The sequence below is a fragment of the Armigeres subalbatus genome, chromosome 3, assembly GCF_024139115.2.
Source record: "Armigeres subalbatus isolate Guangzhou_Male chromosome 3, GZ_Asu_2, whole genome shotgun sequence".
NCBI lineage: Eukaryota > Metazoa > Arthropoda > Insecta > Diptera > Culicidae > Armigeres > Armigeres subalbatus.
This window is the reverse complement of record NC_085141.1, coordinates 116,525,401-116,597,489: the sequence shown is the minus strand read 5'-3', so window position 1 is coordinate 116,597,489 and position 72,089 is coordinate 116,525,401. Positions and strand designations below refer to the sequence as shown.

Sequence of the window (72,089 nt, the reverse complement as noted above, 5' to 3'; positions counted from 1 at the left end):
CGGCCGAGTATATATCAACGGGGAAGGATCGTTTGGCCGATTACATTTGAAAAGTGAGAAATGAGGTGTGAAAAGTAAAACGTCTCACTTCTCACTATTTATTTCCCACTTCTCACTGTGAAAAGTGAGTAGGGCGAAGTAAGACGTCTCACTACTCACTTCGCACTGTAAAAAGTGAGAAGTGCGAAGGGAGTAGTGAGACATCTTACTACTCACTTTGTACAGCGAGAAGTGAGAAATGAGGAGTTAGAAGTTAGACGTCTCACTTCTCACTGTGAAAAGTGAGTAACGCGAAGTGGGAAGTGAATAGTGAGACGTCTCATTTCTCATATTAGACCAAATGTCCTATTCAGGCGAAGTGAGACGTCTCATTACTCACTTCTCACTTCGCACTGTAAAAATAGAGAAGCGCGAAGTGAGTAGAGAAACGTCTCACTACCCACTTCACACTACTCACTTTGTATAGCGAGAAGTGAGAAATGAGGAGTGAGAAGTGAGACGTTTCACTTCTCACTGAGAAAAGTGAGCAGCGTTCTCGCTGAGTGAATAGTTCTCACTCCTCATTTCTCACTTCTCACTGTAAAAAGTGGTAATTGAGAAGTGAGTAGTGTGACGTCTCACTTCTCACTCCTTATTTCTCATGTCTCACTTTAAACAGTAAGAATCACTTTTCATAGTGAGAAGTGAGAAATGAGGAGTGAGAAGTGAGACGTCTCACTACTCACTTCTCACTTCCCCCACTTTTTACAGTGATACATCCTATTCGGTCAAATCGGCATCAACATTTCGAAAGGGCGAAACTGCTTTTGTAAACAACGTCGTTGGTGGCCTAATTTGAGCCCACCCGCAACATCCAGCAAAATTGATTGATAGAAGAGGATTTGCTGATTCCACCAGTGGCGTTTGATTGTGTGGGTGGGCTCAAATTAGCCCACCAGCGACGTGAGAAGCTTTTGTTTACCAAAGCAGTTACGCCCTTTTGAAATGTTGATGCCGAAATGTCCTATTCGGCTAAATGTTCTATTCTACCAAATCTCCTATTCGGCCAAATGTTCTTTTCGGCCAGTTGTCCTATTCCGCCAAATGTCCTATTCGGCCAAATGTCCTTTCCGGCCAAATGTCCATACGGACTTCGTAACCAGCTTAGGTCCCGTAGTCTGCAAACGAAGACAAAATTCGCGCTGTATACTACTCTGATTCTTCCGATGGCTTCATACGGTCATAAAACATGGACAGTAAAGGAGGTTGATCGGAGAGCTTTCGGAATGTTTGAGCGTAAGGTGCTGCGGACAATACCCGGCGGTGAACAGGAGAACGGTATCTGCCGGCGTCGCACGAATCATGAGTTATACCAGCAGCCGAATTCCGGTCAAAAAATCTCTTGTAAGAAAAGAGATTTTCGAAGAGATTTTCAAAATTTTCTTATTTTGGAATTCCGACGAAATTGTGGAAGAAATTTTTTGACAGATGAAAAAGAAAACGAAAGTTTAAATTTCTTCCAACTTTTGGTGGGAGAAATTCGATAAGAGATTTTTCTGGGATGAAATTTGACGGTATAATTGAGTCTTCAATCCCATAATGTGTGTAAAATAATGTGAAAAATGTTCTCGGTTCCCTGGGTATGCATCCATTGTACTTGATTAACACTCAAGATACATACTCAAGCAATGGCAAGCATAGAAAAGCTTTCAATAAATAATTGTGGAAATGCTAATATGTAGAACGCTAAGTTTGAAATGAGGCCAAGTTCCAGATGGAATGTAGAACCATTGAGAAAGAAGAAGAATCGTGTTTGATTGATTATTTAATTACATTTTTTCAAGGCAAACATTAAAAAACATCCGAATTATTTAAATATCATGACGCATATGTGCATAATCAACTATCATAATAAAAAGTAAGCAGATTTCAAAGACTAAAGCTAAGCTAAAGCTAAGCTAAAGCTAAGCTAAAGCTAAGTTAAAGCTAAGCTAAAGCTAAGCTAAAGCTAAGCTAAAGCTAAGCTAAAGCTAAGCTAAAGCTAAGCTAAAGCTAAGCTAAAGCTAAGCTAAAGCTAAGCTAAAGCTAAGCTAAAGCTAAGCTAAGCTAAAGCTAAGCTAAAGCTAAGCTAAAGCTAAGCTAAAGCTAAGCTAAAGCTAAGCTAAGCTAAAGCTAAGCTAAAGCTAAGCTAAAGCTAAGCTAAAGCTAAGCTAAAGCTAAGCTAAACCTAGCTAAAGCTAAGCTAAAGCTAAGCTAAAGCTAAGCTAAAGCTAAGCTAAAGCTAAGCTAAAGCTAAGCTAAAGCTAAGCTAAAGCTAAGCTAAAGCTAAGCTAAAGCTAAGCTAAAGCTAAGCTAAAGCTGAGCTAAAGCTAAGCTAAAGCTAAGCTAAAGCTAAGCTAAAGCTAAGCTAAAGCTAAGCTAAAGCTAAGCTAAAGCTAAAGCTAAGCTAAAGCTAAGCTAAAGCTAAGCTAAAGCTAAGCTTAAGCTAAGCTAAAGCTAAGCTTAAGCTAAGCTAAAGCTAAGCTTAAGCTAAGCTAAAGCTAAGCTAAGCTAAAGCTGAGCCAAATGCTAATGGTTCGGTGTTTTCGAGGTAATGAAGTTAGAGCTTTCGTTATTTTCAGACAGTTGGAAATCACAACAATGTTGCTGTTACTGCATATTTTCATCACTAAATTGAATATTTATCATTTTTTCCCTTCATTATTTCAGTAACAATAAGCGAAAGCAAGTTTTATTTTCGATATGATGATGTTTTGAGCAATCGGTATGCAAATAATTGTCAAAAGACATCTAGTGGAAAATTTGTGAACTAATATTTTTCTTCGCAAGAAATTTTAGTTTTTTCTTTCTCTTCAGTCTATCGGAATACGGTATGAAGAGAAGAAATTTTTGGAAAGAGAAAGAGAATTTAAAAATCTCTATTTATAAAGAAATTTTCCAATTTTTTCTTGAACCTTCGGAATTCGGCTGCAGGTGTATAAAAAGCTTGTTAATCTTATCCAACGCGGCATACTACGGTGAGCTGGACACGTTGTTCGTATGCCGGAAAAGCGTTAAGCAAAGATAACATATTTAGGCGAGAACCCGGAAGGCCGTAGGCTTCGTGGAAGGCCGTACACGATGGCTTTTTGCAGTTGAAGAGGACCTGAGGGACTCATCGTTCAGGGCGATTTGAAGCGATTGGCCCAGGATCGAGTAAAGTGGAGAAGGACACTGATATTCCTCTTGACTTGAACATCCCTTATTTTCTATACAAACTTGCGTCTTGGATTTTGAAGCTGCGTTCCATTTTTTTTTTCAATTCTTTCACCAAAGGTCACTTAGTAGAGCTACTGCAGCTACTACAGCGTTTCGACGTAACGCACTGTAACATTGCATTGTATCATTACCTGCGGACCCAGGTCAGAGGCTGACTAAAGAGATGCGTCCGATATCAGAACAAGAGTGAAAAGAAATGGAAACAATCCTATTCCGAGAGTAGGCTGGTAGGGTAGGGTAGATTGTATAAAAACAACACTACCGCAACTATAGGAACACCCACGACTATCGGAACTTTTATTCTAGGAGCTTTGCAGTATTTAGTAGTCAATCATTTAGTTGATTGCAGCGTCGCACTCTAGATCGATTTCAGTTCGAGCCTGATGGCTTTCTACAGTAGGGGAACTGTACCAGTTTTGGCGATGTTCCTAATTTGGCATTGCCCTGTCAAAACGTAGCATATGTTTCGAAATTTTCACCATGAACGCATGTAAGAATGGTGTACGACGTGTACCCGGGCAGAGGCCATAAACAGAATAACAAAACATGATATGGATTTGATTGATATAAGAGATAAAAGAACAGGCAACAATATCAAAAATTTGCACCGAAATATCATTTAAATATCAGGATATGCTATGTATAAGAACAAACTAATGGCACATGATATTCATCATTTCTTACAAATAGCATAACTTGATCTCCTCATGATATTTTAGTGCAAATTTTTGATATTGTCGTCTGATCTTTTATCTCTTATATCAATCATGTCCATATCTCCTTTTGCTATCTTATCAACATTTGATATTATTGAGCTATTTTCGTCTACTCGGGTACTGTACGATGTTTTATGCCAAGATACTAAATCAAGTGATAAAGCTCATAATCTGAATATATAGGCTATCGAACTTATAAAAAACGCGCTTTATAATGTAAGACAAATCTTGAGACACACAACAAAATATCAATAATTGATCATATTCAAGCAAGTCTAGGTGTTTCACTCTTTGCCGGATTTAATCTACGCCTGCTCGTGCATCAATCACTATTTTGGCACCAAGTTACGTCTAAGGGCGTCTAAGTTGCGTCTGATCAATCCACTCCACCGTTGATCTGCTAGACTTGGCGATATAAATAGCACTGCTCGTGCTACTCTCTGCCGCCACCTTAACAAAGTGTACACAAAACGTGTGTTTCGAGGGCAAGTTTTCAATGTCCAATCCACTTCTTTTTTTTCTAGGATGAGTCGACGCTACTCACGAGCGGAGTCCAGCTCGGACCTGCTGGCGTTTTTGGATCGTGGTCATTCAGCCAACACCGAAAACCGATGGACATTTGAAATCGCATGGGAAGTCGCCAATAAGGGTGAGTGTTTGTTATCAGTGACTATTATCGAGAAAGCTTTTATTAATTAACATTCATTTTTTATAGTTGGTGGAATCTATACCGTTATTCGCTCGAAGGCTTTTGTGTCTACAGAAGAACTGGGGGATCAGTACTGCCTGATTGGGCCATACAAGGAAGCCTCAGCCCGTACTGAGGTTGAGGCCTGCGAGTTTCCCAACAATGGACCGCTGTATGGAGCCGTGTCAGCGATGCGGAATCAAGGATATAAAGTGCACTGCGGTCGGTGGCTGGTCGATGGAAACCCTCAAATCATTCTGTTCGACATTGGATCGGCGGCGTGGAAAATGGACGGTTACAAACAAGAACTGTGGGAGTCGTCCAACGTTGGAATTCCGCATTTAGACGTTGAAAGCAACGATGCCGTTATCCTGGGCTATACAATTGCCACTTTCATCGCTGAGGTAAAGTAGATCTTGTTTAGATATGTTTGAGCTTTCCAAACACTATTGAGTAACTGTCGAACTTTTCAGTTTAAGAGTTGCGCTGATCAATACTCGCATGACAATGAATACGGTCCGCCACGTATTGTAACCCACTTCCATGAGTGGCAGGCCGGTGTTGGTCTTATCGCTCTGCGAACGCGCCACGTAGATGTTGCAACTGTGTTCACCACTCACGCTACTTTGTTGGGTCGATATTTGTGTGCTGGCAATACAGACTTCTACAACAATCTGGATAAGTTTCCTGTTGACGAGGAGGCTGGCAAACGACAGATTTATCACCGTTATTGTCTAGAGCGTGCAGCAACTCATTTGTGTCACGTGTTCACAACAGTTTCGGAGATTACCGGTTATGAGTCGGAACATTTATTAAAGCGCAAACCAGATATCATCACACCAAACGGTTTGAACGTGAAAAAGTTTTCGGCTATTCACGAATTCCAGAATTTGCATGCAATGGCGAAGGAAAAAATCCACGAGTTCACCAGAGGTCATTTCTATGGGCACTTCAACTTTGATTTGGACAAAACTTTATACATGTTCATTGCCGGTCGTTATGAATTCTCTAACAAAGGCGCCGATATCTTTATAGAATCATTGGCCCGTTTGAATCATTTGCTAAAATCAAAAGCTCCAGATGTAACTGTGGTGGCATTCATGATTTTCCCTGCCAAAACCAATAACTTCAATGTGGAGTCACTTCGTGGACATGCCGTTACCAAACAGTTGCGTGAAACCATCAACAACATCCAGCAACAGGTTGGAAAGCGAATGTACGATACCTGTCTGAAGGGGCATCTGCCAGACGGCAACGAGATTTTAACCAAGGAAGACATAGTCAAAATCAAACGTTGTTTGTACGCGCTTCAACGCGATGGAAACCCTCCGGTGACAACTCACAACGTCGTAGATGATTGGAATGACCCCGTTCTGGAGTCTGTTCGCCGTTGTCATCTATTCAACACCAAATATGATCGTGTCAAAATCGTTTTCCATCCCGAGTTTTTGAATTCTACCAATCCGTTGTTTGGGTTGGACTATGAAGAATTTGTTCGCGGTTGCCATTTGGGTGTGTTTCCGTCGTACTACGAGCCATGGGGTTACACACCGGCCGAATGTACCGTGATGGGTATCCCCAGTGTAACAACCAACCTTTCCGGTTTCGGATGCTTTATGCAGGAACACATTGCCGATCCGAAGTCCTATGGTATCTACATCGTCGATCGGCGTCATGTGGGTCTCGAGGAGAGTGTTCAACAGTTGTCCAAGTTTATGTACGAATTCTGCAAACTGAACCGTCGACAGAGAATCATCCAACGAAATCGTACTGAGCGGCTTAGCGACCTACTTGATTGGAGAAATCTTGGAATTGTAAGCCCAAACTACATAAACTTCTGAGCTTGTGATAATCAATCATTCCATTCGTGTGTTTCAGTACTATCGCCAGGCCAGAATAAAAGCTTTGCAAACCGTGTATCCAGATTACGTCGATGAGTCTGAGAGCTATCTGAGGCGAGCTGCCGATTTCAACTACCCTCGTCCAGTTAGCGCCCCACCAAGTCCAAGTTCTTCCAGTAAGTTTCGTTTTAAATTGATAAGTAGCAATATACATATATTACATACCTAATTTTCAAAATCTTTCAACTTCAGGACATACAACACCTGCCCCATCGCTGCATGGATCCGATGATGAACAAGATTCTGTTGACTCTGAAGAAGAATTACAAGAGCTTAAAAAGGCCAATTTGAATGACTAAAAGCATAACCAATATCACTATTAGGAGTTTGTAGTAAGCCAATTGACACACATACTCACTACTACGCTAATACAGAGTAAGTTGCAATGAATGCCACCATAATTAGCTAAAGGTTCTGAATGAGGATGGTTCGAAGAAATGCACATGGAAGTCAACTTAAAACATGAAACGTCTTATTTTACGTGCCCTTCAGTCGTAAATTCGTATGCTGGTACTATTTTTTTATTTGTTAAATTTTAAAGTGTGTTGTAATTATTTAAGATGTCACGTTTCAAAATTTTATTTTTTTGTGCATCCTGATTTACTTGTCCAATTTTCGCCTTCCTTGCTGTTACCTGTGTGTTCAGTCATAATATAGAAAAATGCTGTTGCCGATATTTGAAAAGTTTATTTAGACAGTAAGAAGCGATCATGGCGAGATGTTTAGATTTTAATCAATTCTGTTTATTTTAACATCGCAATCCTGTAGAACTAGGAAATAAATAGTCTGTTACAAAATTCGTGTATTAATTATTTGATCCATAATCCATCAAAGAAAATACATAGGAAGAGTGATTCGATGAAACTTGGGAAAGACCCTACTTTCTCAGTGAGCCAACCAACTGTATTGAATACGATTATTTGAAATATGCATTGCTTAGACTTGTATAATTCTCTGAGTGTAAGAATGTCAACACAACGCATAACACAAATCTACAAAGTCCACTGCTTAAGAGCTATCAATTTTGATAAGCTAAGAATGGAAGGACATATATGATGAGCAGATTTAAAATTGCGACATACGTCATTGGAACATGACGGGTGCGTCATACGGATGAAGGAATGGATAGATATAAGACGGACGAACGGAAGCTTGGGAAACCGGAAATACGCATGAGTGATTCAGTCTATTGACAATGTTATAATCGAATGGTTGCGTTTCTTCGATTCGTGTTCACGATCTTTGTGACTCTTGGGTTGAGTCGAGCACGTATACGACACCAACCAATCACACTACTATCGGCCTTGAGCAAACTGCATGAGCGATACGGACATTGCGCTTTTGTGGACACTGAAGCTCGTGCAAGTCAACGTCCTTGATTCAATGCAAGTGACTGCTGGATTCTCATCAGCATTACGAACCCTCAACACCGAAGTGACATAGGGTAGCTAAGGTAAGGGGTTGCCTCAAGTGTGACGGCCAAACTTTTACGTTACGTTTAATAGATGTAACATAGCACCGATTATATAATCTGTCAGATGTCCTACAACTCCTTATTTGTACCATCTTTTCGCTATGACAGAGAGGCTCACTCATCGTCTGTTTCTGTTTTAAGGTTCCCCCAAACACACGCGACGCGATTCTGTCGCTTGGCGACAGCGATTCTGTCGCCGTTGGTATGGAAGCGTAGGGGAGACTGGGTAGACTTGATCCCCTTTTCTAATTTCCGATGTATCACAGCCAAAAATAAATAAACATACGCGATTTCCACACAGACTCTCTAAGAAATATAGTATTTAACTTTTTTCCAAATTCGTTTATTTGGTAGGCTCAGGCGTGTATAACACTTTACGGAGCCATGGTTCTTTGTGATATATACAATCAATATCATTTTATTATACAGTTAATAAGAGAGGGGAAGGAGCCAGCGTACTCGTGGTAACTCGAGGTTAGTTTACAATGTTTAAGGATGGACGGGGCTTAGGATTTGGGATAAGGAAATTTCAGCTTCTCATCCGGGCATTTGGCCTCAGTGACGATGTGGCGTGTCGTCATGCTCGAGGAATGGTTCGACTGGGAGCATCTTCCGGATGGCAAGAGCTATGGAGTTCTACGGAACAAAACGGCAGAGACTAAACAAAAAAAAATCTTTGAAGAAAGAAGAAAAAAAAACAAAATATTAAATTTTGATGTCAGAAGCACAAAGAAAACTATAAATGGCCTGCATATAGACAACATCACGATCTCCCAAAACACCTCGAACTTCCCTGAAGGGTTGTTTACCTCGGGCCACAAGGGTATCCAATAATTGCTCTCTGGGAGCGTCATAGCACAGAGAAACAGACGTCTCACTTAGAACAAAATGCAATCAAAATAATCGTCATGGAAACATTGTCGCCCAATGCTAAAATCACTGTGTGTGGTCAAGCGGCAACCAGATGGCGGTAGGCGGTAGACAAGCAAAACCGATGGAAGCGCCATGGACGGCCGATTGACCAACTACAAAAAATTAAATCAACCGATAAAAAGGTAAACGATGTAACATGTGTTGAGTGAGACGTCTGTTTCTCTGTGGTCATAGTATTTAACTTTACTGATGTATGACATTCCTTAAATTATTGTTGTTATTGATACACAATCGATTTTTTAGAGTGCTGTCAAAAATCTGCTTTTAAAATATTCGGGGGAAATTGATCCCTCTCCAAGAACTTGCTTTGATAAAATTAGAAAGGTGCCCTCAGATTTTTTAAATATTTTTCCTTCAAAATACGCGCAATTTTCGAATTGATGTGCGTATACATGAACGATTTCTGTTATTGAATTCTACAGCACATGTAATTTAAAAATTTGGGGAGACTTGATCCACTTTCTATGATATCTACGCAATAAATATTTTTTCCTGACAGCCCTTCATCAAATCTGTCAAATCTTCAAAAAATTATTTATTTATTTATTTCGTCAAACATAATGTAGACATTAAAAAACTTATAACTATGTTCTATTGTAACTAATGTTCCTAAAATATTTTCTTAGGCTCATACGAGGCATGGCTAAATCAATTGCTTCACAATACTGATTGTAAACAGACATCATTTGATTCATTGGACTAAATTTTGCATAATTTGTTCGATGATGACAGGTGGCAAACAAGTTTCGATTTCTCAATTGCCGAGTAGGAGTGTAAAATTTAAACAAGACAATAGTTTGGTGGAATCAATGCGGTGCGAAACAATATCATTCACAAATGAGATCATGGCAAACTCACGACGCTTTTTCAATGATTGGATATCTATAAGCATACATCGCGCCTCGTACGACGGAAGTGGGAATGTTGTCCAGCCTAATTTGCGTAAGGCATATAAAAGGAATTGCTTTTGAATTGATTCTATTCGATCATCATGTGATTTCATATACGGAGACCATACAATACTACAATATTCTATAATTGATCTGACATACGCAACGTACAAAGTTTTAATTGTATAGGGATCTTGAAAGTTATAACTAAATCTTTTAATAAAACTGAGCATATTTGTTGCTCTATGGATAATAGTGTTGTAGTGGTCAGTAAAGGTTAGCTTAGCATCTAAGATTACACCCAAATCTCTAACCCTTTCACATTTTTGTACTGGTTGATTTCCTAGAGTTAGAGTTATCGATGGTGTGCTCCGTTTTCTACTGAAAGTGATCAAATTACATTTCTTGACATTAAGTTGTAGTAAGCTTTTGTTACACCAGTTATCAAATAAGCGTATTTCGTTCAAGTAGATGTCATTGTCAACAGTATGATTTCCATAAATAGTTTCATATCGTCCGCATAAATAAGGATTTTAAGATGCTTAAGAATGAGTGATATATCGTTTACAAACAATATGAATAGAAGAGGTCCTATATGCGAGCCTTGGGGAACTCCAGATGTTACATTGACTGGAAGCGACTGTTTCCCTTCAAATCGTACTATTTGTTGGCGGTCAGTTAAATACGATTTAATCCATTTAAGGAGTCTCATCTCAATTCCCAATTTCTCAAGCTTGAAAATCATCATAGGAATATCGAGTCTATCAAATGCTTTGCTAAAGTCTGTGTAAAGCGCCTCAACATGACTACCTTTGTCCATAGCATTCAATGAGTAATTTACAAATTCTAAAAGATTGGTAGTAGTCGAACGTCCTTTAAAGAACCCGTGTTGTGCATCTGTTATTATATGTTTTATTTGGTTGAACATCCTTCTATTGATGATTGATTCAAAAGTTTAGGAATACATGAAATAATGGCCACTCCACGATAATTTCTAATATCAGATTTTTCCCTGATTTAAAAATTGGTATTAGAAAAGACTTCTTCCATTCTTTTGGAAAGCTACTGGTTTCTAAAGATAACTTGAATAACCAAAATAAAGGTGTCGTAAATTCGCTTGCCAACTTTTTCAAAAACATAGGTGGAATTCCATCTGGTCCGGATCCTTTTAAGGCATCCAAATTCTGTAGAGCTGCCAAAATCTCCGTTGCATTAATTTGGTTTACACCAACACTGCTTGAATAGTCAGGAAAATGTGAAAAATATTCATAATCACGATCACTTTCGGAAAATTCGGTATATGTCTCTTGAAAAAAGGTTGCAAAAAGAGTACAAATTTCATCAGCATTATCTCCTAATTTTTCATCTAAAGTCATTTTCGATGGAAAATTGCTGGATTTTAGCTTGGTTTTGGCATACTTGAAAAAGTTTTTTGGACATGATTTGATTTCATTTTCGGTTTTAGCATTATACTCCGTAAGAGCCGAAGACATGGCTAAACTAAGTTGATCGCAAATATTCAAATAGTTCTCTAAATTTTCTTGACTTGTGTATTGTTTATAAAGTTTATGAGCCTTTTGCTTACGGTTTTTCAAATTTTTGATTTGTTTGTTGAACCATATTGGGTTTTTTGAGTTATAATTGCGACGTTTCCTCACGAGTGGTACTTCATTCCGAACAATGTCTAATAAAATTGCATAAAAGTCTGTAACAGCACATTCAATGTCAGTTTGATTTTGTAAAATTGGTTGCCAATTAGCTCTGTTCAATTTTTGTTTAATGTTGTCAAAATTTGCATTTTTATAATCGAGAATATTTTCGAAATCATAGCCATAAGGATCATGGTTCCGATGCACAAATACAGAGTATTCTATTGCTGTGTGAAATGCTTCATTTTTCCATAACGGCGATAGAGACTCATTTACACAGAAATCATCGAGAGTGTTTGTGAATAAAAAGTCCAAATAGCAATTTTGTCGATTTTTCACATGATTGATTTGATTCAAGCCTAAACATGCAGTTTTTTCAAAAATAAATTGTAAAGTCTCATTTTCACCGACAACTGGCAGCAAAATACTTTCATTCTCAGAATCTGGAATGAAGTCTGCATTACGTTGGTTGAAATCGCCGTAAATGTGAACTTTGAATTCAGGAGGAAAATGGGAAATAATTTCATCGGCATTATGGAAGAACTTTTCATATGAGGATTTACAAGCTGGATCTTGATCTGTTGCAAAAATGTGAGTTTCACCATCAATATGCGTTTTTACCCACATGCTCAAATTCATTAAATTTGGTAGAATCAATGAGCTCCGAATTATGTTTTGAGGAAATTGCGATGAGAACACCTCCGCCAGACATTCTTTGCGCTAAGACGAGATCTCGGTCATCTCTAAAAACATTATAATCACTACCAAAAACTTCCTCGCTTTTAACGCTTTCTGACCAACTTGTTTCAGTTCCTAAAATAACCGAGAAAGAGGAACTCAAAATTTGTTTATGTATTTCGTTCATTTTGAAAGCACTTTTCATACGATTGAAGTTCTGACAGTATACAAGTAGTTCTGTTGCCTGTGCGTTTGATGAAGTTTTTGGTAGTTCGTCAATACCATTACAATTTTCTACGACTTCCTCCAATGAGTGCGTTAAGTTGATCGGAAGTACTATTTGTTGGTCACATTCTGCATCTCCCGACTGCGTCAATTCCTTTAAAACCCGTCTGTTGGCAGGAGCACGAAGAACAGTGATTTGTGAATGAGCTCCTTAGCGCCGGTCCAAATGCCCAATTGGGAGATGATGAACTGTCATGACTAGGGTTCAGTGTTTCTCCTCGTTGAAAATTTATGCCGCGGTTTTTAACTGGTCCCGAAAACATGGCTTTTGCTGCTGTAAGCAAATCCTTATCCGGGGGGAGAAATCCATTACGGTTGTGATTATGGTTGTGCGCGTTATGGTTGACATTCTTGTTGCTATTATTTCCGCATTTATTCCGGTTCATAAAGCTGTTCCGATCATTGTGGTTCATGCGATTATGGTTGTGATTATTGTCGTTGTTTCCATTGAAATTGTTGTTTCTGCTTCTGTTGACCATTTTTCTGCTCATGTCGTTGTTGTTGTGTCTTTTGTTGATGAAGTTATTGTTGCTGGTATTATTGTTTTTGTTGTTGAAATTATTGTTGTTGTATCTTCTGTTGATATTGAAGTTGCTATTTTTGTTTTGGTTGTTGAAATTATTGTTGTTTTTGTTTTTGTATTTGTTATTGTTTGTATTGTTGCTATTCTTATTTTTACGCCACATCGCTTTTTGCTCCTGTGCTCTTTTGAGTTCTACGTATTCAGACTCAGAGCACAACACTTTGTTTGGCCCCATTACACGCCAGGTTGTTGTGTCGTTTTCAGCTGAAGCTTCATCTAGATCATTGCGAGTCAGCTCCGGATGTATCACTGGCTCTGAACTCAGTTCGTCCATTAAATTTGGAGTTGATACCGTAGGAGTCAAGTCACTTTTCAGAGCGTTGACTGTCCTGGATAGCAACTTCAATTCATTCATGATGGCGTCGGTTGAGGTAGATTCACTCTGGCTTGAATTGTGTTCCTCGCAATGGTTGGCCATTCCAATTGTTAGCGAACTCACTTTATCGAATTCATTACATATTCGGTTCAATTCTTTGGTGAAGTCGGTTGACAGTGTTTTTGCATAGTCGGCCATATTTTCCTTCGTCGACTGCAATGACGAATCGAACAGTGACGTGATGTGATTTTTTAGCTCATCAACATCAGGAGTTTTTTGCCCATATTGCTTTGATATTGAGTAGAAGATTGTATTTCCTTCTTTAACTCATTAATGTCCATTTCAATGTTCTCAAAGCATCCAGTAATGTTTAGCTGGTTGAGAACGGATGCTAACTTGTGATTAGCATCCATAAGGGACTTATTGTGCTTAATCGCCTCTTGCTGCTGACTCAGAAGTTTTTCAAAATTAACTTCCAATACGAAGCGCTTTTGGCATTCGTAGCACAATGGCAGCATATAAGCAAGAATGTGTTGCTCATAATTCCTCTGGGTACCTACGCATGCAGCGTGAAACTTTCTACCACACGACCCGAAACAACCATACGTGTTTATCGTCACTCACGGTACAGTTATTGATATCGCACGGCATGATTCACTTACGTAGCAATAACAAATCGACACAACTTAAAACGCGCGCCGTTCAGTTAAGCGGAGCAAAATTAATATACGTGCTACCCGGCCGGTGACTAATTAAGAACTCCTGTTAGAAGCCTGTGAACAGATTTATATTTTTTTGAATTTTTTCGCCAAATTTCTGTATGGGTGACTAATGGGGGATCAAATGTCCCCATATTAAGGCAATAACTTCAAATCCAAATATCCTAAAACTTTGATGGATTGTTGACATTTTCATCATACAAATCATTGAGCACATTTATGGCTTTGTGCTGTGAAAAAACGAAAGCATTTGGTCGTTGTTATGAAAAGTTATTCAAATTTTGCGTGGCCAATAAAAAAATCTTCAGGAAGGTCAAAACATACAAACCAGAATAAATAAGGTTGTCAATCCAAAAAATAACTCACCACATAAAGGTCATTTGTCTAGAGGATCTATACTAAAAAATACGCTAGAACAAAACTACTTTAGTTCTCGATAAAAACAGGGGGTGATCAAGTCTCCCCGGGGATCAAGTCTACCCACCTTCCCCTAAATAGAACATTGCCTGCATCGACACAACGATATAACCGCGGCGACTAGCTGTCGCCGTCGCGGCGATGAAATCGCTTAGGTCTGGGGGAGCCTTTATAAGGGGAAGGTGATCATCAACAGAGTGCCAGCGAGAAACTCCTAGCAAAAGTGACCTATACTTCTTCGGAAATTTAAAAGGCTTTTTGTAAGGCCAATTAACGAATAATCAAGGAGAGAATACGGACCAACTAACACCACAACGACGAAAAGGTGCTTTTACATGGAACCTCGGCACGTGAACCTGCAAAACTCTCAACTTCAAAAAAATACACGCATCCTGGGCGGAAAAAAATTGACTTAAAATGATTACAGAAGATTTAAACACCGACTGGTTTCGGTCGACTGGTCGGGCGCGATGTTGTTCATCATCAAAACTTACTACTTTTCATAGGTTGCTCGTACACGTTTGATTTGCAATTGAAGTTAGGGAATGTTCGTTTCGGCCACGCCGAAAATATTGGATATGATGGGTGACTTCCCAAGTAACCATGAAGCTATATATGCTTGAAAATAATATAGCCATTAAAGTTGACTTAAAGTGGAAAAGGCCCTATAACGACCGAAATAATGCTTAATTACATTGACATGTTGAAATAAAGCATAAGTAATGCATCGCTGCATTCGTAATGCTGAAGTAGAGTAACGATGCCTGACAGTTGATGAATAAATGCATCTCTACATCGTTAAAACTAGGGATCCTATATTAAGAGATGTGCGAATACTTTTCCAGACGATTTAGCAACGCTGTTACTTTCGTAAACAAACACTGCCAGCACTTGCCGCAGTGAAAAATGTTTAGGCTTGCACATGACTTTACATTCGACGACACTTTTTGATTATTTTGTCTATCCTCTAGCAGTGCATTTTCGCTAAAATTAAAGAGCAATACGAATGAAGACGATATAAGGCATCAACTAGACTACTTTCACTTACGAAAGCAAAACAAATTGTTTATTCGATAAAACTTTTCATAAAATCTATTTCACCAAAATCGCAATACCTTTCGATCTGCAACAATAACGATGTTCATTTGGCTCATATTTTGACAGTTCTCAATGCACGATTGGCTCAAGATGGCCGCTTTCGCATATCTCTGAATGTAGGATCCCTAGTTAAAACTAATCTAATGTCATTGGCATTTAGTATGCTGATTTGTGATTCGTTAGATGCAATAATTAATGCTTGGTGGTTACTTGGGTTGTTATTTCATCAGCGGTTCTTTGACATTTGTGATGACTGATGAACATAGACTCCCATGCGTTGAGCAACAAGACAGTCATCAAGTCATCAAAGGAGATTTGATAAACATCCCGATTGGCTATTGCTCTTATGGTAGAACCCAATCCTTCAGGTAACAGAGTAAACAAGTAAAATGTTTTCACTTTTGTGTACTTCCTGCAATCCCTGTCGTCGAAACACAGTCTTAATTGGGTTGGTTATTCTAGGATGAAATGAGAATTGAAATAGGCGAAGACTCTATTTTGTTTCCAATCGAACCATCAAGAGTGAAACTGCCCTTCGACATGTTTACATTTTTCACCCATAATGTAGCCTACACACGGTTTAACCAACATGAACCCCACCCCTAGTTTAGTCAGACATCCACCATGCTCAACCATCAGTGGCACGAATACTCAATTTATTCGACCAACAATATCACACACGATCGACCGACGCGTCAACTTGAACACTAACCATCCAAAACACATGGGGGTTTATGCAACTCCACTACAAACGCTCAAATATGCTCGACGAACTTTAACTCCGCCCCGATAGGTCAAAACAAAATGAAACCGCTTTAATTTTTACCAACCAAGCCACCATTTGTCAAATGGTTGTTCACACACGGCCAAAGTAAGCAACCTAAGCATTTTCTTGGAGCGATTACTGCTGGTCCAACGTGTTTGATCGTGTGTACCGTACATAGGAAGCAACCTAAAAGTTCAAGCGATGCCAGTATTTTTCCACGCTTTTACACCATTTCATACGTTGCCATTTCAACAGTTTTTCACTCCGTTGGCTATATGGCACAAATCTCCCGAACTGAGGTGAACGTGCCCCTGGAGCCGACGTTCTGATTATATAAGAATACGTATTTTATTTATTTATTATCAGACTAAGGCCGGAGTGGCCTGTGCTGCACATAAAAGACTTCTCCATTCAGCTCGGTTCATGGCTGCACTTCGCCAACCACGCAGTCTGCGGAGGGTCCGCAAGTCGTCCTCCACCTGATCGATCCACCTTGCCCGCTGTACACCTCGCCTTCTTGTTCCCGTCGGATCGTTGTCGAGAACCATTTTCACCGGATTACTGTCCGACATTCTGGCTACGTGCCCGGCCCACCGCAGTCTTCCGATTTTCGCGGTGTGAACGATGGATGGTTCTCCCAACAGCTGATGCAACTCGTGGTTCATTCGCCTCCTCCACGTACCGTCCGCCATCTGCACCCCACCATAGATGGTACGCAACACTTTCCTTTCGAAAACTCCCAGTGCGCGTTGGTCCTCCACGAGCATCGTCCAGGTCTCGTGTCCGTAGAGAACTATCGGTCTTATAGGCGTTTTGTAGATAGTCAGTTTGGTATGGCGGCGAACTCTATTCGATCGGAGCGTCTTGCGGAGTCCAAAGTACGTACGATTTCCAGCCACTATGCGTCTCCGAATTTCTCTGCTGGTATCGTTAACGGCGGTCACCAGTGAGCCCAAGTACACGAATTCTTCTACCACCTCGATTTCGTCACCACCGATAGAAACTCGTGGTGGGTGGCTCACATTAACCTCTCTTGAGCCTCTTCGTATCATGTACTTCGTCTTCGACGTGTTGATGACTAGTCCAATCCGTTTAGCTTCGCTTTTCAGTCTGATGTAGGCTTCCTCCATCCTCTCAAAGTTACGTGCCATGATATCAATGTCGTCGGCGAAACCAAATAACTGGGCGGACTTCGTGAAAATCGTACCACTCGTGTCAATCCCTGCCCTTCGTATTACTCCCTCCAAAGCGATGTTGAATAGCAGACACGAAAGACCATCACCTTGCCGTAACCCTCTACGGGTTTCGAAGGGACTCGAGAATGCCCCTGAAACTCGAACTACGCACATCACCCGATCCATCGTCGCCTTGATCAACCGTATCAGTTTATCCGGAAATCCGTTTTCGTGCATTAGCTGCCATAGCTGGTCCCGATCGATTGTATCATATGCGGCTTTGAAGTCGATAAATAGATGATGTGTGGGCACGTTGTATTTGCGGCATTTCTGCAATACCTGACGTATGGCGAACACCTGGTCTGTGGTAGAGCGTTCACCCATAAATCCCGCCTGGTACTGCCCACGAACTCTCTTGCAATTGGTGTTAGTCGACGGCATAAAATTTGGGAGAGTACCTTGTAGGCGGCGTTCAGCAATGTGATTGCGCGGTAGTTGCTACAATCCAGCTTATCGCCCTTTTTGTAGATGGGACACACGACACCTTCCATCCACTCCTGCGGCAGAACCTCATCCTCCCAAACCTTGGTAATCACCCAGTGCAGCGCTCTAGCCAGTGTTTCACCACCGTGTTTAAACAGCTCTCCTAGTAGTTGGTCAACTCCAGGGGCTTTGTTGTTTTTCAGCCGGCCGATCTCCTCCTGGATTTCCTGGAGATTCGGAGCCGGAAGCCGCATGTCCTGCGCGCGTGCTCCTAGGTTCATTACCATACCGTCACCGTTGTCTGCCATATCGCCATTCAGGTGCTCTTCGTAGTCCTGCCGCCACCTTTGGATCACCTCACGCTCGTTCGTAAGAAGGTTCCCGTTTATGTCCTTACACATATCGGGCTGTGGCACGTGGCCGTTACGTGAACGGTTCAACTTCTCATAGAACTTTCGTGCGTTATTAGCGCGGTACAGTTCCTCCGTCTCTTCATGGTCTCGATCTTCCTGCTGGCACTTTTTCCTCCGGAAAATCGAGTTTTGTCTGTTCCGCGCCCGTTTGTATCGTGCCTCGTTCGCCCTCGTGCGGTGTTGCAGCAATCTCGCCCATGCTGCATTCTTCTCCTCAACTAACTGCTCACATTCGCCGTCATACCAGTCGTTTCTCTGATCCGGAGCCACCGTGCCTAGTGCAGCGGTTGCGGTGCGAATATCTCTCCAGCCATCTTCAAGAGATGCTGCGCCTAGCTGCTCTTCCGATGGGAGTGCCACTTCCAGCTGCTGCGCGTAGTCTTGGGCTAGTCTACCGTCTTGTAGCCGCCCAATGTTAAGCCGCGGCGGACGACTCCGACGCGTGTTGATCACCGTCGAGAGTTTTGAGCGTAGACATACTGCGACGAGGTAGTGGTCGGATTCAATATTCGCACTGCGGTAAGTGCGTACGTTCGTGATGTCGGAGAAGAATTTACCGTCGATTAGAACGTGGTCGATTTGGTTTTCCGTTACTTGATTAGGTGATTTCCATGTGGCCTTGTGGATATTCTTCCAGGGGAAGAAAGTGCTTCGGACTACCATTCCGCGGGAGGCTGCAAAGTTTATGCATCGTTGGCCGTTGTCGTTCGATACGGTATGCAGACTATCCGGTCCGATGATCGGTCTATACATTTCCTCCCTTCCTACCTGAGCGTTCATGTCACCGATAACGATTTTGACGTCCCGCAGTGGGCATCCATCGTATGTCTGCTCCAGCTGCGCATAGAACGCTTCTTTCTCGTCGTCGGATCTCCCTTCGTGTGGGCAGTGCACGTTGATGATGCTATAGTTGAAGAAACGGCCTTTTATCCTCAGCTTGCACATCCTTGCGTTGATTGGCTGCCACCCAATCACGCGTTGGCGCATCTTTCCCAGCACTATGAAGCCGGTTCCCAGCTCGTTGGTGGTGCCACAGCTTTGGTAGAAGGTAGCCGCTCGATGCCCGCTTTTCCACACTTTCTGTCCTGTCCAGCAGATTTCCTGCAGCGCTACGACATCGAAGTTGCGGGGATGTAATTCATCGTAGATTATCCTGTCGCAACCTGCGAAGCCTAGCGACTTGCAGTTCCAAGCTTCCAATCGTGATCCTTTATTCGTCGCCTAGGTCGTTGCCGATTGTATCGAGTCGTATTATCTTCTATGTCGTTCGTAATAGTTGTTTTTAAAGGCGGCTTATTGGGCCTGCGCAAACCTCCTGTCTCGTCGGAGGGCCGTCGTGTCAGGACTGTTTAGCGTCCCACCTAACACCAGGACTTGGGCTTGTGCGCTTTGAGCGGCACACGGTCGCTTTGGCGGAGCCTACTTACGGATACATGCAGCTTTTTATAGAGGTTTAACAGGGCCCACTGTCAAACCCCACCACATCCTAGGCAGGCGCCACAACTCGCAGATGGCCTGGGGAGGGATCGTCAAGCCCTTGGACATAGTCCCTGCTGCCCGCAATAAGAATACGTAACAATAACAATATACACGGAGTCATACAATAGTTCGTACCGCATATGCGCAGATAAAAACAAACTAAGTCAGAATATACATAATACCGTCCGATCGTTCTGCTTACTGATAGAAACACGACCGCACTCGATACAAATTTTTAATTTCTGAATAATTTCCTCCCCTGTACAAAGCAAAACAAAATTTCGATGACCGGCCGATCGTTCTGCTTACTAAAGAAAACACGACCGGACACAATACAAATGCTTACTTTCTGATTAATTTACTCCTTCGCACAAAGCAGAACAAAACTTTGATGCCCGGCCGATTGTTCTGCTTACTGAAAAAACACGACCGCACTCGATACAAATTTTGAATTTCTCGCATTCGTCAGCATATTTATGAAATAGGATTAATAATAATTGTTTTATTTAAAGTTGACTTTGTTGTATAATATTGTGCCAGATCCAGCATATAATGTGTCTAAAAGATATTAATTAAGGGAATATCATATTCCATTTTTCATTTCAATACCCCTGCATTTCAAAACAATCATATTAGGTATAAAGAATATAGAAAACTAAATAAAGACATGAAAATACAAAAAAAAATATATAAGTATGAAAATATGCAAGTATGAAAATGTGAAAATATGAAGAAATACATGTATAAAAATATGACAGTATGATAAGACAGAATTACAAAAATATGAAAACACAAAAATATGAAAATAATGAAATACCGTTTTGACTCAAATCCCGAACATGACTCACACTCCGAATACTGGTGTTTTAGCGCCCTAAAACTAAAACTTTTATCGGTTTACATTACAGATTAATTAATTAAACGAATTAGGCCAAAATAGCGATTTAAAAGCGAAATTTCGGAATATGAGTCACGTTCGGAATTTGAGCCAAAACCCAAATGAGAATATAAAATATCATAAAAAACTCCTGCCAATAATAGAACAAAACCTGCCAAAGCCATCATTCCCCCTAATTATAATAATCTCGAAACCCTTCACACTGTATCATATACAAATTTGGAGGATGTCACCATGAGTGGGATGAGCAATTCCTTTATCAGCAGTACATTATTCTAGGGAGTTAGCAATTCCTCTCTCCCAACCTACTTACTTTCAATTGGATGTTCTTGATATCACCAACATTTAGTGAGTCCAAAAAGTATTCGTCTAGCTGTGTGTTTTCTAGAAAATGTCAAATATAGAATCCAGTAAACTCAAAAAAATAAATCTGTCGATTACATTTTGTAGCAGATTAATCAATTCATCTTTATTATTTAAAATCGAATATAAAACCGAAATACTACCAAAAACAAGTGTAACAAAACATTTCTGTTCTGTTCATGTTGTTCATGGTGAAATAAAAAGCAAATTGGGTTTAAGGGGTATTGAGAATATTAAATATCTTGAATCAATTATATTAACTGAGCCAAAATCCAAAATTTCATAAATTTTGGTGCACGGGAACTATTTTAAATTAATTTCGAAATACTGAATTGAACATCCCCAACTCGATTTTACTATGGGACGAGCTGTCAACCTGTGAGCTAACTGTCAAACAATCAAATTTCCAAATACCTTCAAATTGGATTTTTTTATTTTATTTTATTGGAGCAGGGAAAAGCCCCTGGGAGTGTTATTCCAAGTGAACCACTTCTCCCAAAGGCATAAAACCTACCCTTCTTTTCAAATTATTGGTACGATTCAGATGCACTACCAGTGAGAAAAAGATCTCTTTGAAGGAAGTGCGATAACTAACATAACTTATTAATCGATAACTAACTAACTATTTAATTGATGAATTAGAAAAAAGAAAAAAAGTTTTGTAGTATGAATGCCTGGTAGTATTTGCTTTGACACAGCGGTATCATTGGATGTCCTCCGCGGTGGTGCAATCACCTCGATAATGAGGTAACAATGGGTTTGATAAAGCTGGTTGTAGTAGTTTGGCGTGACGAAACGAAAGTAGTCCAGTACCTGGGAAGTTTGCGTGCCGTTCACGCGAGAAATCCGATGCGTCGAGACGATGGTAGATCAGTAAGATGATGCAAAGCTCGGCTGGTCTACAAATGGTTTCAACTTCGTTATGGGCGTAGTATCACTGGCTTCGGCCAGACATATACCAGTATTTGTTACCTGTCAGGGAAGCAAGGTCTGCCACTGGCCGAATGTGACGAGGACGAAGGCGTTGTTGTTTCGCGTGACGAGGAGGAGTTATGAGTAGTCCAGTTCCTGGGAAGTTGGCGTGCCGTTGACTGACAGGGAGGCAGGGTCTATCACTAGCGATCAATCTGGTGCGTCGAGTCGGTGGTGAAGCAGTGAGGCGATGTAAAGCTCGATCGAGACACCGCTGAAACGCGAACACGCTGCAGTTCGACGGCGAGAGATTACATCAAATATTGACTAAGGTTGTTTCTTAGTAGCTGCTTCACAGCAATTTTGAACTTCCTAAAATCGTGCTCGGATTTCAGAGCCGTGGCTAAAGCATTGATTGTATCGACAATTTCCATAATAAGAGAACGATTTTCTCCCAGTTTCTGTGTTTCTACGTGCCATGTACAAGTTGGTCCGATTTCTGGTTTCATGTTAGTGATGTTAGTCTCCGGAGAATGTAGTTGTGATGGAACTTGGTAATGTATAGTAGATTCTGCATGGTTACCAAAGTCTGTAGCTCACGCAAGGCTAAGATTGGACTGATGGACGGGGCTGCATTTGAATACAGGTCAAAGGTAGCAGATAATTGTGGTTCACCATAAACTATTTTCAGGCTGCGGTTTTGTGTAGAATGCGTGGTTTCAAGACAGTTTTAGCGGCAGCTCCCCAGATAGACACTAAATATTGCAGTTTAGACTGAACGAATGCTTGGTACATAGTGATGAGTTGTTTCGTTGGAAGGAATTTTGAGATTCTCCAGAATATTCCACAATATGAATTTATATATCGCTCCTAAGATTATCCACATGAGGCTTCTAACTTGGAGTAGGATCAAATATCAATCCTAGGTTCGTGTAAGTCTCTACTTTTTTTATTGTTGTTGTGCCAACTGTAAGCTCTTCGTGGATAGCGTTTCTTCTCCGAGAATAAATGTAGTTCGTTTTTCGAGGTTCAATGACAGTAAATTTTCAGCGAAAAACATCTGCAGTTTGCATATGTCTTCCCTCATCTGCATTATCAAGCAAGCAGGGCTAGTAGCTGTGTACGCTAGCGATGTATCGTCGGCAAATAATCTTGGTTTTCCGTTAAGCTCTAGCTTAGCTAGATCATTTATGTAGAGCAAGAAAAGTAAGGGTCCAAGGTTACTCCCCTGCGGAACTCCAACTGTAACTACTCTTTTAGAGCTTGAGCTGCCATTAGCTGACACATATTGTGTCCTACCAGTTAGGTAGCTTCTGAGAAGTGTATTAGCTACGCCACGTATACCGTAGTAGTCCAATTTGCTCAACAGTACATCATGATCTATAGTGTCGAAAGCTTTCCTCAGATCCAAGAACAGTACACCTGCGATGTTCCGTGTATCCATTGCCTGATATATATCATCAACGAGTTCACTAACAGCAGCCCAGGTACTCGAACCAACTCGGAAGCCAAATTGGTGATTGTAAATAATATTTTGGTCACCTAAAAAATTCGTTATTCTGTCGGCAAGCAATTGCTCGAAAAGTTTGCTCAGGACTGATAGGACAGATATTGGACGATAATTGTTCAGTTCTATTTTACTACCTGATTTATGTATTGGAACAACTCGCGATACTTTTAAATACGCTGGAAAACTCCCTGACAAGATGTGATCATTGAATGTGTCGGCTACCAAGGTGGCAAAGATGCTATGGTGGGTTTTGATGAAATAAGCAGGGATTTCGTCATATCCAGGGCTTTTATTGTTACTCAAATTGTTGATTTTAACGAGAACTTCTTGCGATGTCGTAGGCCGTAGAAATATTGACTGGTCATGCCTGCACAGCGTTCCAAATTTGTTTATATCTCGGTTACTGGATATAGCAGAGGCAGGCTGGGGTCCAATCGCACAAAAATATTCGTTGAAACTATCCGTAATTGTTGGACCGTGCGACGTCAAATTCCCATTTATATTTAGTTTTACGCAGTTGTTGCTTCCGAAATTACGGCCCAAAACTTTATCTATATTATGCAAAATAGTTTTTTGAATCGATGTTTGAAACAGTTCAGAGTAATACGTTTTTTTTTAAACAAAGCTTTTCTTGCTGAACTTTTCTTTAGATATAGCTTAGTAGTAATTTAATTCGCCTTACAAATCTGAAGGATATCCAACTGGAGTTTCTCTTGTTGATGCAGAGAAAGCATTTATTAATTATATTTTTTTTCTGTACACTATCGAAATTAATTTATTTATCGGTGATAATTATACTACTCAAAGCGAAAGGGAGTAGATGAAAGTAATGAAGATTCATTCATTTATTTAGTTTACATCTAAACAGATAACACTGAATCAACAATTTGACGCCACAATACACGGTTCGAGGCCGCATCTCTCCATCCTCGGATACGCCCCACGCTCGCCAAGTCGTTTTGCACCTGGTCTGCCCATCTCGCTCGCTGCGCTCACGCCGTCTCGTACCTGCCGGATCGGAAGCGAACACCATCTTTGCAGGGTTGCTGTCCGGCATTCTTGCAACATGTCCTGCCCATCGTACCCTTCCGGCTTTAGCTACCTTCTGGATACTGGGTTCGCCGTAGAGCTGGGCGAGCTCATGGTTCATTCTTCGCCGCCACACACCGTCTTCTTGCACACCGCCAAAGATGGTCCTAAGCACCCGTCTCTCGAATACTCCGAGTGCTTGCAAGTCCTCCTCGAGCATTGTCCATGTTTCATGTCCGTAGGGGATAACCAGTCTTTGTACTTTGTACTATGTACTTTGTCTTTCCGAACACTCACCACATGGACAATTACCTGAATCATTTCGCTATTATTGCATAAATGAACTAATTTTATCGGCAGGCGTACATATCAAGGATATCATGATTGTCCAACAATGAGATAACGTCGAAATTTTGAAATTTAGTGCATTTAATGTTCGGAATTTGGGACAATTTTTACTATGCGTGTTCGGCATGTAAGACAAAGTTTGGCAGAATAAAATCATTAAGTATTGAAATTTTACAATCAATTAAATATGATTATCAATCACTTATATGAAAGTTCGGCTCTTGAGCTACTCGATGGGAACAATTGATATATTAATATATTTTAATTCATACGCCATAAAGACTTCCGAAGTGAAAAATGTAATTAAGTGTTCGTAATATGAGTCAAAACGGAAAATGATTCTGAAGTTGCTTCCTTGGTATAGTACCAATAAACTTCATAGAATTTCTAATATTGAGACACTGCAACAAATGTCCAATTAAGCTCTTTGTACTCTTAGTTTTAAATAGGTTAAGTTTAGTTATTTAGTAATACTTTAAGCGTCTCTTTGATTGCTTCTCCAGACGAAAATACCTGCTTTAACCCTACTTGTTCATTCATTTCATTAACAGTTGTGATAAAGTTTGCACAAAAAGTTTAGTCATAGGCAGTTGAAGAACCAATGCACCATGCGACTCCATATTCTCGTATACACATATTTTTAACGCGTCAAGCGCGAGGTTCTCCCTGCAGAATCGCAAACCAGTTGGGTCGCACATGATGCCTTAGTGATTGAGTTTCGAATATGATAAACTAACACTTCCCCTGGGAGGCCCATGTTCCTCTGACAAATACCTAATCATGACATAAAAGTATCAGATTGTCGAAATAGCTTAGTAGGTATTCAAACTTATAGAAACATAAAGTGTGCAAATGACTTCAATGGGAACACAAACGACGAACTCCCCAGTTAGTTTGTGAACAACAATCTCGGAATTTTCAGGCACATCATAATTCCGAGCCGAATACTAAATTTGTCGGCCAATGTAGGTATCCATGAAACACATTGCGCAGGTAATCAAAGGCGTCGGCGATACATTGCAGACATCACAAATAATAACATACGCGCTTTTCTTTCGAGATGAGATGAATTTGCTGTTCATATTAGGCACGTTTTGGAGTGGTTCAAAATCATATTAAAATAGCTAACGAAAATAGTTCAATTATAGTATTGTTTATTTACTGTCATTTTATTAGGAAACACAAATAATCCTTACAGTTTACATCTTCGAGATGCGTGTTCAATTAAATTACTTTGTTACCGAAAATTCGTCCAACTAGGCACACTTAAACCATCAAAATAAGGTTAATGGCACCCAACTTACTCTGTGCAGAAGTCTCCTCGGCATCCTTCATCATATGTGCAGCCATGTGTTGGCTTGATGCTGTCGTTGCAGAAGTCTTTCACACTGATGTACTGACAATCCTCACATTCGTATTCGAAGCATTTTTTCGAGCAGTTGTATTCTCCTTCGATGCAGCCCGAGCAATCCACTAAAGGAAAGAAATGTTATTACCAGTATCAAATATTTAGATTGAAAAAAAAGAAACTTACAAGTATAATCGTAATCGTCTTCATCATCATTGTTTTCGGTCCATTCTGCTCGAGCAGCCATTATCAGCACCTGGGAGTTTTCATCATAACTGGACTCCTCGAGGGTTAGATAGATATTACCATCCTGCTCGACGCAATATCGGCTCTTGATATTCAAAAATTCCAAATGATTGCACTCCCATTCGTCGTCTTCGGACAATTGACAGATTTTGGCGGAATACACCGTACAACTAAGTATTTTTTCCGGTTGTGCTATGGGTGTTGCATTACGTACGGGAACGATTAGTTCCACTTCCGAAGCTTCTGGTTTACTACGTGAAACGGGCGGGTATAAGTTACCGCGTGATGCAGTGTGGTATGTTGGATATGAGTTGAACAAAAACGACCGACTAGGAGTTTTCTCGAAGAATGCAGCAAATTCGCTGGGAATTGCAGATTGCGCTGTGTACGAGGTTTGGTTGACCACGTGTGAAGAGGGGAAGGTTATTTGATTTATATTTGCGCTTAGTGGTGGTTGGTAATATGATTGAGATTCCACAGTATTAATTAAATTTGAGTGTGTCGGATACAGTATTGAGGTAGGACCGCTGCTTTTGATTACAAGCCGACTATCTGCTAGAGGAGATGCTGGTACCGCTACGTTAGCGTATGGTGTGGCAGGAGGTGTACAAGAAATCTCTCGACAAACGGTTCCTTCTAGCAGATACCCAGTAGGACATGAGGCGGGTAAATGGGATGTTCGAATACATTGCTGACCGTTGAGCATGTACCCATCCTTACAAGCGTAATCGAATCCACGTACTTCGGAAACACACATGCCGTCCCGATTGGTATAGCTGGGTGGGCACGTGGCTTGTCTGGTAGATACTCTGACACAAATTGACGTGGAGTAATCAAAACCGCTCCGGCAGGTTGGATTGCTTACAACACAATAGTTATTTTGTTGTTTAGCTCCAGAGGGGCAGGATGGGCTAATGAACTCCTTTTTGATGCAGTTACCGTCGATGTAACGATAATCAGATGGGCAATTAGGTCCTGGAGCAATACATTTATTGTTGATAAGGGAGCCTGCTTCACATCTTGGGGATTCGTAAACCATTTTCACACAGCGACCAGTTATAAATCGATATTCATTCGGACATTCGAAGTTTTTAACGCATCGGTTATTTATCATAATTGTTTCAGGAGGACATTGCAGTGTTTTGTATGAATACTGTACACACTTGTTGTTAACCAGTTGGAATCCCAATTTGCAAGCTGGTTTCCCAGTTACGCATAAGTTATCACGAAGTGTGCTGCCATAGGGGCATGATAACGATTCGAAGTGCTGTCGAATGCATTGGTCATTTTCTCGATGGAATCCACTAGGGCAGATCAAGTTTCTTGAGGTACATCGGTTTTGATCAACAAAGAACCCGGAAGGGCATCGAATAGGCATTAAATCATGTTTCGTACATTGACCAGATATCAACTGATAGCCATGTTCACAAACAACAGGCTTCGTGCATACATCACGATACAGGAAGCTGTCATGAGGGCAGACAATTGGTGTCCTTTGAATGGACACGCATCTGCCATCTTGAAGACTGAACCCATTGTTGCATGTAGGTCCCGGAACAACACAGTAATCTTCATACTGTTGTGATCCTGATGGACAACTGACAGAACGCTGCTCGCTTTTGACGCAAGTATTCGACTCTAGACGATAGCCCTGTTCACATTTTGCGGCTGCCACGCAATAGTCACTACGGGCCATAAAACCGAATGGACACTGAGGAGGACTGTATTTTGTTCTATAACACCTATCGTCACGCAATACTGATCCTGGAGCACATTCCGATCTAGCAACACAGAAATTGTTATGTATATAATGTTGGCCTGGACATTGAGGTTGGCTTTCGTAGATCTTAGTGCATGTTCCATTGATATTATGATAACCAACACCGCAATCAGGATTAAGGAAGATACAATTATTATCTCGTAAATGGAATCCAGCACGACAATTCGCAGGCATTTGTTCATAACGAACACAGCGTCCACCCTCCATCATGAAACCATTTGCGCATACAGTTGATGCATATGAGACGCACTCGTTGTCTATCATTGTGTACGGTGGTAGGCACTGCATCGGAGTGGTTTGTTGACGCATGCACAAGTTGTTCGTCATCTGATAGCCAGCCGGACATACAGGAGCTTGAGTAGTTGTCGTATAATGAGTTTGCTGCTGAGCTTGACCACATGATCCACATGACTGCGTTAAACTGCACATGTAGTTGTTACCGCATGGCTGCTGCTGACCAAAGCAGCCTGTAGTACATGGTTGCTGCTGACCAAAGCAGCCTGTAGTACATGGCGATGGTGCCAATTGTGGAAGTGGGGCTACTGTTCCGTGACACAATCCATTACGATACGTTAGTCCTGGTGGGCAAAAAGGTGAAGTAGTTTCAGTAATAGTGCACATTCCAGCTGAAAATGAAGCCCCAAAAGGACACGAAGCTGTTGTTTTAATCAGGCATCTCCCATCTTTGAACTCCGCATTTGCAGGACATGTAGCAGATGAAGTATGTCGGCGAACGCACATTTTATCACGCCTTTCAAAGCCTGGTATACAATCATAATCGTAGCTTACACAAACGCCTCCTTGAAGCGATGACCCTGATGGACAGGTTACCGGTCCTACTTCACGTTTACGGCAAACTCCGTCTTCGAAGTCGTAACCAACGTCACAGTAGGGTTTAGCCAGACAATATCCTCGTACGAAAGTGTATCCAATGGGGCATCTCGGTTGATCAAATATCTCCTCTACACACTGCCCATCTCGAAGTACGAATCCAGGCTGGCACCCAGCATTCTGGAGAGTGCAATATCCATCAGAGTACTGTGAACCATCAGTGCATATGGGTAACTGACGATCATTTCTGACACAAACTCCTTTGTCCAATTGGAAATCATGATCGCATGATGGCCTCGACACAACACACACACCATCTCGCAAATGGCTCCCTTCAGGACAATGTTCAATATCGCTCACCTCTCGAATGCACTCACCAGACTGAACCGTGAATCCTGCATCACAACTAACTGTGCTAACGCACTCTTCCCCCTTCAGTGTAAACTCGTGCGGGCATATTGCCGACCTCTGGTCATATTTTACACATTGACCAAACCGCTCATCATATGTGTAACCCACACTGCATGCCGAAACATCTGCCACGCAAACGTCACGTCGTAGATTAGACCCATAGGGACACCTAGCAGGTTCCTTTTCTACTCGAAAACAGCGATCGTTTCTGTAGTCATACCCGGGAGGGCATCTGACTTCTTGAGTAACACAAAAATCATCTCGAATATGGCTACCAGCAGGACATCCGGGCTGATCGTATTGTGTCTGTACACATTTTCCTTGGACTGATTCAATCCCGGCTGGACATTTTGGCTCTGACACTACACAATAGTTATCCACCAGTCTTGATCCATGGCTGCATTGAACGATAGCCGTTTGCTCCAGGACGCATTGTTTATTAGAAAGTGTGTAGTTTCGTGGACACGTTGGGTCTGTATGAAAGCAAGTCCCGTCGTGCAGCGACGATCCCGGAGGACAAACTGCGTTCAGCTCAGAAATTTGCTCACATCGGCCGAAGGAGTTCATGACGTAAGAGTTTTGGCAAACGGCGGCAACGACACATTCGCCCAATCGCAGGTCACCCTTTTCGCACACGGCTGGCTCCCGCTCGTATAAGATGCAGCTTTGACCGTCTATAAGATATCCATCCGGACATTTCGCCGATTCGGTGATTAGTGTGACCTTATCTTTCCTGATGGGGCTTTGAATGTCCTGTCTCACGCACTGTCCGTTAGAAAAGACATATGACGACTCACATGTCGGGGCTGTGATTTTCTTCTCGCACAACTGTTCAACCGGACTACGGTGGCACATATTGTTACTGAGGAAATATCCTGAGGGGCAGACAGTAGCTCCGACGCAAGTGTTTCCCATTAGCGTATATCCCGCGGGGCAGTACGTCTGTCGAACGACACAATTTCCATTCTCCAGAAAGCTACCCGGCGGGCACATGATTGGAGCCGTTTGACAACTGTTGCAAAGTGCGTTTAACTGACGAGCTGTTCGATTTTTTGGTGCACTAGCCGTATCGTTCGAGTTCACAGGGTCCATCCTCCAATCGCGAAAAGCGATCGTGCTTGCGTTAACACTGATTGCCATCGCCAGCAAAAGCAACGCCAAGCTACCGGCCAACGTTCCCATCTGAAACAAAAGAAAAGTGGGAATAGGTTAGAATCGTTAGCCGTATTTTCATTTCACGTTTATTTTCACCGAGAATCGTTTAACGAAAACGATAAAAGGGTCTGTACTGTGGAAAGAGATTCTTTGTTGGTCAGCAAATCGCTTTGCGAAAATAATACAAGGGTCTGTGATGTAAAAAAAGAGATTCTGCGTTTGTCAGGAAACCGTTTGATTATCTCTCATCCAAAAGAAAAGTCGGAACCCTGCTTATGTACGTATGATGTAAACAATGAGAGCAACCACACGAAGCGCTCCCTGCATCAAATAGGACAGGCGAGTTATGGTCAAGGCCACCAGGTTCACACATATTTGATAACGCAATCTTCATACGGTTTCAGTTGTATAATAGTAAAAAAACGTTTGCCATTGTGCATTCTTGATTTCTAAGAATCATGTGTGTGGGTAAAAATTTTACTGGACTCAAAATTAACTCTACTACTAAAATTAAACATTGCTTAAGCGTAAATCTGACCCTATATTATCCAAAATGTGGATCAATATCAAGAACTTATTTTTAATTTCACGATAATGACACGAGGTTGCTAAGCCCGAGAAAGCGTGTTATTTTACCGGTTCGATCGAGACATTTTTGTTCCTTCTTTGAGCATTTTGTCTGTCTGCCTCACCATACATAAATTCAAACATTGACTGGCGAAAGATTTCATTTGAAAACTGTGGAATTACATCCAGACACTATTTCCAAATGCAATGAGCAAAATAAGCAAACACACTGCCTATAATAATAAGATGAGGTGGGTTGCGTGGGTGGGCGCAAACACATTTGAAAAGGGCGTAACAGCCAAAATTTATTCCTTCTGTTTCTTCGTCCACATATAAAGCTATATATGTGGACAAGGAATCAGAGGGAATAAATTTTGGCTGTTACGCCCTTTTTAAATGTTGGTCTAGTACAGCGGTTCTCAACCTGGGGTACATGTACCCCTGGGGGAACCTTCGCTGACCCCAGGGGGTACCTCGGACAAAAATGCGTAATGGCGGATGTATTACAAATCCGATAAAAATTTATTGATGAAGTTTTGATAATTGCATATTTTTTTTTATTTCAAAATTTTGTATCGTACATAATATGCAGGACGATCTGAAAATCAAAGCCTATTGAATCCTGCCCAAAACAATCCACACAGTGTATGAAGGGCTCTAGGACAAAAACTCAAAAAAAAATCTTCAAATAAAATCTACTTGATCGAAAAAAAATACTGTTGAATAGTATATTAAGAATATGTTTCTAAATTTCAATCTTGAATTTTCCAAAAAGCTCAGTTACTTCATTGGCTAGAAACCTCCTTCTGTGCGTCTTGAAAGCCTCCTTTCAAAAGGTTTGGAAGCCTTCTTTCAAGAAGCTTGGAAGCCTCCTTTTAAAAGGCTCGGAAACCTCCTTTCAAGAGACTTGCAAGCATCTTTTCAAGAAACTTTGAAACCTCCTTTCAAAATGCTCGAAAGCCTCCTTCCAAAAGGCTCGGAAGCTTCCTTTCAAGAGGCTCGGGAACTTCCTTTCAAAAGACTCAGAAGCCTCCTTTCAAGAAACTCGGAAGCCTCCTTCCAAGAGGGTCGGAAGCCTCCTTCCAAGAAGGTCGGAAGCCTCATTTCAAGAGGCTCGGAAGCCTCCTTCCAAAAGGCTCGGAAGCCTCCTTTCAAGAAACTCGGAATCCTCCTTCCAAAAGCTCGGAAGCCTCCTTCCAAAAGCTCGGAAGCCTCCTTCCAAAAGGCTCGGAAGCCTCCTTCCAAAAAGGTCGGAAGCCTCCTTCCAAAAGGGTCGGAAGCCTCCTTTCAAGAGGGTCGGAAACCTCCTTCCAAGAGGGTTGGAAGCCTCATATCAAGAAGCTCGGAAACCTCCTTCCAAAAGGTCCGGAGAACTCCTTTCAAAAAGCTCGGGAGCTATCCTTCCAAGAATCTCCGAATCTTCCTTCAAAGAGACTTGGAAGTTTTTTTTCAAGAGACTCGAAAGTCTCCTTTCTAGAGGCTTTTAAGAGGCTCGAAAGCCTTCTTCTAAGAAACTCGGAAGCCTCAAATAGTCCTGATGTATGAACTGAATTTGAATTAGAAAGTTTCACGGAATAACAGAGATTTCAGATAACTTTTTGGAGAGCCGTACATTCCGATAGTTTTCAGATCGCTTTTTCATGTATCTTATGAGTTACGCTTATTTTCATTTATACTGAAAAAATAGGGGGTACCTCAATGAATTGAAAAGTTCGAAGGGGTACCTCTCGAGAAAAAGGTTGAGAACCGCTGGTCTAGTAAATTAGCTCATCAGCGACGTGAGAGGCTCTTGTTTACTAAAGCAGTTAGCCCTTTTGAAATGTTGGTGCAGAAATATCGCATTTGTTGACATTTTAAAAACTCATGCCGCACGGTGCCCCCAGACGCGAATATTATTGCAGTTTCATGAACCTCCGCGGTTTTCTCACGAAAAGAAAGCTTAGAGCACCAGGAAAAGGATACGGGGTGTTTTAAGATCTTTCATCGGTGAAATTTTGAATACGTCCTATTTAAAAATTGTATGGTTTTTCCCACATACATACATGTTAGCTGCAGAATAAATATATATATATATATATATATATATATATATATATATATATATATATATATATATATATATATATATATATATATATATAGAGCTTTTCTTTTCCATAGTAATTGAATCAAGTATTGTTAAAATGCCAGTAGCAATACGAAATCTTCCAAATAGATGAATGTTCTTCGACATTCGGGTAATGTGTCCAGCCCACGTAGGTCTGTCATACATCAAGATTGATCTAACTATAAATCTGATGGAACAACAATGCTGAACGCTTTTGCTCTTGATTGCACAGTTTACTCTCCAGATTAGACAATCCCATGTTTTCATGGTAATAAACCCATATGTCAAGACATGTTATAATATTCAGTAAGTGATATTTGTTTATTTGTTTATTTTTTAAAATTATCCAACTGACAACAAATGTCTAAATAAATATAGCTCACTACTTGGTTGCGGCCAGCAGTGCGGAAAAAGCCTAGTAACCGATGAAGAAACACGTCAACTGAAAGTCAAAGTCAAACATGTCGAAGAATTCATTGAAGTGCCGACTGATAGATCGAATTGGCACGTATAGTGCATAATTGCTAGGCTGTGGTTCTAGATACAAAAATTGGCGTTTGCGAAGAGGTCTTTCAGGTGCGAACAGATTTAACTGCGATAGTAGTACTGGACAATCGATGTGACCCGTGAGCAGCTTTCCAGCAAACGTAGTTTGAGCGGCGATCCGCCCAACATCTAGTGGGTCAATGCTGATCAAACGACAGCCTTCCTCGTTTCAGGTTTGTCGGATCACGCCACCTTAGAAGATCAAGCCATATATTCACAATAGTCATGAAGATCGATCACGAAAAGCGAAGTTTAATTTACCCAAAATGTACTGTGATACACACAATATTGAGAATATTAAATGTACTCAAATTTGTGTTATTGGGACGTTTTTGTAACCAGTTTTTGTACTCAGACTTTGACAATTGTTGATGAATTAGGAAAGCTAATATTTTATGCTTGTATTAATTTATTATGTTTACATGTGACACTTTTCTTTCAATACCTATTATCCAATAAAATCGTAATAATGCAATAGCGAATTGGCTTTTGCACACATCTTTTATTAGGATTTTCTTTCCAAACACAGAACGCAAAATAAGTTGCGGCGCTTTTCGTGATCAATCTTCATGACTATTCGGAACATATCACTTACACAATAATATAACATGTCTTGACATATGGGTTTATTACCATGAAAACATGGGATTGTCTAATCTGGAGAGTAATCTGTGCAATTAAGAACAAAAACGTTCAGCATTTTTGTTCCATCGGATTTATAGCTCGACCAATCTCAATGTATGACAGACCTACGTAGGCTGGACACATTATCCGAATGTCGAAGAACATTCATCTATTTGGAAGATTTCGTATTGCTACTGGCATTTTAACAATACTTGATTACTATCGAAAAGAAAAGCTCTATATATATTTCTATTCTGCAGCTAACATGTATGTATATGGGAAAAACCATACAATTTTCAAATAGGACGTATTCAAAATTTCACCGATGAAAGATTTTAAAACACCCCGTATCCTTTTCCTGGTGCTCTAAGCTTTCTTTTCGTGAGAAAACCACGGAGGTTCATGAAAGTGCGATAATATTCGCGTCTGGGGGCACCGTGTGCCGCAAATCCGCATCGTTGTCGATCGTCCTGAGGCGATGAATAGATTCTGTCTCGTCAAAAAATTTACAATTGAGCTTATTGAACCCGAGCATGAGAAAATAACTCAATAATACCTATTTATGTTATTGCTACCTTACTCTGTTATGAACTTGCCTTGCATAAGAAGTAAAATACCAAAGGAGTAATACCAAAGAAGTATATTCAAAATACTTCAGGCATAGCATACTATGTTACCACAGTACCAAACGCATAACAAATTATTATTCCTTTGGTATTGAAATACCTAAACATGTTATGCCTGAAGTATTTTGCATATTAATTGGCTTTATTTTTTGGCATACCAACTTCTGTTATCGAGGTCGCTGCCCCTGCACGGAAAAAAGGATTCGAGCTTGTCGATTCTCTCTTGAAGCAACATAATATCACATAAACTTTGAAATGAGAATCAAAATTCATAAAATAAGATTTGATTTGGCAACGAAAATTATGGAATAACCACAATCTGAGGAATAACGCTTGGAAGTTTAATTTATACTTTCACCTCGCATTAACACAAATAGCACATATATTACTATCCTCCATAAAATGATACAGCATAATCGCTGTACATAGCGAAACATTCAAATCATACATATTACTGATTGTACACTTGAAGTTTTATTTCATTTCATGCTTCACTTTTCTCTAAAACCACTTGTATTTTCAATGCACTGCTATGTTAATATATTTGCACCATATTTCAATGTCTTCACTAATGGAATTAACGGAATAAAAGACCAAGCTTATTTCAAATATAATTACTTTACCTCACAGCGAGTCCTCTGATAGTAGTGCACGATCTGCTCGCTTCAAACATGAAAAGCAACTTATATATTCTGAAAAATCCGCCAAAGCTTTGAAAGTTCAAAGCCGTTATCAGCATATGGGCATTTTTATTTAGTTGCACAGGGCGACACAACCAGTATCTCTATTCAATGCTAAAAATTAGTCCACCGCCATTTCATATTTTCCACGTTAGGACTATTTTCAAATTTAAATTATTCCAATAGTCTATACACACTTCTTGAAGCACACCGCATTGTTTCATTCGTCGGTTGTTTTCCTTGAAAATATGTCACAAACTTTGAAATAAAACCTTGCCTCCTCTCGTTGGATAGCTCCTGTGGAATTTAAGCACTCAAACCATTAACTGATCGTTCGGTGTTCTAAGAACACTTCCACAGTTATTAACTGACGCTAAACAAGCTTAACCGTTTTTAAAAAGCTTAATCTTCAAACATCACATTCTGTGGAACACCCTGTAGAAATTTGCGGAGATATTCTTCTCGGAATTATGCTCAACGTTTATAAAAGAATAACAGACTACCTATTTATTATTAGAAATGTAGTGCAAACGTTTTGGAATGGTTGCTTTATCATTCTCTATCACTTTGTAGCACCTCAAAGTCACGCGAAGGCATTACAAAAGTATTAAATCAGATGAGAGCTCTTTTCGAAGTAAAATAAAACAATTTTATTATCTCCCTAGTAGCACAGTTCTGGCAGATCTGGTTGCAGCAACTCTTATATGCCTCAATTTAGTCGCATATGAGTCACAGAAACTTCCCTATAACAAGTGTGTTTCTCGGGCTATTGCTTTCGAAGTTTTTAAACAGTAAATTTCAATATGCTAATGGTAAAAATTGTGAAAATGTGTATGATGATAGCGGTTCTCAATGTTCGTTACAATCCATTTTTTCAAGCGAACAAAAACTTTGGAAAAAGTACATGGTGGACCATTTTAAGCGTGAAAATGTTTCGAATACTGTCATAGGAATTTTGATCTACTGAGCTTCATTGCATGTAAGATCGAAGTGTGCTACGGTTGAGACCGAATGTCAAGTTTTTTCGTTGCGCTTTTTTTCCTGATTATCACGAAATTCGACTTGATAGTGTGTGATAAAATTGTAGTTTGTATTCCATAACGAATAATTGATTTTTCGAATTTAGTGCCGCTCTGGACGAAAGTCGTTTCAAAATGTGCAAAAACGCGCCGCCGTCTGTTTGGAACGGAATTTCAAGTGACAGAATTTCAGGTTAATATATTCGTCGTGAAGTCCCAGTCCTCTGGATATACAGAAATTTGGTGAGATTGTTTCGATTTGTTTGTACTCTGATTTCATTTTCAAAATTGTATTGGCTTATTGTAAGCAAAAGTGACCTCGGACTAGTCATGCAATACCAGGCAGTCTGAAATGGGTCGCTCGAGCTGCAGTAGAGCTACCCGGATAAAAATGTACTATTGGTTCAATAGTGTAAACAATTGAATTACCATACAATGTACAGTATACAATAGGATACATTGTTTCTTAAGGGTTGCACAGATACAATCTGATACAAGATACACTGAGGATACAACACATCAACATATTTCTCTAATGTAACAATACTTGCAAATGTTTTTGAAACGTTTTCGTACATAAGATTCATACATTGATAACTTTTGAAATGTTTCATTACGTTGCATATAAACTATTTAACAATATTTGCCTCATAACGCCAAATATGCATTTTTTCCCTTTAAATTGCATTGTTGAACAGTAAAGCTGTCACAACTGAGAAATCAAAAATCGTATTGTTTTACTATACAAATACAATACAATCCATTGTATTTTGAACAGTTTTGTTCAGATATTTCAACAATATTTTAACCATACACTCTATTGTGTGACGAAATAAATGTATGGAAAATTTTCACATTTTGTATAGTTACGATACTTAACAACCCGTACATTCTATTGCGAAAACTTCATTTACATTTGAGTAAATGGTTCATAACAATGCATTCTAATGTATTTCTATGGTTTCATTTACAATATAATCTATCGCCAATTCAATGTTATTAATAGTAGTGTTACAATAAATTGTACTGTTATTCTACTGTATTTTTTATTCGGGTAGCACCTTCTAAACTTCCGGACTAAATCTAACTGTAAAACAACCAGCTTTTTCCCATAATATCACTGCCAGCCAGTGGGGGTTAGAATGGACATACACAACACACATACACACACCGAGCTTCATAAACTACGCTGCACGTCGAACCACGGACCATAAGCTAATATTCATTAGTCTAAGTTTGAATACGGGAGGAGGTTCGGTTGTGGGCACCGTTCGGTTATGGGCACCCCTACGTATCTTTTGACAGATAACAGATGCTGTCATTCTGCCCAACCGTTATTAGTTTGCTATTGTAACATGATGTTTTGTGCTCAATATCAAACCGGATGGGGATCTCTACTTTGAACTATGTACAAATCATTTTTTTAACAAAAAAAAAAACAGCACGAAAGTTCTTTTTTTGCCTTTTTTAAAGTGTCATAAATAGAAGTGATTTAATCAAAAAAGTGAGTTCCAATGAATATTTATACAGTAAACTTAATCTATTTTGAGGCTCAATGACGATTGCCATTAAAATCTTGATGCGAAATTTTGTTTTCTTTATTTTCCAAAAAGGCTGCGAAATTCGGTTATGGGCACCCTTATTTTATTGACAAATCATTCAATATCGTTTTAGTTGTCCCCTAACTAATTTCAAATGACGTTTTTATGCAGTTTTTATAGAAAAATAGATTGAAATAATTATTTTATTTCATATTTTATAAATAGTAAATAGTTATTATGCTCACAATTTTTGAAACAATACGTTGACTAATTTGCTTGCAACAAGTTGCATTCGACGGGGAATGCTGTCCCATTGTTTCCTATTAAAAATTGGCCAGATCGGACTATGAGATCAACATTTATGGCCAAAATATAAATTTTTGTAATGTTTATGTTTATGTTTATTGTATAGATTCATCTGACATTTGGTGGTCTTAATGAATATAGTAAATTTAAACAAGTATACATTAAACTATTACAATCTTCTTAAAAAAGTGGTCAATGGTAATTAAAATCAAATAGCCTATAAATATTGTTAAAAGCAGCCGCAGCAGCACGGAAAGGTTCATTCATGCCAAACATTCGATTACGCGGAGAAAGGTGCAGGAAATCTCGTTGACGCATTGTTCGTTCCGGAGCATAAAGATTTAACCTCATGAGAAGTTCCGGAGAGTCAATTTCACCAGTCACGATTTTGGCCACGAAGGCAACCTGCGATCTATTCCTTCTCATTTGTAGAGTGTCAATACCTAGTAGTCTACATCGATCCTCATATGCGGGAAGATGAGCGGGATCCCTCCATGGAAGGTGCCGAAGTGTCTACGAATGCCGCACGAATCTACGCCGCACGGTTTCTAGCCTTGAGATCCAGACGCTATGATAAGGGCTCCTAACTACAGCACAAAATTCAAGGATAGAACGAACTAAAGAGCAGTACAGTCCCTTCCCGATTTTAGCAACACGATCGGATTTTAATGTTGCCAAAATGGGGATGTTGCCAAAAACGGGAAAAAAATTTCATACAAATTTTTTTTTATTTGCATGATTGAAGCTAAATACTTAGAATATGTACTATAAAGTATGTGGAGTGTGTTTCAATGATGTACGTGCATCATGATTGACATTTTTGCGATATTATTCATAACTCGGAGATTGTAGTTCAAACAAAATTGAAACAAACTCAAGAATGGTAATCAAACGATAATGTAACTAATTAGCTAATTTCATAATACAAATTTAATAATAAATAATATTTGAAATTAACAATAGCGTCGGCCACGTCCTTACCAAAAATGTGGTGATAAAAAATGTTTCTATTGTAGTCCATTGAAATGCTGACTTCAATCTGACATCTCAAATAAATCTTAGTCCACCAAAAATGCTTGTTTTTATCATAATTCACTATATAAATCAAATAGCATTCCGATGGATACAAGATGACTAAATGTGCTACCAATTTCTAATTCTTATATACCTATTAGATTTTGATGGAGGCAAACTTTCTTGTGGTCGGTGTGATTAAGAGTAAAGTTCTGTGCACAATTTTCGCTTACATTATGGAAAAAATGAACGACAGGCATGAGATGTTCCATTGGTTTAGAAAATAGTATCTGCATTCTGCACATTGGTCAAGCGTATCCCTTGTAGTGTGAGTATGGGTTAACTACACTCGACTCACTAAAACCAAATCCCTTTGTACTAGTCGGTCTCCTAGCACTCCACCCAGGAATATTTCAGACGGAACTTTGAAAATATGAAAGAGTCCAACATCAGACTGAAGAAGGAAGCAATGCAGATCGGACTAGTCATTAACATGTTGAAGACGAAGTTGGCTCAAGAAAAGACAACGGCCATCATGGCGACAAATCAAGGTGGTTGAAGAATTCGTGTACTTGGGCTCACTTGACCTCCGATGATAAGATAGTCGATAGAAAATATCAACGCCTCCCATTCAGTGTGCTAGAGTTCCAGACTCATAGAAGTCTTTATTTTTAAAATGCTTGAATGGCTGCTTCTATTAGCACACCGTAATGACGCTCATTGTTGTGTTACCAAGTGATTCGCTTCACTCAATAGGCTTACATTGGTGAGCGTTGAAGATCATTAAACGGTGAATCATCGAACGTCCAATTTCAAAGATCTTATTAAGCTCATAACTTGCCCCGCGGCAGTGGATCAAGTTTGCTTAGATTAACCCGATTTTTTCTCATAATCTGATTTTTTCAATGCCTGCTCGAGAGCCTTACGGTCACATGTTACCAATCTCTTACAATTACTGTTGAACTGTTGGCAAACATGCTGGAATCAAAAGGCTCTTTATGCAATTGACCCATCAGGAAACTGAAAAAGGCAACAGTGTTCTCATATTAATCGCTAGACAAATTTGCGTCAATTTTAAAAAATAAGATCGTTGAAACAAAATTGTTGCTTATTATATATACGAGAATGTAGCAGAAAGACGGATAAAATGATAAAATTACAGTTTCTCGGCTGATACCAGAAAAGAGACGCATAATAAGCAAAACGACTCCTAAATCCTTAATTCACTCTTTCGAGGGTAAAACCAGAGATACAATAGTTAAAAACTATCGGCTTGTGTTTCGGATAAAAGGAAATAGCTTTACATTTTTGAATACAGAGCGTCAGGAGATTAGCAGAGCACCAATTCGCCATTCTATCCACACGCGATTGCAGTTCTTCACAATTCTCGATGCTGTTGATAATCTTAAACATTTTAACATCATCCGCATAAAACAAACGACAACCAGGAGGTAGAAGTCGGAAGAGTTCGTTGATAAACAGCGTGAACAAGAGAAGCCCCAGATTACTTCCTTGTGGTACACCAGAAGTATTGGAGAAGTATTCAGACTGTAAAGAACCGATTTTCACAGAAAGCAAACGGTTCGACAGATATGATTTGAACCGGCACCAGCACCAGCATGTGTCGTATATTTAATCAATGTTCTACTGCTTTTGACTTTTCTCTTTCTCGTTCTGTACTTCGAAGAAGTTTTCTCCTAATATTATCCCCACCTCGCCACACGTAACATCAAAATGAACTGGTGAAATAGATTGTAGATGGAATTGTAAATAGAAGTAGTTATATAATAGTTAAGAATAGTAGTATTAAGCTGAAATTGTATCATTTGGAAACATTGTATTTTCTGTTGATATGAAAAGAAGAGGAGGTTTTGCGCCCATTTGAGAAAGAGCGCAAAGTGCTCTACTCAAACGGGCTTTTCGCCATTCATGATTATCTCGAATACTTTGGAGCAAGAACATAGGGATGTGATGCCTCGGTAATTTTGTACATTCCTTTTGTCGCCTTTTTGTAAACGGGAAACCTGTGCGACATCTGAAAATTCATATGGAAACTTTCCCTCCTGGAGCGACAGTGTGAAAATCCTAGCTAAGTGGGTAGCCAGCGAGTTCGAACAATTCTTGAGCACAGAAGACGGAATACCATCCGGGCCGGCAGTGTACGAGCTTTTCAATTTTCTGATGGCTGACAGAACGATCTGCTCATCGATTATAAACGCATGTAAATCTATAACATTTCTAGGCGTGAACTGATTTGCAACAGCTATTTGATCGGCGGTGGCCCTGGTGGCATTGAACGAGAAATGCACTATTACCACTAGGGTGATTAATCAGGATTTTTTTTTCAACTGTTAGGTATATCAATAAAACGTAAATCAATGAAAAATTGAAACCCATTTAGCTAAAGTTTTTAGACTTTTCTTTTTTAAGTTTTTTTTTCAATATCCTCCCTAATGCACCGATTATCACTGCTAGTTGGATTGATCTGATTGTTTAGTGCCTCCTGGCTATAGAATAAATAAATTATTGCTTTTCTTTATGTCTTGGTGGTTTCTATTCATGCTTATTTATTTTTAGCTGAGTTTTCAAGGGTGCCCACAACTGAACCACAAAATTGAAATGTCCAAAAATGTCAAAGTAGAACCACAACTGAACCACAAAATTGAAATGTCCAAAAATGACAAAGTAGAACAAACTAACTGCCTGCACACCGAGCAGGAACACGATCTATTGATTTACTTCCAGACCGCACAAACTACAACGATACCAGATCGTTCGACGTGGATATGAACCGAGCATGGACAATAGTCACCATGTATGCCCGATGGCATATGCAAACTGTAAAGGATCGAGCTTTTGACGACCGAACCGACGTGCAGTATTCTGTACTTACTTGCCCTTACTTGACCAGAGCAAAGCGCAATACAAGCGCATCATCCGCCGAATATCAAAAAGATATTTTTTTTTCTCCGGCTCGCGACGAATAACACACGCACTGTACTTACTTTCCCGATGGCTACTGCAAGCTATAGAAGATCGCACTTGTCTCGACCGGATCAAAGCGCAATACCTGAAACACGAGAAATCACGCACTGAACTGATTAACTTTATTACCGGCCGCGCAATGCAGAACACAATATTTCGGCCGATCGCGCGATCGTTCTGCTGTCCGAAACAAGAGAAACCACGCACTGAACTCAATACCCCGAATGCAATTTCCACGAAAAACAATTCCCCGAATGTAACATTTCCCCGAATGCTTCTCTCTTCATTTTGTGTGCGGTACATAGCGATGGGTTTCCATTTAGCCATGCAAGCAAAAGCATAAGATTGCCAATCCGGAGGGTTGCGAGTTCGATTTCTGGTTCCGCATAGGATGCTTTAGGATAAGAAGCATTTTCGGATGCTTGAGCAAAAGTGTATCCATTGTACTGTCACTTTCTTCACTTTCTTCACGTTTGATCGGTATGATGAACGCATCTGCCTGGTTTAAGCAGAGGAAAAACATAATGTCTTCTTAAAATAAACTAAAACTTTAATATCTCAGCTGTTTCTCGATGGATTTTCAATTTTTTGACTATTCGATCAAGGATGAGTCAACGCTTTTTTGCATTTATTTGTGAATACTGATTTTTAGCTATTTATCATCGATAATTGATAAAAAGTTTAGAAATAGGTAAACTAACCAATCACGTACATGCATCACTAGCACAGACATCAAAAATCCATCACTTACGGGTTTGGATCTAATCCTCAGTTTGAACAAGATTTTACGCACAGCAGACGCATTAAAGCGATCGCAGCCGAGTGGACACAGCATCACGGAGGTGCTGGTAACATTTTTAACGGAAATCCATCGCATTAGTGGTGGTGCTCGGTGTGTTGCTGCAGATCATTCAAACTGAACGTACCAGCATTTCATATGAAGAAAGGGTTGACTATAAAATAGCACTGTTGCGATCCCGCACCGCCAGTGCCGATGCTGAAAATTTATTACATATTGTGGTGTCAGTTAGTTGAAAAGGCGCATTGGGAAAAGAAAATTGGTTCTTCTCAGGACCAATATTTTATGGAAAGAAAGAGTTAATTGCGAAACTGGTCTGTTTCGGTGGCATCGGGTTTGGCGTGGTAGCTTGGTTGCTGTTAGTGATTCCATCCATTCAAATTTACTTTGAGTTTTTTGAGTTTTGCACTTTGAAGAAAGTTTATTTCGGATAGTCGGATCAACCTTCTTTTGTATAAAATGATGGCTTTTGTATAAAATCAATGAAGACGCCACCTCAGAGGAAACTATCTACAGTAACCACTCATCGGTGAACATTGCTCGGACAGACAGACGCCAAGAGATAATGTTTGGTAATATAAAGAAACTCTCGAGTCAAATTTCTGTTGTGATTCTTCGCAACAATACGCATCTTAAATAACCATCATCTCATAACCAAATTCAGAATCTTGTGAGAAAATTTAATAGGATTCTTAGAATTTGTCATTCTCCGAACGGTGCGTTATCTGCAGAATCCCGATCAAAATGGCTCGCGCGCGCCGGAAAGCAGCTTTCTTATATCTAATGAAGTAATTATATTGGCCCGCCCCTTCATTAATCGTTATGAGTGAACATTATATTTACACCCATACAGATCACAAAGGGGCGGGGCTAACGGGCTTAATTTATTAAATACAAGAAAGCTGCTGTCCGGCGCGCGCGAGCCATTTTGATCGGGATTCCACAAAGAGTGGTTCCACATTTGATGCAGCGGAGGGGACACAGTAGCACGAAGGCGTGAGTAGCAGTGGCAATGCCGAAAATTTATTTTAAATTTTGGAGGCTTAGCGAAAAATCATCGATTGGTGGTCGGACAGTTTCAACGCAGTTAGTTTGGGTGCATTTAGTTATTGGAAAGGCGCATTGGGAAAAGGAAATTGGTTCTTCTCAGGACCAACATTTTATGCAAAGAAAGAGTTAATTGCGAAAATGGACTGTTCCGGTGGCATCGGGTTTGGCGTGGTAGCTTGGTTGCTGTTGCTCCCTCCGACGCGCTATCAAATTCGCTATTTACGATTGAGTTTTGCACTTTAAGGAAAGTCTGTTTCGGATATTTTTTTTTTTTTATTTTAATTTCTTTATTAACGTGATTTTTTAAGGTTTGACATAAGTTCATCACGGACCTCTGTTTCGGATAGTCGGATCAACCTTTTTTGCATAAAATGGTGGCTTTTGTATATAATCAAATTCGTTAGTTACTATTGAGTTTTGCTCTTTGAAGAAAGTTTATTTCGGATGGTCGGATCATCTTTCTTTTGCATAAAATCGTTGAAAACGCCACCTCAGTGGAAACTATCTACAGCAACCACCCATCGGTGAACGTCGCTCGGACAGACAGATGCCAAGAGATAATGTTTGGTAATATGAAGAAACTTCGTCTTGAGTCAAATTTCTGTTGTAATTCTTCGCAACAATACGCATCTTAGATAACCAACAGCAGGGACTATGTCCAAGGGCTTGACGATCCCTCCCCAGTCCATCTGCGAGTTGTGGGGCTTGCCTAGGATGTGGTGGGGTTTGACAGTGGGCCCTGTTAAACCTCTATAAAAAGCTGCATGTATCCGCAAGTAGGCCCCACCAAAGCGACCGTGTGCCGCTCAAAGCGCACAAGCCCAAGTCCTGGTGTTAGGTGGGACGCTAAACAGCCCTGACACGACGGCCCTCCGACGAGACAGGAGGTTTGCGCAGGCCCAATAAGCCGCCTAGAAAACCAATCATTACGAACAATATAAGAGATAATGCGACTCGATATAATCGGCAAAGACCTAGGCGACGAATAAAGGATCACGATTGGAAGCTTGGAACATGGAATTGCAAGTCGCTAGGTTTTGCAGGTTGCGACAGGATGATCTACGATGAATTACATCCCCGCAACTTCGACGTCGTGGCGCTGTAGGAGATTTGCTGGACAGGACAGAAAGTGTGGAAAAGCGGGCATCGAGCGGCTACCTTCTACCAAAGCTGTGGCACCACCAACGAGCTGGTAACCGGCTTCATAGTGCTGGGTAAGATGCGCCAACGCGTGTTTGGGTGGCAGCCAATCAACGCAAGGATGTGCAAGTTGAGGATTAAAGGCCGTTTCTTCAACTATAGCATCATCAACGTGCACTGCCCACACGAAGGGAGACCCGACGACGAGAAAGAAGCGTTCTACGCACAGCTGGAGCAGACATACGATGGATGCCCACTGCGGGACGTCAAAATCGTCATCGGTGACATGAACGCACAGGTAGGCAGGGAGGAAATGTATAGACCGGTCATCGGACCGGATAGTCTGCACACCGTATCGAATGACAACGGCCAACGATGCATAAACTTCGCAGCCTCCCGCGGAATGGAAGTCCGAAGCACCTTCTTTCCCCGCAAAAATATCCACAAGGCCACATGGAGATCACCTAACCAAGAAACGGAAAACCAAATCGACCACGTTCTAATCGACGGTAAATTCTTCTCCGACATCACGAACGTCCAAACTTACCGCAGTGCGAATATTGAATCCGACCACTACCTCGTTGCAGTATGCCTGCGCTCAAAACTCTCGACGGTGTACAACACGCGTCGAAGTCGAACGCCGCGGCTTAACATTGGGCGGCTACAAGACGGTAGACTAGCCCAAGAATACGCGCAGCAGCTGGAAGTGGCACTTCCAACGGAAGAGCAGCTAGGCGCAGCGTCTCTTGAAGATGGCTGGAGAGATATTCGATCCGCCATTGGTAGCACCGCAACCGCTGCACTTGGCACGGTGCCCCCGGATCAGAGAAACGACTGGTATGACGGCGAATGTGAGCAGTTAGTGGAAGAGAAGAATGCAGCATGGGCGAGATTGCTGCAACACCGCACGAGGGCGAACGAGGCACGATATAATCAGGCGCGGAACAGACAAAACTCGATTTTCCGGAGGAAAAAGCGCCAGCAGGAAGATCGAGACCGTGAAGAAACGGAGCAACTGTACCGCGCTAATAACACACGAAAGTTCTATGAGAAGTTAAACCGTTCACGTAAGGCCCACGTGCCACAGCCTGATATGTGTAAGGACATAAACGGGAACCTTCTTACGAACGAGCGTGAGGTGATCCAAAGGTGGCGGCAGCACTACGAAGAACACCTGAATGGCGATGTGGCAGACGAAGATGGCGGTATGGTGATGGACTTGGGAGAACGCGCGCAGGACATAATTCTACCGGCTCCGGATCTCCAGGAAATCCAGGAGGAGATTGGCCGGCTGAAGAACAACAAAGCCCCTGGGGTTGACCAACTACCAGGAGAGCTATTTAACCACGGTGGTGAGGCACTGGCTAGAGCGCTGCACTGGGTCATTACCAAGATTTGGGAGGAGGAAGTTTTGCCGCAGGAGTGGATGGAAGGTGTCGTGTGCCCCATCTACAAAAAGGGCGATAAGCTGGATTGTAGCAACTACCGCGCAATCACATTGCTGAACGCCGCTTACAAGGTACTCTCCCAAATTTTATGCCGTCGACTAGCACCAACTGCAAGGGAGTTCGTGGGGCAGTACCAGGCGGGTTTTATGGGCGAACGCTCCACAACGGACCAGGTGTTCGCCATTCGTCAAGTACTGCAGAAATGCCGCGAATACAACGTGCCCACACATCATCTATTCATCGACTTCAAAGCCGCATACGATACAATCGATCGGGACTAGCTATAGCAGCTAATGCACGAACACGGTTTTCCGAATAAACTGACACGGTTGATCAAAGCGACGATGGATCGGGTGATGTGCGTAGTTCGAGTTTCAGGGGCATTCTCGAGTCCCTTCGAAACCCGCAGAGGGTTACGGCAAGGTGATGGTCTTTCGTGTTTGCTATTCAACATCGCTTTGGAAGGGGTAATACGAAGAGCAGGGATTAACACGAGTGGTACAATTTTCAAGTCCGTCCAGCTATTTGGTTTCGCCGACGACATAGATATTATGGCACGTAACATTGAGAAGATGGAGGAAGCCTACATCAGACTGAAGAGGGAAGCTAAGCGGATCGGACTAGTCATCAACACGTCGAAGACGAAGTACATGATAGGAAGAGGTTCAAGAGAAGACAATGTGAGCCACCCACCGCGAGTTTGCATCGGTGGTGACGAAATCGAGGTGGTAGAAGAATTTGTGTACTTGGACTCACTGGTGACTGCCGAAAATGACACCAGCAGAGAAATTCGGAGACGCACAGTGGCTGGAAATCGTACGTACTTTGGACTCCGCAAGACGCTCCGATCGAATAGAGTTCGCCGCCGTACCAAACTGACAATCTACAAAACGCTAATTAGACCGGTAGTCCTCTACGGACACGAGACCTGGACGATGCTCGTGAAGGACCAACGCGCACTGGGAGTTTTCGAAAGGAAAGTGCTGCGTACCATCTATGGTGGGGTGTAGATGGCGGACGGTACGTGGAGGAGGCGAATGAACCACGAATTGCATCAGCTGTTGGGAGAACCATCCATCGTTCACACCGCGAAAATCGGACGACTGCGGTGGGCCGGGCACGTAGCCAGAATGTCGTACAGTAACCCGGTGAAAATGGTTCTCGACAATGATCCGACGGGCACAAGAAGGCGAGGTGCGCAGCGGCAAGGTGGATCGATCAGGTGGAAGATGACTTGCGGACCCTCCGTAGACTGCGTGGTTGGCGACGCGTGTAGCCATGGAACGAGCCGAATGGAGAAGACTCTTATATACCGCACAGGCCACTTCGGCCTTAGTCTGAATAAATAATAAGATAACCAACATCTCATAACCAAATTCAGAATCTTGCGAGAAAACTTCATAGGATTCTTAGAATTTGTCATTCTCCGAATGGTTCGTTGTCTGCGGAATTCCGATCAAAATGGATCGTGCGCGCCGGAAAGCAGCTGCAGTTTTCTTATATCTAATTAAGTAATTCCATTAGCCCTGCCCCTTCGTTAATCGTTATGAGTGCACATTATATTTGCACCCATACCAGATCGCAAAGCGGCGGGTCTAACGGGCCAAGTTTATTGAATACAATAAAGTTGCTTTCCGGTGCGCACGAGCCATTTTGATCGAGATTCCACAAAGAGCGGTTGAACAAGATTTTATGAGGCGGAGCGGACACAGCAGCACGAAGGCGTGGCAACGCTGATAATTTATTTTAAATTGTGAAGGCTTAGCGAAAAATCAACGAGTGGCGGTTGGACAATTTCGACTTAAGATTCCGAAAAGCATTTGGATATTGCGGATCTTTTGAATTTTGACGTAGGACTTACGTCTTTCTTTACTATACTGTGTGTCATTTAGATTTTTGGAAATCGAGAGCGTTACGCTGGAAGGGAAGATTTCAAACGATACTAGCGCCTTTATCTTTCGATGGATTTTTAATATTTATATATCAATCGAGTCAGGCACTCTCCAGCAATTTACCTATTTTATTGAAACTTAAAATTCTTAACGATAGACTATTGAAAATTTCAATTCTTGTTAAAGCCAGCAAAAATTTCATATGTAATCAATTCCGTGCATTCCTAACATGGACATCAGAATGCGGTATGTTACGGGCCTTCGGGTCTAGCGGAAGATTTTCTTCATGTATAAAAGAAGCAGTGCCTGCCGTGTGCGAGCCATTACAATTTGTGACAACTACGCGTACCGACGTGCTTTTTTGCTCGCGCATTGTTCGTTTCGTTCGTTCGTTCTCTGTGCTTGTTTACCTACACAGCATGCAGTCGCCAGCAGTAGAACTGCCGGTGGGTGGGGGAATATGCATGAAAGAAGTGGACGCATTTTTTTGTCATTCTGTGCTTGATGATGGTCGGATGCAGTGGTATCGGTTGCGATGGATGCAATCGCCCATAGCATCGCTCGGAGTTCATGGCTAGTGGCCGATGATGGCTGAGGCAGCGACTCAGCGATGGCAGCGGTGGTGGATGAAGAAGAATAAAATTAGAGGGATTTAGTCTGCTCACCAACGAAAAGTAATTGGTTTCGTAATCCACATGATCCCGGGATGGGTACGAGTCATGACATATGACGGACCATATGTTAAGTTGTGCTTGGTACTAAACAACACGTACATTTTTTTTTTTTTGAATTTCAATGGGATTGTACAAACTCGTCTAATGACAAGTGAAGACATTCACTAAAAATCTCAAAATAACTTTCTTAATTAAAATATGGTTATACTATAACAGTTCTGATTTCCCAGAGAATCAGAATAAAAATTGGATTAAAATAATTACTTTCATTTATTCGCAGAAGACAATAGCAATTAAAGATGCACAATCAGCAATAGTGTTAATATCCATTTTAGATTAGAAAATTTCGCTGTATTACATGTAAATGTTTTGAAAAAGTCCGCAAAAAATAATTTCCAGAAGAATATTTAAATAAACATAATCTTATTCTTTGTTTTTCATTTTCTGAGAATTTATATTAGTAAACTTGACGTAGACTGGAAGTTTGGAAACAAAACATTAAATAATGTTTCGTTGGCGAATTAGCAGTACCTCCTCTATTTTAGTAGTGTTACTGCTCCTTGACTTGTTTCTTATTGTTGTGATTTTTTCAGCAGTAAACACGCATGTTAGCAAAAAGAAGCAACGAAATTTGTGCTGTATTTCTTTGTTTGGTAAACAGGTTCCTCTAAAATAGCACATTTTGCCCAAGTCTGAAAATTTTATTAATAGAATTTTAAAACTTCAAATACTATCATCATTAAGAAATCTATAAATGCCCTACATTTGCTTAAGTAAATAAGGGCTTAATAGTTAGAAACAAAGCAATTCTAATTATGTATTTATTTATTAATTTTATTTTCAGAAGCTTTGAATAAACATATTGCTAATAATTCTACACAGCATGAAAGTTGTCGTTTCCAATACCAATACCTATAATCAAACTCCATAGATCCAAAAGTTAGAAGTCAAATGTAAATACGTTGCGTTTATATAAGTCCTACGTCTATTCGCGGTTATGTTAAAAACATTACCCATTGCTAGTTTTTTCCATTTTGCGGATTCCGTAAACTTCTTCCGCAGCTGTCAAAGTTCTTCCGCAGGCTTGAAAATCTTTGAAACACTGAAACAAAAACCAGATGTTTGGTGTTGTCATCGAAGTATGCAATGCGAAACGACAGAGAAAATGTATGAAGTGACAGCTACGGTAGTTTATAAATTGAACCAGAAAAGGGAAAGCTTTCTCTGGGTTGATTTCAATAATGGTCTGTTTTGGTAGCATCGACGTTTGGCGTGGTAGCTTGGTTGCTGTGAGTGATTCCATCCATTCAAACAAATTTATTGCATCATCACTTCCATCAAGCGCTTGTGATTCTGATACCCAAGAGTAGCTTTCTGCCGTCGCAAAACAATTCTTCTTCTTCTTATTGGCATTACATCCCTACACTGGGACAGAGCCGCCTCGCAGCTTAGTGTTCATTAAGCACTTCCACAGTTGTTAACTGCGAGGTTTCTAAGCCAGGTTACCATTTTTGCATTCGTATATCATGAGGCTAACACGATGATACTTTTATGCCCAGGGAAGTCGAGATAATTTCCAATCCGAAAATTGCCTAGACCGGCACCGGGAATCGAACCCAGCCACCCTCAGCAAGGTCTTGCTTTGTAGCCGCGCGTCTTACCTCACGGCTAAGGAGGGCAAAACAATTAAGTTTTACATTTTAAAGTAAATTTATCTCGGATTGACCTTATTTTGTATAAAATGGTGGCTCGGAAAAAACTGATTTCAATTCAAATGACTAACAGAAACAAAACCAAATAATCTTGCCAGAAAATTTCACTTTCCGCCGATGACAGCCAAATCGATGAAGACGCTAATACCTCTTCTTGGATAAATAGTTTAAGTCCTGAAAAGAACTATATGTAATTAATTTTTTGAGTTCTCCTCACTTTGTCACGTATGTTCCCATCGCGGGCGAAAACCAAACGTTGCAAATAAATGTAGGTATTTGCGTTTGGTTTCATGCCACTTCTGATTCTGCTCATGTTATTTCGGACATTTTTGAGGATGGTGTCTTCTAGGATTGTGATATCCTCCACTGAAAGCCTGTCGAGTGGCTTCAGCGGCGATGCGTCATGTTAATTCCATGGTTAGAGACTCAAAGTTCATCCAACTGGGAGCAACTTTTCGCCTTCTTGATTTAGTTGACCTTCGAGCAGTTTGATTAATGTTAATAAAGAGACACAAATTATTATGGCAAATACCATCCATTTCGTATAGCTACGTAGTCCTACGTCACCTCTGCTGATTGGGTTGCACCTTTGAGTTTTTTTTAAATGGGCCATACCGAATGATAAATTTGCTTCGAATCCGGCGTGCTGTTAGGCCTTTCCTTTTTTTAAAAAAAAAAATGGAAAAAGTATTCATAAATATTAATAATCCTCATTGCCTATGAGCTGACACCCAGTATTGCGAGAAAATACATTGATTACAGTTTGCTGAGCTGTATAACAAAAGATATTTTAGTTACTAGATAAAGATTGTCGCTGTCGTCGCTGTCCGGAACATCTTTTGCTGGCGAGGATAGGGGAGCTAAATGTCAAAGAAGGAAAATCCATACGATTTGACAGGTATGTACCACACATGTTTCGGACAGCAGAACAAAGGGAACAGTAGCGACAATCTTTATCTAGTAACTAAAATATCTTTTTGTATAACCCACAGAACTACTGAGGGAGTCAATTATTATCTTTTTTGTTCTGGAGAAGCAAACTGCGGATAGTTTGCAGACACACTGTAGCTTCGGACTTTTTTGAGCGATCTTGATTTACGCGGTACGTATCCCCCGCGTGAAAACCGAAACATTCTAGACCGGACTGAGAATCGTGCTCGCCATCTCTGGATTGGCAATCCTCTGCCTTTACTCGCAAAGCTCTTTCAAAATAGAGACTGTTTTAAAATAGTTAGAAGCATTAAAAAAAATGGAATAGTTGTCCTTAAATAAGCCAAAAAAATTACTGAAACAATGAAACGAGATATTTTTTTTACGGGAAAAGTCAATTTGGGAAGATCTATTAATTACGTAACGCAAAAGTTACCCATTTTCAATGCCCCACCCCTCTAAGTCACACTTTTTGTATGAATCATCTGAAAATGTTTTATAGATCGTCATACTTCTGGCAAAACCCCCTCCCCTCCCCCTCTAAGCGTTACGTAATTTATAGATGCTCCCTTATCTATTAAGTTATGGGTGTTCATGATTATGAACAAAGTTCACAAATCGATAATATTTCCAACTCGAAAATTTCCTAGACCGAACCAGTAAATGAACTTTCAGCATGGTCTAGCTTTGCAGTCGCGCATTCTACCGCTAGGCTAAGAACGGTTCCGATTATGCTACTGAGTAATACTGATATCGATGAGATTTGATTTCGCTTTTACCGAGTAGAACAGCCAATGTCAATGCCAACGTTCGTCACGATTGGTGTTGTCATCAATACTCTCAACAAAATGCCTCCAATCAAACAGCGTGAATAAAATGAATATGGCTCCGGTAACCGAAATTCGCAATGTTCTATACTCGGAACTGGACGTATTGAGATTTGTGTTAAAGTGATGTCATGTTGTCAAATCGTGGAATTAAATCCCAGCTACCCAAAGTCTCGATAGATCCTGGTTAGCATGTATATGTATGATTGTAATTGTTAAATGCCAGGGGAGTATACACAAGTTTTTCCAGGCAGATTGATCTCTTCTTAAAACTCATCATTTATCGCTGTCTAATCACCATACATTGATGCTTGTTACACATGTTTTTGTACCACTATCACAATCATGTGCTGTTTTTCTTATTCTCAAAAGCATTTTTAGAATTTTGTGGCGACATTGCTGTTGAAAGATTGCTTCCTACGTTCCATTGAACAGTTGTTCACTGATACTCGTGCGGTTCTATTCGTCGGCAATGAAGTGTCTCGTAATTGTGTTGTCCGTGCTCTTATATGATGCATTTGGCGCCAATCCATCGGATGTGGCCTTTAAGGATGATCTTTGCCTTAACGGCTCACGTGATCGATATGGAAAGTGCGTATGCAATGCAGGTTACGTCGAGTATCGTGGCAGTTGTTTCCTGGCAACTTCTCCTGCGGCGAATTCGGCGTTTGCCGTGCTACCAAGTCCTAACCGGTCTTGCCCACCAGGATACAATGACCACCAGGGAAGCTGTGTGCCAAAAACCTGCAGTGGTACTCTTTGCGAAAGTTCGTGTGCACCGGGGTACGTGTTGAACGCTGGGTTTTGTGAAATTCAGAACCCCAAATGTCCCACTGGAACATATTTTAAAAACGGATTTTGCTATTATCAAGCTGTGCCTCCGCAGACTCAAACAGTTAATCCAATTGAAAAATTGGAAACAGTACCACCGCTAAAAATTGAAATTCCCGTCCCAGAGTTGATCGATCCACTTGACCCTAATGAGGTTGAAGACGAGCCAAACACTGAAGATGATGAGGATAATGATATAGAAATCGTTCCGGATCGACGTCCAAAACCCGGAAACACAATGGTTCACAATGTTAACACCATAAATTCGCCAACCAATGTTACATCGCATAACGTTAATAATGTCTTCATTCACATCACACGTCATAGAGCTGATGGTTCTATCAAAACCGTAGTGATAAGGAATAACGAAACAACAGTATACGAAGAGAAACCGCCGCAGGAAAAAAATAATGAATCTTCAGTGGAGCATAGCACTACGGAAGCATCACAACCCGACAGATGTTGCATCATCGTAACGCCGAGGATCTGCCGAAAGCAAGAGGATGAATGGGTTTGTTTCCATCGAAAGCATTACCGTTGTGGAGCTTTCTGTACGTCAAATGTGGTGTACTTGAAGCCACGCCGGCCGTTCTATCGTGGTTCATCGCTTATCATGCCGCCAACGATGAACTACTCTTCGCGCATGCGATTTGGTCTTTGCCGGTGGGGAATTTGTCCATCGATTGGTGAGTATTGAGAAATCGATGTAATTCGTTGCTTGTGAAAGGGTACTAAGTCCATGTACATCAATTCTTTATCTTTGCCCATTAGACTGCTCGGGATGCCTGCAGGGTGGCTATCGTTGTCACGTACAATGCTACACTTATGACTGCGCTGAGCAAGGAGACTGCCACTTTGTCAATCAGGACGAGTTTTGTGAAGATAGTGAAGATGAACTTTGTACGTCAATATAAATATATTCAACTTGTGTAAGCTATAAAGGTACCGTTTCATTAGTGTTTTTTTCCTGCATAGCTCCCAAAAAATGTTCATATTTTTAGTCTGATTTTTTCGCTAGCCCCCTACCGAAGTTTGCTGAGACGCTCCACTTTTTCTCGCAATGTAACGTCTTTCAGCATGATTGGAGGTCAATTTAAAGTATCAAATCGAGGCCGTCTTGATTCTCAAAACATTGTTAGAAAGAGACCGCTAATAGCTGTTTCTTGAAGTCGAAACGAAATATGAAGTTTTCATGTTGGATAGATCACTAAAAAACTTGATGGCAGCATTTTCGGAAAAGGGTGTGCCCAATGGGGTGAGCACCAACGTAAATATTGCTGGAGTACAGTCAAAGCAGCAATTAACGACGCAGCTGAGCGCTACATCGGATATGTGGAAAGATTGGTTCAACGAGCAATGCAGACCGATTTTTGTGTGGCCTCGTGCTATCGGAAACGAACCAGCCGAATACGTTATTAGGTAACTGTCGGGGACAGAATAGTACTTACTTGTCATCCGTAACTAATTAGAGGAAAAACTGGTTTCTTTGCAAATGTGTTGTAAGTCATGGCCTACTGATGCTCAATTCAAATTATACCACGTTGGCGTGGTTGCGTATAGCGAGTCACGTGAGACGTAAGATCAATAATATAGATACCGGCAATTGATATTATGCATATTATGAATATTACACACTGCCAAACGCTAATTCAAATAACTATGAATTCACACAATTCAGGCAGAGAATAACTCAGCACACTGCAGTGAAGTAGCCTCACATCTCGGGAATTTAGTCCGCGGATTTTTTGACCCATGTGTTTTTACATAGGCAATGTTTTCGGGATTTGGGCACGGGGACCAAAATCCGGTGGAAAATTTTCCCGAGGTGTGAGGCTACCTTAAAGGCCCATCCATAATAATGAGCACAGCGGTTTTGACAGACATAGGTTTACTGTCAAAACGCTCCGCTGCGCTCACCATTCTGGCAGGGCTATAAGAGGCTCCATACACGCTCCGACATGTTGTACAACTTTGACTCCGCCCCCAGGAAAATTATTTCGATCGGAGTAAAGTCGGACCTTCCACGAAGTCGCCGAGCCCTATCTGGTTCTCTGTTGAATATTGTTTTCGCTATTATTTCTTCCGACATTCGCACTAACTGACCAGCCCACTGAAGTCTACCGTATTTGAAACGATTCACAATATTTTCTTCTTTGTATACTTGATACAGCTCATGATTCATGCGTCTGCGCCACACCATTTTCTAGTTTTCCGATTCCAATGAGGTCGATGTCGTCCGCAAAGCCCAGGACCATATGCAACAGTGTGATGATAGTGCCGTTCCTCTGCCCGCCCTCGAGTGCAATGTGGAACAATAAATTCGAAAGAGTATCACCCTGCTTCAATCCGTCTAAGGTCCGTCTAAGGTCGTGGATGACACTTTGTCTGCAATCCGGATACTTGATTTCGAGCCATCCAGCGTTGCACGTATCAGTCTAATCAGCTTCGCCGGAAAACTATGTTCGGACATTATCTGCCACAGCTCATTTCTCTTCACTGAATCGTACGCTGGCGCTGCTTTGAAATCAATGAACAGATGGTGAGTCTGCAAGTTGTACTACCGGAATTTATCAAGGATCATCCGCAGGCTAAACATTTGATCCGTCGTTAATCGGACCTCACGAAAACCTGCCTGGTATTCGCCGACGAAGGACTCCTCAAGCGGTCTCAGTCTGTTAAACAGGATACGCGACAGGATTTTGTACGCCGAGTTCAGAAGGGTGATCCCTCTGTAATTGGCACACTCTGGTCTGTGCCCTTTCTTATAGATTGAGCATATGACGCCATCCAACCAGCCGGCAGGCAGTTCTTCGTCCTCCCATATTTTCTGGATAATGTGGTCGATTGATTGATGCAGCTGCTCACTACCGTGTTTGAGAAGCTCGACCAGGATCTCGTCCTTCCCAGCAGCTTTACTGTTTTTCAGCTCGTTTAGACCCTTCTTTACCTCGTCCAGCGTTGGTGGTTCCACAGCTTGACCGTCGCTGACTATGTCCATCCTGCTCCTTAAAATACCTTCATTTTCACCGTTCAACAAATCTTCGAAGTGCTCATTCCACCTGGCTTCCACCATAGTCTTGTCTGTCAGCAAATTCCCCTCTCGGTCATTGTACATGGCGGGCACTGACGCAGTCTTATGCCGCAGTTGCGTAAAACCTCCGCATATCGTTTCTATCCAAGTTCTTCTGCGCTATCACACTCTCTTCGTGTTGTCTTTTTGACGTAAACTACGTCTAAGAGGAAGCCTCAGATACAGGGTGCAAAATGAAAATTTCCAAATTGGGGACCGTCACGAAATCATGTATGATTTCAAACGGTAATAACGTCTTTATCTTTCGATGGATTTTCGACATTTGCTTATCAATCGATTCGGAAACTCTCCAGCAATTTGCCAATTCTATTGATACTATTGATTATCAACGTTAAACTATTGAAAATGTTATTTCTTTCCAAACCGGGTGAAAAATTCAATCCCGTTCATAAGTCCTTAACACGGACATCAGATTGCAGTAACGTACGGGCCTTTTGATCCACTGCTTCGTTTTCCCTGTGTATAAAAAGCCCCGTGTTTCGCGTGCGCGCGTCATTTTCATTCTGGATGTCACGGAGAACGGACCAGCGCGGTTCCAGCGATAACGCCTGTGGTTTGGTCTGTTGTGGTAAAAACTCCTTTAAAAATTTATTGGGAAATTTATTTGAAATTCTGTTATGACTTTAAAAATATCTGTGAGGATTTCTTCGAAATTTTCCTGAAGGGTTCCTATTGATTTTTCTTTGGGAATTCCTTCAATTCTCACAGTTTTTTCGGAAATTTCTTCAAAAATGTTGCCGGATTGCCTTCAAAAACTTTATCCGACATTACTTCAGGAAATTGTTTGGAAATTCCTTTGGAAAACTCTTTTAGGAATTCCATCGGAAATTAGTTCATTGTTGAATAAAATTCCGAATTAATTCCTGCAGGATTAGCCCTACTAAAGGATTTTTTCAAAGAGTACGTGAATGGATTTTAGAAAGAATACCTATACAAATTTCTGTAGGAATTCTCATAGAATTTTACGAAGGAATTCCTTATGAACTTTGCTAAGAAATGTCTGTAGAAATTTCCTAAAAAAAATCTAGTTTCCTCCAAAAATTCCTTCAGGGACTACAGGGAGGCAGTTATCAATGTTTTTCGACGCATCCTCCGAAAACTTCCACATTTACTTAAAAAATCCAGAAAAATTCAAAATTGTTCCCGGACATGTTGAACTGCTGAAAGAAGCAGCTGAAAAATTACCAGCAGACAGTAAGGCGTTTGCAAAAGTAATTCCTGTATTACATATTATGATAACAATAAATAAGAAATTTTGCTTTATTTCAGCTATACCGTAAAAATTATGCCAGAGAAGCCGGCAGATCAAAATATGCGGTACCGACAATCAACAACAACGGCATGTACAACTTCCAAGTTACCTCGGAACCTGCTCAGCTGGTCATTAGAGAGCCCTTCATTGAGTGCTTTCAAAGATCAACCCCAAAAAACCTGTTCGCAGCAGATTTTGAAATTGTTCAAATTACAAAAAAAAAATCATGCGGTGGTTGAATGTAAAAAAAGAAATTAAAGCATGAGCATGAATCACAGGTATTCGTGGTCGGTCCTCGCCAAGGCAAGGTGAGACGTGATTTTTGCACAAAAATGATCAGTATAAGCACACGAATTAATGAAAACGGTTCTTGAAGCTGGATTAATTCCAATTTTACACAACATTTAGCGGACCATGAGCGTCCGACCACTGTACTGTAACAATCAATAAGTTTTTCTACCGCATAAGTACTGCACAAGAGGTATCAGCAACATTCAATGAATCAAGCAAAGACCACGGCAAAAATCATGGTATGAAGAAGAAACTTGAACAGTCCGGCCGAACAAAAGAAATCTCTTTTAAGGTTGACTCCACGAAAATCCTGAAAACCCGATGAAAACCCAGACATTACAGTCGGATGATTCCGACAGCCTCATCGAGTACTTCCTCAATCGTACGATGGACTTGATAGCTCGCCTCAATAGCATTCTAATAATGTTTCTAAATTGTCTCCATATCAGCTCTATTTTTTAATTCTAGCGTGGTAAAACTTGCCTGTTTTTAATATTTTTTTATTTATTTTTAAGCATTGTTATTAATTGGCTCTCAAATTCATTTTTTCTAAACATGTTACACAGAAAAAAATGAATGAAAAGTAATCAGCGCGTAAAAATAAAGACGTAGAAAATTACACTATTCTGGGCGTAGATGGATCTTTACATAGCATCATGACACTTATTCGTATAAAAAGTGACATAATGCAATATAAATTGCATACATTCAGGTAGTAAGTAATATCGCTTAAATTTGCGCTCTTCTTGGCATTCCGTTTATATGCATTACTTTCACGTAAATTTTAACAACTTTTTCTACCTGTGCACATAAAAAAATTAAACTAATATGCGCGTAAAAAATAGAGACATCGAAAATTACACTATTCTGGGCGTACATGGATCTTTTCCAAAAAGTTTTCCCTAAATGTATGCAATTTCTGTAGCATTATTGCACTAAGGCCGTTACAAATATTTAATTGACTTTTTGTCCTACTGGTCTCCAAAAGGTCAAGAAGGGGGGATAATAAAAAAATAAATATTAAAATGAAAAAAATCAAAAAACTCCTCGGATTTGTTAAAAAAAATTTTGAAAATCCTTAAAATTGTCCGAATTTTATTTTGTTGCCCCCCTCAAGATATTATTTTTTGGCAAAATAATCCGAGGGGGAGGGAGACAAAATAGATTTTTAATATTTGTATCGGCCTAAATTGTAGGTATAGTGTCATAATGCTATAAACATTGCATACATTTAGGTGATAATATCGTTTAAATTTACGCTCTTATTGGCATTCCCTTTATATGCATTACTTTCGTGTGAATTTCAACAACTTTTTCTATCTGTGGCACGCTGAAATCTTCGCAAGGCAATTCTTTTCTAGAAAATGGAAGTTCATTTCGATAGTAAATGCCGAGAGCATATAACTTCACTATCAAGGTGAATACAAACAGGTGTAGCAGTATGCCAATTACATGATTCAGCCATCTTGGATTTTTATATGGGGCAGCCACCGAGTTTGTTTATGTTTTGCACTGAAAATGAATTTTTCACCCCCGCGCTAGTCTCTCCCATCTACTGTCAAAGTGAGTGAACCCTGATATAAGAACCCTGTTCACTATAGGGGAACTGCTCTTGCGCGCGTCGCAGCATGCGTGAAATAATATAAATGACAGTTGTGCGTTGCTTCCGTATTGAAAACGCGAGTATTTTTAAACTTGGCTTCCATGTGGATTATCTTTAAAATAAGACCGGCCTTTATATAAGATCTATTGGCCAATGCTACATATATTGTCAATATGAACCAGGCAGGGCTTTAGGATCCAATAAGGGTGAAATCCATGGTACACAGGCAGTTTAACACGAGATTTATTATTGTCTCACACTAACATCCACTAAAAAGGCACCTAAACACTATCGTTTCTATATTTAATGTTAAAGCAATGTATATTTGTACACTCTACTGGCTATAATCGTAGTAATAGCTGTCATCATCGTTCACGAACGACGCTTGGGAGCTCTGAATGATGACTCCATCACCAGACGAGGGATCCATTTCTTCAATTTCCTCAATCATCTGCTGCCGTTGCATAGTTTGCCGCACTTTGTACGGCTTGCGTACCTCCTGTGGTACTTTATAGTACGGGTAGTTAGATGGGGCCGCTGCATACTGATTTTCTACGACGTTGGTACAGTTTTGCACTGAAATCGTATTGTCATCGGATACTACAGTACATTTATGTACTGGCACGCCCCAATCATTTTCAGTATCATTCGCCGTTTCCAACTCGTGGCTTAAATATGCCGAATTTACTTCGTTCATTACTGGATCGTAAGGAGATTGCTCGTAAGAAGGTTGAACACCCCATGCGGGGTCTACCATTTCATGCCCGTAGCAACCATACCCGCAGTCTCCGTAGCTCATTGGACATGTTCCAGTGATGTAGCATGGTGGTTCGTGATAATAAAAGGGTCTCAACACCGGTCCTCGACGATAGAGTGGACCTTGATTGAATGCGTCATCATAGCATCCTCGGCACTGATTCGGAAGTTGTCCATGGAGAGCTTCTAGGCCTTGCCCATAGTGGTCATAGCATCCATCACAGACAACTTGCATGTTGGCGGGCTTCCCACAAACGACGAATGGCCACTGTTCAACGTACACGCAGGTTGGTTTCTCCGGTTGAGGCACGTATGCAATTTTCTGCTTGCAGTTTCCATGGCCGTCACATCGTTTCCGACGCTGCACATGTACTATATCCGCGGTACACTGAGTACCACAGGTCTTGAACTTTTTATGTTTACATCGGTAGCCTTGCGTTGACATGTGACAAGATTTCGGCTGGACAGCTGTGCAGCATCTCGGCTCATCCTGCTTCAATGCGCTATCTCCTTCTGTAATGTTGGCGTACACGTGGATGTTATTCACATTGGTTGTGTTTACGTGTGTTGGCACATTTACTATATTTGTGTTATTCACCACATTAGTTAGACGAATAACGGTTGTTATGTTGGTCGGCACTTGGTACTCATAATCTTCGTCTTCCATTTGTACTATCATTTTTCGGTTCAATGACTTGAGCATAGGAGTATTGTCCAGAGAATGATTGCATTCTACCGGTTTCACGGTAACCACACTTTGCAATGCAGGGATAATGTCTATCGAAGGTTCCACCACGTCGGACAGTGATGTGTCTGTCTTGGCTTGCTGAACTGCGTTAGATTCTACTACGGTTGGCCGTGCGGCGGCATACAGTTGGGGACATTGGGTCTGTCGTGCGATTCGCAAAGATTTAACTTCCTCCACGCAGCTACGGTACGCTTCATACTGTGTTTCGTTGCAAATAGGCAGTTCTTTAAGATTTTCACATGGACTGGGCGCTGCGTACACGCCGACCAGAAGTAGTAGGCATACGACGAGTTCACGATGTTCCTTCATCTGAAAGTATGACATAATAATGATGGTAACATAATGTTTACAATCGATCATCAATATTAATTAATCGCTATGTCACGAGATATGCAGAAAGTGCGTTTGGTGGTATTGTACATATAAAAAACGCGCCAGTGATTGTGAGACGCTGTTGCTTTATCAATTCATAAGTAGATAAAATAATAAAAACGAGCGTCGACGCTATGAACTCGTAATCAACCCATATGAACTCCCATGTCAAATTCATTTCATTGCATTGTTTTATATGTGCTTTGGTAGACACGAATATTTCTACCTTAACCGTAAAGCTTCGTACACAGGTATTGGAAAATTAACATTCTGTGTTGGGCTTGACTTGTGTGCTGCGTTTCATCTCATGGATATTGTTCCCGCAGTTTTTGAAAGTGTAATGTAATGAGCTACTTGCGGTGGATCCAAAGCAATTACCGTGAAAATATTGTCTATCGGGAACAAAGTTAGTTAGCTCTGAGGCACATCAAGCTTCCGCAGGAAACTGGTTACCCCCAGAGCTCTCGCTCAGGAAGGGCCGTCATACCTAAGGATAGAGAATAGAGAATAGATACGGCAACGCCTGCCAGTAGTCTACGTCTACTGGCACACACCTTGAAACTGTTGGACATCATCCTCGATAATGCCGCAACAGCAGTCGAAGCCCTCTTGCACGTATGTACGACGGGGTATGGTTGCCGAAGGTCAGCTTGCCGTTTATTACGACCCCAAAGGAGCTTCAAACTCCGCTTTGATGCAATCGCGACTTCACCCACATTAATCATTGCTTGTTGAACCGACTTGCGGTTGTTAACGATAACCACCTCCGCCTTATGTTGAGCGAGCTCCAGACCTCTAGCACTCATTCAATCGCGTGTGATGCGGTCAGTTCTACCACGGGAATCGACTCCCCGTAGACTTCCAAGGCCACGTCATCAGCGAAGCCGACCTTAACACCTTCAGAACACTTTAGCTTCAGAACCCCGTCGTACATAAGGTTCCATAATACCGGGCCCAGTACTGAACCTTGAGGAACTCCTGCGGTAATAGGAAAGCTTCTCTGACCGGCATCGGTCTTGAATAATAGTACACGTTTCTGGAAATAGCTTTCCAAAATCCGATACAGACCCACCGGCAGGCTAAGCCAGTGTAACGAAAGCGAGATGCCATCCAAGCTTGCGCTGTTGAATGCGTTCTTCACATGAAGTATCACTAACACACAATATCGAATTCCGTTTTTACCACCGAGTTAATATCGACCAACGTGGACTTCCTTGCGAAAACCGAACTTACAACGAGAGAATCAATGGATCTTTGATTCAGGAGCAACATAATCGATGAGAGTTTTTTGACCACCTGGACGCGACAGTTCTCGCAAAGGTTTGGGTTGCCTACGGCATGAAGACGCATTCAAAAGGCCGCTGAACTGGTAAGGTGGTAGTGCTGGATGGTGCCGACAACCGCCGGATGATTAATGGTAATGTATGTTCCTGAACTGAAATCCAACTTTTTTTTCGGTCAAGCGGTTGGCGAAGAAAAATTCTACAGTTCTGTTTGACAGAAGTAGCGCTTAAATTATGAAAAAGTGAACTATTGGTGCAGTTGCTGAGTTTGAAGGAGGTTGGTTCGTGATCCGTCAATACAAATAGTCTGCATCTTTAGCTATATCTGTGGACCCATGCGGATGAAAACCATTGGAGGTCGGATATACTTCCTGACGTTTGTTGACGACTCCAACAAATATACGGTCGTTTTATGCCGAACAAATCCGAAGCACTAGAGAAGCTAGAATAGTACGTGGAGATGGCGAACACCACTAAACATGGTAGGATCCAGTAGATGAAAAGCTACCGAAGAAAGATCAACCAGATGTCCTGCCATGATGATAGGAAGAGGATCAAGAGAAGACAATGTAAGCCACCCACCACGAGTTTGCATCGGTGGTGACGAAATCGAGCAGGTAGAAGAATTTGTGTACTTGGGCTCGCTGGTGTCTGCCGAAAATGATACCAGCAGAGAAATTCGGAGACGCATAGTGGCTGGAAATCGTACGTACTTTGGACTCCGTAAGACGCTCCGATTGACAATCTACAAAACGCTCATTAGACCGGTAGTCCTCTACGGACACGAGACCTGGACGATGCTCGTGGAGGACCAACGCGAACTTGGAGTTTTCGAAAGGAAAGTTCTGCGTACCATCTATGGTGGGGTGCAGATGGCGGACGGTACGTGGAGGAGGCGAATGAACCACGAATTGCCGAAAAGTGTGAGATGATGTTGGTTCTGAAACACGGAGTGCAAGCTAGTGGGACGGACTATAGGAAGCTGGCTTAAGAGGTTATGGGTGACGGCGCTGAGATGAGGTTTTTGGGGGTGGAAGTGACCTTCTAGTGCAAGCAACTGGACTAGGTCACGAACGAGGACGACGTCGTCTCTGCCGTCAGAGACCAGTGCGTTATAGAGGTCGAGAATCGAAGTGGTCAAGCGTTACTAAAGGTGCCAGCGGAACTCGACGCAGTCCTAGTCAATGATGGTTCCACTAGTACGTTCAGAAGGAACAGGGTCCAGTCATGGATTGACGATTGTCAGTCCTGGTCTAGCACCAGACTTAGACTGGAGGGTGGATGAGAATTCCCAAGCAGCACAACTTGTTTTACTACTGAACATTTCACTGTGTTGCAACGTTCGGAAAGAAACAATCTTTCCATATGTGCCATCAAATATAACTCTCTTGCAATCTAAAAAGCGCAAGAGGTGGAGCCTACGGAAACATCCTTCGATTGCAGTAAAATTGCAATAATGTTGCAAAATACTACAGCGGAAAAAAATAAAATAAAAATATAAAACTGGATTCGATTTATGAATCTTGTGATTGATAGTCCTTCACTCTACCACTGCACCATTCAACACTTCGAAGAGACAGCATGTAGACTCACCATAAAAATCATACGATTATGAAGTTTTGTACTCGAGTTTTCTGTTACTTGATTGCACCATCACCGGAAAAAATTGTATGTTTTCAAAACGTTGAACGATGCTAAATTAAACATGAAGACACACTCAACATATCTGCAACTTAATTTAAACAAACAAATACATTTTGAAAGACGCATTGAAGTTACATGGTAAAAAATATGCAACTTGTTGATTTTGTTTCGTGTTTGCAACATAAAGTGCAGTTTTCTTTGGTTGTTTGTTTTCAAATGTCAAACACGTACTGCATTGCAATGTTAATGAAACATTGATCACAACTCGAAGGTTTTTGACATCTTGATGCAACTTTTTCGTGCTTTGATGTTTTTCCAATGCCTTTAATGAAACTGTATAGAAACAAGGTGCTTTTTGGAAGATGTTGCGTGTGCTACTTGGGTTACACCCTTAGTGATCATCTAGAAATTCGCTTTAAGATCAACTATGGCGTGCAACATACGAGGTCCGGGGATCCCTGTCAGGTCCATGGGTGGATGACCAATCAGTTTGACAGCGAAGTTTTCACCGCGGCCCGGTATCAACTTGCCTCAAGGCTGCATAGTGCCCGCACCGAGGATGAAAGAGCGAACCGCCGTGAAGTGTTTCGAGCTGCTAAACTTGCCTTTAACAAAGCCATCAAGAGCAGCAAGAGAGTGTATTTCGACAACCTATGCGAAGGTGGCAACGCGAATCCGTGGGGTGACGCCTACGGGATAGTGATGGCCAAGACCAAAGGGGGCCTAATAGCCTATGAGAACAATAGTGTGATTGTATCGCGTGGTGCCCCACATCTGTCTCCGCCAGTGATTATTGAGGTACTCTTCCCGTCCCGAGCCAATATGGGTGCGGCCGAAATGGTGTTTCTCGCGGTGGCCAAATCTCTGGTAACGAACAAAGCTCCAGGGCCTAATGGAGTTACGATCAGCGCTCTCAAGGCAGCAATCATAGCAATGAGTGTAGATTCCCCAAAAGATGGAGAAGGTAGAAATTGGAGCTGTTGCCGAAGGCCGGGAAGCCGCGAGGCCATCCATCGGCGTATAGACCAATCTGTCTTATAGACACGACGGGCGAGTTGCTAGAGAAGATCATCCTCAACAGACTGACCCCGTACTCAGAGGGTACGGACGGCCTGGCAAGCAAGCGCATTTCCGGTACAGGACGCCCAGTTCCCCGGCTAGTCGTTATTTTCACCACATTGTTGACCTTCTGTTACTTGGTTACCTTGGATTGATTTTTTGTATCCGTTTTCCATGCCTTGAATTTTTCGAAATTTTGAATGACCGGGTTTCTTGCAAAAAGCACCTGTCACAATCAGCCCTCAATCTTACTTGCATTGCAATGCGGTCTCCAATTCTTCGTCCATCTTGATCCGATTCATGCCACTTATCAATCAGCTTTCCTTTCACCAGGTTCAGCGTCAGATCTTTTTCCGCCATGGCCTCCAGAGCGGCAACGAGGGTCTCGTATTCCTCCGATAGGCTGCTCAGCAGAATGGCTACCATCCACTGGTCATCGAGCAAGTTGTTGGGTTGCAGATCATTCAGCTCTCGAAAAAATCCGTCAGGGTCGAAATGATGTGAGTTTCCTTGTTCCCATTCTTGTCCAAATGTAATCGACAAACCTTGCGCATCACGCATACCTTCGTGGGGAATTTCTTCTGGACGTAGCGTACCAACTGATTGTCTTCTACGGGCAGTCCAGCAGCACTTGTTCATCCTTTCTCTACCAGGCAGCGGTTTCCGGTTCAGGATTCTTATCCTTTGCTGTGGTCCAAGATCTTTCCTTGACCAGAAGCAGGTTCATAAGGAAACTCCAGTTGTCGTAATTGGTACCGTTGAGCTTCGCAAACGACTTCGACATTTTTCTGCAGCTTGTTCGATTCTTCAGTAAAAAATTATCTTCAAACTTCACCAGTCTTGATTCGAATGCTGGGTCCATAACTTATTGGCATCCCAAGGGAAGTGGTTTGATAGGAAGTAATTGTTTAAGGCTAATTAAACATTAACTGACATTCGAGCAATGGTTGCTTCGATGCTTCTGCGTTGCAACCCCAAAACATTTCACCAACTCATGGGAAATTGTAGCCACCGCGTGGTTCTGGAGGATGATCCGAAATAATGTGAATGGAAAATACACGTTCTAGATCTTTCAGAGAACCATCTGTTGGCAAAATGGACCGTGTGTGTGCCACAACACAAACATCAAAATTAGAATACGATAACAAATGATTCTGGAAGAATCCAGGTGCTATATGGTGAATTTAACGAAATGATAATTGTTACGAAAGTTCCGAATCTTCCCAGAAACCATCAGCACCAAAACCAGTTTGTTTATCACAAAATCAATGCCATACTCAGGTTACGACAACACATGGATTTACGGATGTTCAGGATCATTCAGTGGAGCATCTGGTGGCCACAATGGCCACATGCCTGGTTCACAACTATCAATTCCACGCTCAAAGTTTGACAACAAATGGTTCTAGAAGATCCCGGTGTTCTACGTTGAAATTAACGAATTGTCCATTTTTACGGATGTTCTTCCAGGGGACAACCCGGTGGCCACAATGTTCCGTGGCTCACAAAAATCCCACACTTAGGGTTCGACAAGCAATGGTTCTAAAAAATCCCAGCGCTCCATGATGAAATTTTTTTATTATTCATTTTAATTTTAGTAGTCGTCGAATTAACCGGATTTCCATGAGACCATCGGGTGGTCAAAACGGCCTATGTTGGAAGTCACAACATTAATTCCATATTTGAGCTTCGGCATCAATGAGTTCAAATCACGGTGCTCTACGATCAAATTTACTAATTGATCATTTTTACGGATGTTTCGTATCTTTTAGGCGGCCACCCGGTGGTCACAATACAATGGTCCGTAGTCAAAACATCAATTCCATACTCAAAGCGGGACGCTTTACGATAAAATCTATCGATTGACCATTTTATGGATATTCCAGATCTTCTACGGAACTACCCGGTGGTTACAATGGTCAGTATGTGGTCAAAACATCAATTCCATACTCAGGGTTCGATAACAATAGGATTTTAAAAAATCCCGGCGCTCCTGGATATTGGAAATGGAAACCAGAAGAGTTGAAAGCAACAGTGCTGTACAACAGCGCTACACACAATGCAACTTGGTTGTACAACATTTGACTCCGCCCACCAGAAGTCTGAGCTAAATCAAACCTTTAAACCGTCTGTCCAACCGAACGAACAATTGGCACAACAAACGACATTTGGGGCGCTTCCATAAAACAAAAGTACTGTCAGACAATCTACACAGTAGTAGATTACACGTATTTTTTAATTTTTTTGTTCAATTTGTTGTCAGAAAAAATACTCGGTACTGCTCATGTGCAAATGTTTTGCAAGGACAATTGCAAAAGTTCCTCAAATAACCTAACTACTTTGGCCAGACATTTAATATCTGAGAAAGGCAAAACTTTACTGAAGACTATAAACATGTGTTTTGAGATAATGAATGTTGCTTAGAAAAAAACGTTAGATGAAAATCAGAAATTATCTTGTAAATTATCGTTATCTTCTATGGAAAATGATTGATCGCAGTAATCAATTATGAGCTACTATTCAGTTTAGCTAAATTGATAACCAATCAGAACTATCTAAGCACAGAGAACAGACATGGATGCTCGAACAAATTTTCGGTAAAAACGTGTGTAAAGATTTAAATCGCACCTCAGCGCCGCCAACGCAGGCTGCCCGACATAAAAACTCAATCTCACTAAGTGATGGCGTTAGCATACACTACATAAACAATGTAGTGCTGCCACCTAGGAGCGAGCCTAGGGGCAATTCGGAATGAACACTAGCGCTAAAAAGTAAAACACGGCAAATTTTAACCATATTTATCAGCACACTAGCACCGCGCAACGGGGGCATAACGACATACTTCAAAATGACCAGTAAAAACTTTACACAAGCACGCGAATGAAGATGAACGTCTGTTCTCTGTGATCTAAGATTATCCACTTGAAGTCTATCCACCGCATAAAATTTAAACTGATAGGTACGTTGGTATCCTCGGATCGGTAGCCGATAGCATGCCTAAGTGAATCACCATAATTGATTGATCGTTTACCACATTCAGACCAACTTCTCATAAGAATGGACGTCACATTAGTGTCAAATTACGCTTATCTACACATATCGCCGTTGGACAGAACATCTGCCAGATAAGTTGATGCCAAAACCAAATATGTACACGACGAAATGCCGCATTTGTTGGTATTGCGAGGCTTAACTACGTTCATTTACCCTCGCATTTACCTTCACATTTTCGCAGGCACTCATTAATGTTGGCAAATATTTGAAATTATGCCTTGGGAAATTAAAACTAGTAATTTGTATTTTGATGCACACGACGCATTATCAAATAGTAATTTAAAAAAAAAAACAATGTTTCGAAAAGTTTCAATCGTTCTTGGTAGAACATCCTTTAGGTAGAATGTTCAGCACTGAAGGTGCTGGCGTGCAATGTGCTCCAGAGAATATGAGATCGCTATTGTGCAATCATGTATTTTGGCACAACTACCCTTGTATGTTCAATATCGTGAAGATTGCACTAAGTTTCATAGCATTACGACATGTCTGGACGAGATATATCGAACCTAAAACAATTCACGATTCAGTTGATTGCTTCGTAATTAGTCACAGTAGCAATTCACCCTTCGAGTAACACAGTTCTCAGAATATTTCACGAACTTTTTTTTAGCACTTCCTGGGTTACTCATCGATAACGCGGGCCTTAGCCTTGAAAAACCAATTACCTCGCAGTCCGGAAGGTGCACAGTGGCTGTCGTGTCGATTGGGCAGGAAAATCCCTACTGACCTAGCTCGGAATTTAGGCAGCCTATGTCGAAAATTCTGCTTCATATTGGTACCAGCACCCAATCTTTATCATTTGTTATCGCGATTAGAGAGCTTTCGCTGCTGTATGCGTGAATGATTGGCGAACTTGGGGACCGTTATATCGCATCTGATACTGATGTAGGCTACTATCGGACACTTGCGACGGCTCGACTCAGATACAACAGTCAATGGCATAATTCTGTTTGATTATTTTTAAAAGATAAATTGATCTTGACACTTTGACTTAGATAAGGACAACCTAAAGAAACGCGTCATTTCCAAATGGAAAACGATGTATGATGTGAGGAATCTAAACAGCTTATGTGAATCCTGAACTGAAGTCCATCCAGTGAATTTTAGGCTCATTTGGACGATGCAAATCAGGCTGAAAAGTTTTGGACGATGTTAGGAAACCAGGCTTTATCAAATGAATTCATGTCTATACTGTCCTTCCGCAGCTCGCTTTAACTTTCATTACACGAGAACTCGCATGTTGAAAAAACAACAGTCCGAAAGTTTGTTATGTTGAAACCAGGCATTGCAATATCATCTGAGCACAGGATATCATCTTTATTTGTGTAAAGATATTATCCCCAATCAAAGAGCACTCTGGAAAGATAATATCATTTGAGCATTTAATGATGATCCTGATAGCCAGCGTGGTTTGGAGTTTGTTCTCGTTGCGAGGGCGTTGCTACAACAAAAGTAGTGAAAAAACTTTTCTCCATGGCGAACATTGCATTTTGTTTACTGAGCAGATAGATAACTAAGATCGATATCCCAGCATATCATCAGTACAGGCATTGCAAACTATCCCATCATTCGATCTTGTGAGCAAAGATACTGATGAAATAATGGGATATCGATCTTAGTTATCTATCCGCTCAGTAAACAAAGTTCAATGTTTGTCATGGAGAAACATTTTTTCACAGCTTTTGTTGTAGCAACACCTTAGCAACGCGTACAAACCCCGAACCGCACTGGCCATCCGGATCATCATTAAATGCTCAAATGATAATATCTTTCCAGAGTGCTCTTTGATTGGGGATAATATCTTTGCCCAAGCAAAGATAATATCCTGTGCTCAGATGATATTGCAATGCCTGCATCAGTATCTATGCTCAGAAGATCGAATGATGGGATAAATTGCAATGTCTGGTTGAAACCAATTAAAATGATATCAACGTGGTTTTTCGGTCAATAAACGTGGCGGATACTATAAAAAGTTTGACATTAACTACTTAACCAATTTTCGTCCCAGCATGCTTATGTTCTTGATCGCTAACGACAACTTGAAGTTTGTTATTTTAACCCTTATAAGGTATACGTCTGATGGTAGGGGTAAAAATTAACTTAAAAATTGAATATCTCTGGCGTTTCTGAGCCGATTTGTATATTTTTTTCTCAGAAGAACCGGATAGGTTTCTAGATTATGAATTATCTTAAAATTAGGATTGGCCACTTGGTCCCGGAGTTATTCCGGATTGTAGTGGGGTAGTTTTTTTCCTGGTGGGTATTGCCGACTGAAACTTTAGTCTATGCTGTTAAAATGACCTAATACTGTGATTGGTTAACTCGGGAATGTATATCGGACATGTTCTGCCCGTAATGGAACTTTTTCTAACCAGTCTAGGGATTATTCGCCCTTCCGGAACCGGCTATAAGGGATCTATATCCCGTGATGGCCAATTTGGAAAGGAAATTCCAAATATGACTTGCGACACATCATATGTCATCAGGATCAGGAGCTCGAAAATGACCTCCAGGAATTGTTATGGCCAAACCTGGCCACATTGACATGGTCCTAGGGCACCCGGAATCCGGTCCCGGTGGACCACAAAACAAAATATACGCAAGTACCGAAAGATGCAAATCTGTTTACACTCAACATTTTCAGATGTGACCTTAACCATTACGATACGAATGCTTTGTAGGGTAAGACGGTATAATGCACCCCACCTGGCCAAAACGCCCCTCTTTGATTTCTAGAAAACTATAACTTATGAAGGGTCAAAACCAGTTGGTACCTGTAAATATTTGTAAATCCATCATACTATGTGAATATGGGAGTATGTTTGTATTACATAATGAAAATAATAGCAAAATACTAAAAGTGACAGTTTTGATGTTTGTTTCAATG

General features: G+C 41.0%; 4 protein-coding genes across 5 annotated transcripts in view; 2 read left to right on the top strand and 2 right to left on the bottom strand.

Moving 5' to 3' along the window:
- LOC134225469 (glycogen [starch] synthase) overlaps nucleotides 1–7,339 on the top strand; it is a 17,050-nt gene extending 9,711 nt beyond the window's left edge. For both annotated transcript variants that reach the window (XM_062705564.1, XM_062705563.1), the window contains exons 2-6: nucleotides 4,478–4,602; nucleotides 4,669–5,045; nucleotides 5,115–6,455; nucleotides 6,520–6,658; nucleotides 6,735–7,339. In XM_062705564.1, coding sequence (XP_062561548.1) covers nucleotides 4,479–4,602; nucleotides 4,669–5,045; nucleotides 5,115–6,455; nucleotides 6,520–6,658; nucleotides 6,735–6,841 — 2,088 coding nt within the window. In that variant the 5' untranslated portion in view covers nucleotide 4,478 and the 3' untranslated portion in view covers nucleotides 6,842–7,339. The remainder of the gene's footprint in view (nucleotides 1–4,477; nucleotides 4,603–4,668; nucleotides 5,046–5,114; nucleotides 6,456–6,519; nucleotides 6,659–6,734) is intronic.
- Nucleotides 7,340–26,134: 18,795 nt separating this feature from the next.
- Nucleotides 26,135–35,920, bottom strand: LOC134227399 (zonadhesin-like). Its single transcript, XM_062708826.1, has 3 exons — nucleotides 35,825–35,920; nucleotides 26,495–30,758; nucleotides 26,135–26,433 (listed from the first exon to the last, which is right to left on the bottom strand). Exons 2-3 carry the CDS (start codon nucleotides 30,756–30,758, stop codon nucleotides 26,261–26,263), a joined length of 4,437 nt encoding a protein of 1,478 aa, XP_062564810.1. The 5' UTR covers nucleotides 35,825–35,920; the 3' UTR covers nucleotides 26,135–26,260.
- A 17,746-nt stretch (nucleotides 35,921–53,666) lies between these two features.
- Nucleotides 53,667–54,990, top strand: LOC134220384 (uncharacterized). Its single transcript, XM_062699436.1, has 2 exons — nucleotides 53,667–54,735; nucleotides 54,821–54,990. Exons 1-2 carry the CDS (start codon nucleotides 53,691–53,693, stop codon nucleotides 54,961–54,963), a joined length of 1,188 nt encoding a protein of 395 aa, XP_062555420.1. The 5' UTR covers nucleotides 53,667–53,690; the 3' UTR covers nucleotides 54,964–54,990.
- A 5,527-nt stretch (nucleotides 54,991–60,517) lies between these two features.
- Nucleotides 60,518–70,014, bottom strand: LOC134219677 (uncharacterized). Its single transcript, XM_062698479.1, has 2 exons — nucleotides 69,868–70,014; nucleotides 60,518–62,099 (listed from the first exon to the last, which is right to left on the bottom strand). The coding sequence occupies exon 2, from the start codon at nucleotides 62,097–62,099 to the stop codon at nucleotides 60,621–60,623; it is 1,479 nt and encodes a 492-aa protein (XP_062554463.1). The 5' UTR covers nucleotides 69,868–70,014; the 3' UTR covers nucleotides 60,518–60,620.
- Nucleotides 70,015–72,089: the final 2,075 nt, after the last annotated feature.

Bases quoted from the DNA above. Each gene is read 5' to 3' on its own strand.
- LOC134227399 (XM_062708826.1), bottom strand. From the start codon at position 30,758: ATGGGAACGTTGGCCGGTAGCTTGGCGTTGCTTTTGCTGGCGATGGCA. The intron at 26,434-26,494 runs GTAAGTTTCTTT...TCTTTCCTTTAG, and splicing joins AGACGATTACGATTATACTT to TGGATTGCTCGGGCTGCATC.
- LOC134220384 (XM_062699436.1), top strand. From the start codon at position 53,691: ATGAAGTGTCTCGTAATTGTGTTGTCCGTGCTCTTATATGATGCATTT. The intron at 54,736-54,820 runs GTGAGTATTGAG...TTTGCCCATTAG, and splicing joins GGGAATTTGTCCATCGATTG to ACTGCTCGGGATGCCTGCAG.
- LOC134219677 (XM_062698479.1), bottom strand. From the start codon at position 62,099: ATGAAGGAACATCGTGAACTCGTCGTATGCCTACTACTTCTGGTCGGC.